Source organism: Lonchura striata, chromosome 1 (genome assembly GCF_050655825.1).
Source record: "Lonchura striata isolate lonStrDom1 chromosome 1, ASM5065582v1, whole genome shotgun sequence".
NCBI lineage: Eukaryota > Metazoa > Chordata > Aves > Passeriformes > Estrildidae > Lonchura > Lonchura striata.
The window spans coordinates 25769120-25839364 of record NC_140703.1 but is presented as its reverse complement, the minus strand read 5'-3'; the positions used below and the strand labels follow the sequence as shown (position 1 = coordinate 25839364).

General features: G+C 43.2%; 5 protein-coding genes across 13 annotated transcripts in view; 2 read left to right on the top strand and 3 right to left on the bottom strand.

Annotated features, from left to right (window-relative positions):
- Positions 1–3509, top strand: part of LOC146768624 (uncharacterized) — an 11166-nt gene extending 7657 nt beyond the window's left edge. Inside the window, exons 3-5 of one of the 2 annotated variants that reach the window (XM_085591572.1) lie at positions 1–82; positions 1622–1763; positions 2824–3509. The exon at positions 1–82 is cut by the window's left edge and continues 362 nt beyond it. In XM_085591572.1, coding sequence (XP_085447698.1) covers positions 1–82; positions 1622–1763; positions 2824–3118 — 519 coding nt within the window. In that variant the 3' untranslated portion in view covers positions 3119–3509. Of the gene's footprint in view, positions 83–1621 lie in introns of both variants that reach the window. The other variant, XM_085591570.1, reaches the window with a different exon arrangement.
- A 1360-nt stretch (positions 3510–4869) lies between these two features.
- Positions 4870–16091, bottom strand: LOC110480792 (phospholipase A2). Of its 3 annotated transcripts, none has more exons than XM_085591516.1 (5): positions 13364–15811; positions 13025–13217; positions 12553–12718; positions 8098–8204; positions 4870–5105 (listed from the first exon to the last, which is right to left on the bottom strand). In XM_085591516.1, the coding sequence occupies exons 1-5, from the start codon at positions 13382–13384 to the stop codon at positions 4942–4944; spliced, it is 651 nt and encodes a 216-aa protein (XP_085447642.1). In that variant the 5' UTR covers positions 13385–15811; the 3' UTR covers positions 4870–4941. The 3 variants fall into 3 exon arrangements, with proteins under 3 accessions (XP_085447642.1, XP_085447649.1, XP_021404715.2); XM_085591523.1 differs by having other exon boundaries at positions 13387–15811; XM_021549040.4 differs by lacking the exons at positions 13025–13217; positions 13364–15811 and adding an exon at positions 15818–16091.
- A 16136-nt stretch (positions 16092–32227) lies between these two features.
- CLDND1 (claudin domain containing 1) lies at positions 32228–63053 on the bottom strand. Of its 6 annotated transcripts, XM_085591550.1 has the most exons (8): positions 62914–63053; positions 61853–61948; positions 45602–45691; positions 42633–42810; positions 38412–38706; positions 37100–37207; positions 36582–36719; positions 32228–36488 (listed from the first exon to the last, which is right to left on the bottom strand). In XM_085591550.1, exons 5-8 carry the CDS (start codon positions 38698–38700, stop codon positions 36268–36270), a joined length of 756 nt encoding a protein of 251 aa, XP_085447676.1. In that variant the 5' UTR covers positions 38701–38706; positions 42633–42810; positions 45602–45691; positions 61853–61948; positions 62914–63053; the 3' UTR covers positions 32228–36267. The 6 variants fall into 6 exon arrangements, with proteins under 6 accessions (XP_085447676.1, XP_021404665.1, XP_085447688.1 ...); XM_021548990.3 differs by lacking the exon at positions 45602–45691; XM_085591562.1 differs by lacking the exons at positions 61853–61948; positions 62914–63053 and having other exon boundaries at positions 45602–47804.
- On the top strand, positions 50162–62677 carry GPR15 (G protein-coupled receptor 15). The gene has a single exon (XM_085591492.1). The coding sequence runs from the start codon at positions 51689–51691 to the stop codon at positions 52787–52789; it is 1101 nt and encodes a 366-aa protein (XP_085447618.1). The 5' UTR covers positions 50162–51688; the 3' UTR covers positions 52790–62677.
- A 3049-nt stretch (positions 63054–66102) lies between the features above and the next one.
- On the bottom strand, positions 66103–69328 carry LOC110480729 (apovitellenin-1). Its single transcript, XM_021548894.3, has 4 exons — positions 69207–69328; positions 67690–67787; positions 67168–67327; positions 66103–66533 (listed from the first exon to the last, which is right to left on the bottom strand). The coding sequence occupies exons 2-4, from the start codon at positions 67748–67750 to the stop codon at positions 66434–66436; spliced, it is 321 nt and encodes a 106-aa protein (XP_021404569.1). The 5' UTR covers positions 67751–67787; positions 69207–69328; the 3' UTR covers positions 66103–66433.
- Between the last annotated feature and the right edge of the window lie 917 nt (positions 69329–70245).

Sequence of the window (70245 nt, the reverse complement as noted above, 5' to 3'; positions counted from 1 at the left end):
ATTTATTTCTGTGAGGTTACACTTCCAGACGGGAAGGTGGTGACAGGAGATGGCACAAAGCTCAGGATCAGGAGGGCTCTGGGTAATACTTGCAGTTATTTATTTTTTTTTCTCCTTGTTTTTCCTCCAAAGCTGGTCTGCACACTTGCAAAAAGAGAGAAGTTGGCCTGTTTGGCCTCTGGCATTAAGGACCTGGTGTCATGGAGTGTAATTGCTCTATAGCATTTCCCATTATTTTTGTCAGGCCAGCTAAAATGCATTAGCTTGTCTCTATAAACAATCACATGTATTATATTACACTATAAAAAGAAGGAATAATGTTCTCAATAAAAATTAAGCCACTGCAAAGAATGAAGCAGTCAGATAAGTTCCCCTTGTACTCACAGCTCTGGCAGAACCCCCATGAGTGACAGGTGACAAGGCACCATCTCAAGGAACAGCTCTAGACCTCTTTTTTTTGGATGTTATATCTCTCCAACCCACTAACTTGCATAGTCATTCCTTAACTCTGAATGACATAATCCCACGATAATCACGAGGATCATATAGCATATGATCGTTACATAATTTCTGATTAACTTCATTCACATTAAAGTAGCATTAGAAGTGCCATGCTATGTTTTCTTAGCCTCACAGATAAACACTAGGCATATTAAGTAAAGAGGTAAATTGCTATGTCTGTAGCAGCTGGAAATGTCAAACTTTCCTTTTATGTAGGCTAAACAGATTCCAGTCCCAAAAAGTCAACACATTAGAAGGGTTATTATCTTATTATCTAATTAACAAAAAATACCTCCTCCTGTTTCAAGAGTAAATTATGCAAGTGCCGTTTTTCCTCTTTTTCATCACCAAAGCTCCCATCTCACCAAGATTCACTAAGCCTTTGGCCTTTTGAGCCTGAGTTACTAATTTTTATAATACTACTCAGTTTAAACTGTAACACTAAAGCAAGCAATCTGTGCCCCTCTGCCAGGGCTTGGCCATGTGTCTAATGAGGTCTCCTGTTGGCTTGATCTCATAGTCTCGGTAGCACAGGTTACTCTTGAAATGTCCAGCATAGTTGCCTTCCTGTGTTCCCGAGATGATGAAATGTATAATTTCAGCACTATGCCATCTCTGTCATACAACAGTCCCAAAAGCAGTCAGTCAAAGAATATACTCCAGTGGATCTCTCTCTGCTCTCTGCTGCTGTTCTCCCTTGGAAGTAGATAGGCAGATCAATGGCTTTCTCGAGGTTGTCAAAGTACTTTTTTTTCCTTTCAAAAATAAAGTATACAGGCATGAGTCCCATTACTTCAAGCAGCAACTTCTTTTGCCACCTTATAGTTGAGGGATAGCTATTGAGGGAGATTTCTGGGGCAATGGGGCTGCCCTGTCTCTGAAGCACCAGACAGCATAGCAGCTTAGGAATGCTGCTTAGGAGTTCCTACACCAGAATGAAAAAAATACTGCTCTGTAGTGCAAGTCACTCTCCTGTGTAGAAGGGATTTCATGTCAGACAAGACATCAGCATGATCATAGTAAGCAGCTTCCTCTGCAGCCACTGCAAAAAATATGCTGGCTGCATTGCATATACTTGTCTGGAAAACATCTTACATCTCTGCCTTCCTTTCTCCTCCAGGCTTGTTTGGTATAGAAGAATCCATTGGAACAATCATTGGCGTTGTGGCAGCTGGTATTGGTGGCATAGTTGTTCTGATCGTTGTTTTAACCCCCCAGCTGAGGAAGTGCATCCTCTGCATGAGACAAGAGTCTCACCAAAGGTACCTGTGTTTTAACTGAAAGACAAATTAGACATTTACTTACCTCTGCTCAGACATGGGGCCTGGTTCAGAAAATAAGCAGTGTGAGGCAAACTCTAACAGAGCTGGTTCTGTGTTCCATCACTTTTTCAAATAATTTTTTGTTTATGTTGGGTAGAGCTTTACCAATGGGCCTAATGAGTTACCTATAAAGAGAATAATAGGATCTTCTTTAATTGCCACTTTGGACTAAGAGTTTTTCAATGAGATGCTGCAACTTCTTTTAACAAAGACCAAGGACTCATTCAGTCCTTTTATGTTCATGCTGAAGGATGGCTCTTCCTCCTGCCAACTTTGTGCTTACATCTGTATTCTTGCAATGCTTGTGTACAGAAAGCCTATGATGGCTTAGGTGTGTGAGGTGTGGTTTCTAAAGCCCTACTTAAAGATCTATCTTCTATTAAATCAGCTGATAATGTTGGGAAAACCAGACATTTTCACCACACATGAGCCAAAGAAATGCCCCAATAAGAGGCCAATGTACCCAAAAGCTCGCCTGCTGTTTTCTGTTCTGCCATCTGGTCTAATTTGAGGAGACTGACACTGCATTCTGAAACGAATTTAGTTCCCATTTTGAGCAACCCAAGATGTGGTATGCGTTTCAGAGCGAGCTCAGCTGACTTTTTGCATTCATTGAGGAGACGTGTGATATGCACCTCTTCTTCTGGTGCTCAAAAAAAGCCTCGCTCAGCCTGATGAAAACATCCCCTCCCCGAAGGGTGGAAGGAAGAGCTGCTCTTGCAGTTCACTGGAGCGCTGCCGCCACCTGATGGACAGCGTGGCGGGGACAGGGACACGCCGGGGGCTCTGCCTCTCTCTCCGGGGAGGATCTTCCAGCCCTCGCTGGGAAGCGCACTCCCTTCCATAGGCCGATGCTGCTCACACAGCATCATTCCTCTGCAAACTCTCTACATTAAGAATTCACAACTTCTCCTTTTGCCAGAAAGCCTCGGAGGACTTTATTGTGTTGTCCTGACTCTGTTGCTCACTCATTCTCTCATTTCCTTCTTGCTCAGCATAGCTTGAGGTGCAGCGTTACAGGAGTCGCTTGGATATGCAAAGCCTGCAAGGTGGAACAACTTCGGATGCCCCGTAAGCCAAAAAACCGGAGTTCTAGATGGAATAAAAGCCTTTGCCTCTACATGTTGACTTTGGCATTTTTGGGTTTTTTAGCAAGCTTCTTTTTCCTCCAGCTTTGTCAACCACACAGTGGCATATTTACCATCCTCCACCAGAAAGAAGCAAAGCAGCTTTTTATGAAGAAATTTGTATTATTACCTGTCAAAACTCCACTTACTTTGGCCACATATCTCTGAATTTAGATTCTGATGAGGCACCCTGGGTCTCTCTGTGCCATTAGTTCTTATTTTAAAGGTGCAGTTCACAGTTTGTCAGCTGAGCTTCAGCAGAGACGGAGCCCAGACCACTCAGGTGCTCCAGGTGCCCGTGTAGTGCTAGCACCTACCCGAGGAAATCAAAAGCATTGCTTCTGGGGATGCAGGAGTGGCTCCCACCTGTCTGTGCCTCCTGCCAAAGGGGCTCTTGTCCTGTTGGCCTGTCCTGCCTAAACGCTTGCAAAAAAGATGCAAAAAGGAACCACTCTTGGCTGAAAGAATGAGATTTTGCTTTTTCTTGCCAGAAGGAAATGCAGTGTTTGAATATAAGCCTCTAATGCTCTTAAAAAAAAAAAATAATAAAAAAAAAGGAGAGATGAAAGATTTGCTTGACATGACTGATGTTCTCCACAGCCACTGTTTCCTGATGTGACAATGATTGATTCCCAGGCAGTCAGTGACTGGGTGACATGCCAATATAGGAGACAATCTTCTACATGTATCAGCAGTGTATCAGCTCTGAACTCTGTGGAGCAGTGAGTATATTGTTTCGCAAAGTGTGGGTATGCCTGCTAGTAAGCAGAAGTCAGAAATCCTTGCTGACCTTGCAACTGCAATAGCCCAGTGTAACTCTGCTTACCCCTGAACACAGTTCAGAAGTGTCTCCAGTGCTGTGACGCGGGAGCATGAGGGAAAAGACAACTGGGCTGTAAGCAACCTGGTCTGGTTAAAGGTGTCCCTGCTCATTGCACAGGGATTGGAACTAAATGATCTTTAAAGGCTCCTTCCAACCCAAATTACCCTATGATTCTATGATTAAAAAAAAAGGAAAAAAGCAGCAATATTTGACAGCAGGAGATATGTTCCCACTGCACCACAGACCAAACCCTTTTTTTCTGCAAAAGAGATCTCGATCATGATCAGAGCAGGATCTTCCTGGATCTTTGCTTCAGCATGTATGTTACCTGTCACAGAATCACAGGCTGGGTAAGGTTGGAAGGGGCACAGTAGATCATCTGGTCCAACCTCCCTGCTCAGGCAGGGTGATTCCAGAGCACATGGCATAGGATTGTGTCCAGACAGGTCTGGAATATTCCCAGTGAGGGAGACTCCACAACCTCTCTGAGCAACCTATTCCAGTACTTAGTCACCTGCACAGTAAAAAAGTTTTTCCTCCTGTTCAGGTGGACCTCCTTGTTCATCAGCTTCTACTCAATGCCTTCTTGTTCCATTGCTTGGCACCACCGAGCAGAGCCTGACACCCTCCCTTCAGTTATTCATAGACACTGATGAAGTCTCTTCTCTGTCATCTCTTCTCAAGGCTGAACAGACCCAGCTCCCTCAGCCTTTCCTCATAAGAGAGGTACTCCAGACTCTTAACCACTTTTGTCACCTGTTGTTTCTCCAGCAGGTGTCAGGGTAGTTAAAGTCCCCCACCAGAACCAGGGCCTGTGACTGTGAGGCTGCTTCAAGCTGCCTGGAGAAGACCTCATGCACTTTCTCTTGCTCAGGTGGGCTGTAGCAAACACCCACAACAGTGTTACCCCTATTAGTCTGCTCTTTTTTCCTAACCTGTGAGATCTTGTCTTGCTTGTTGTCCACCCAAAGGCAGAGCTCCATACATTCCAAGTGCTCTCTCACAGAAAGGAAAACTCCACCACCACACCTTTCTGGTCTGTCTCTCCTCCCCATAAATCCTGGCCTGATAGAAATTATTTCACACCATTGTTAGATCTGGAAAACAAGGAAAAAATTTATTCCACTGCCTTCAGGTTCAAACTGTTAGAAGAAAGGTCCTAAAAAGACTATTCTGGCCCCCCATATCTGACATGGCAGGTAGGATGAGTCTGTCCACATAAAAAGTCTGGCCAGAGGATGAAGTGAGGATTGTATGGGGCTGCTCCCCAGCACTTGGCTGCTTCTTGGTCACACAGGCACACCATTTTTTCACATCGGTCTGTCAGGTTATCTGCAAAAAAAAATGTGAGCTGAGGATGCGAGATTCTGTATCAAAGGCAAGAAGCAGTTTAAAGAGGAAAAATTGCCTAAAAAAAACACCCTTTAGGAATCAAAGGCTGTGGCAGCAGGACCGACATGTTGTGTTGTGAATGGATCTGACCCTCCCCTGCCCTCTCTCTGTCAACAGGTCTGACCTTAACTGTGACAAAGAGTATCAGAAAGTAGCAGCTAAATGTAAATTGGCAATGCTTATAAAAATCAGAGCACTCCCTACCTCTAGAACTGCATGAACTATGAGGGTTTAATTCAGCAGTTGAAGCTAAAAAGGAAAATTATTTTATCTTGGCCTGAGGTAAAAATACACTCCCATTCCTCAGTTGGTAAATTCCCCTCTAACTCCTCCTCCCACAAAACAGACTGATTTCAAAAGAATAAACCACTACTTTGAAAGAAGGAGCCTCCCAGAGAGATGTTCAGAAACCTGAGGGCATTTCAGCACCCACCAGGCATCTTTACTCTTGCTGTATCAGTTGCTGCTGTCTCTCTCTGATCACAGCAGAGGAGCCAAGGAGCTTTGCAGCATGGTCAGGTACCTAAATTTCATGAGCCAGCAGCTAAGAAAATGATCCAAGTGATACATGGAACTATACAGAATGCAAATATATGGCTACATGACCATGAATAATATCAAAGCCATTAGCTTAGAAGGCTACATTGCAAATGACTTAGTTTGGGTTAATGAACCTCATCCCACTTATAGGTAGTTTAAATGCAGCTGTTGGGTTAATATTATTTTAAAGCACAGTGCCTTGTTTATTTGCGGCTGCTACCATGGGTTATCTAAGAGACACAAAACCCTGCACAAGGCAAAGTTTAATGTGCCAGTGCACATGGCCTTCATTCCAAAACCAATTGGAATGAATATAGGAATTTTTTCAGATTTCACTGGACTTTGATGGCTCAGCCCTGTATCTCAAAAATAAGAAAAGCCCTGGCTTTCTAAGCTGGTATGAATAATCATATATTTACTGCTAAAAGTTTTTTGAGGGTTAATGAGGACTTAGGGCCACTTTTTCCTTAGCTACCAGTCTTGCCTCAAACTCTCCTTGCCCCTCTGCTTCTTGAGCTCTTCCTATGCTGTGCCAGCAACTGTTCATCAAATGTGAGTACAAAAGTCTGGCTTCATAACATTTCTGTTTGAGAGAAATTTTTTTTTTTTTGACCAGACCCCATAACTTTTCTATATTCCAGGTATCTACTGAATGGAATTTCCCTACAGGTGATGGCATATCTAGACTAAAGGATATGGTTTTGCCAGTTTTTTTCATTCCAGGAACAAAACTACCTAATGGTAGCAAAAAGAGGAGAAATTCCAAGTGAAAATGAAAATGTCTGTATTTATGATACAGATTTATGATGTCAGGCAGCTGGCATCTAATTCCTGTTGCGTTGAAATGACAGTGCAAACAGTTCTGCTTCTGACACTTTTGGACATTATTACCCTGAGCTCAGCAAGCTTGCCTGGAAATTTAATTCTTCATCTCTTTTGTTTGAATGGGATCAGACATTATAACTTCACATCCCCATAAGACCTGTCATGTTGTAGCCTGGGGTAAGAAATTTGCCTTCAAAGAGCATTTCTATTGGTCCTCCTCACGAGGAATATCAGGGGGAGTGAAGCCTGCTGAGGGCTTGTGGAGAGCAGTTGATGGATGCATCAGGTCTTGCCTGGACATCATTTAAAGAATTAATGAAATTTGCTTAACTTGTGCTTGTTGGCCAAGTCAGAGCAACTGCAGACTGCTGCACTCCGCTGTCCACTCCCATGGACTCAATGATACATCTCATATATGCAACTTGGATTGTTCCTTCACAACAAAGAGAAACAGGACTTTTTTCCTGTAAAATGACTAGCAGAAAGCTATTGAAATATGGGTGGGCAGGAGGGAGAGCAGTTGTACATTAAAGTGACACATTCTTTTGCCAGCATTTTGTATTTGCTAGATTGTTCTGGAACTTAGAAAAGAGCAATTGCAGATATGCTGTGTCCCGTCCCTTATCTGCTGGCAGATCTTCAGCTGCTCGTGAGGCTGAGGACTGCACCAGTAAAATATGGTTTTCTGATAAGGTAGAAATATTACTTTAATGTTCTAGCAAGTAACTTTGATGATTATGGGGAGAGGTTTTACTCTCACAATTTCTTTTCAAACTTTCAAAGTCTTCTACAATGGATTTCACTACTAGGAGCTTTCTGGAGACTTAGAAATACAAGTGACAAATTCTAAGACTCAAGTCATCTGGTGTATGTCAAAACAAACTGTGTGAGACACTGACGGGCTGTGACTGTGCATTTCAAACCTTCTTGCCTGGGTACCAGCTGTAGAGCTGAGCCCAGCCCACACTTGCTGTCTGCCTGAAGCGCTTGAGAACATTTGATTCTGCATGGTTGCAAATCCCTACTGAACCCCAGGACTTCAGGCTGGAGCCCCACAGTGGGCAGAGGTGCAGGCTGGAATCTTACTTAACCTGTCTTGCAGCCATGCTAGATAGCCTGGCTCTTCTCTAGAAGTAAAAAAGTGGACAGTCCTGCTGGAGGAAGGGCCAGAATTACAATGGAAAGAGCACCCATGAAGACCCACAGCTGTGGGAAGAGGCATGCTTAATGCCAATGAGTAGAAAGTCCCCAGAGAGTCATCTACATCCCTGCCAAACTAAGATGGCTTGTGGGCTCCACAGCCCCCACTCCTGCTCTTTAGCCTGGGGAGATCTCAGGATTCCTGGAATGTGCTGGGGCTCCAGCTTTCCTCCCAGCTCCAGGTAAGGAATGGGCAGGGAGCTTGGAAGAGAACCAACATTGCCTAAAGCTGCTTTGAAACCAGCTTGGCAAACACAAACCTGCCTCTGGGGCCCCCAGAGCTCTTTGGTCAGCCTGGTACCTGCAGAGGAGGGAGGGAAGGAGGGAGGGAGGGAAACCCAGGTGACAGAAGCCAGCCTTTCCTTACCACACCGCACAGTGTTCTGCTCACACGCCCACTGGTAGCGCTGCACCTTGGGGTTGCAGCCTTCCTTCTCTGCCGTGTCGTAGCAGCAGTCATGCCTGTGGCAGCACCTGGGAGACAGAAAAAGAGAGTTTGGGTGTCCTCCTGCATCCTGCCTGTTGGCATGGACTCCAGGGGTGCTTTGGTCACACACAGCTCATGACAGCAATGTTCACCCGGCCTGTCAGTAAAGCATATGTTGATGATGCAAGTATTCTGGAATCCCTGGGAAAGCTGGCTTGTCTCAGGAGCTCATTAATGCCGTATTTGCTCCCATGACTGCTGTGCTTCTTCCTCTGAGCTTTTGCCCTTGTGAAAATATGTGTGGTCAAGACATATGGTAATCTGGTTGAAAAGGAGCAGAAGTGCTCCTATAAGTTGTGCTATAGTGGCTCACTGGCTTAGGCTTAGTCCCATCCCAAAACTTGGAATTGGGATGTTTCTTGCCTTCCTCAGTATCACCAAGAAGCTTTATCTCCTCAGTTCACCTGGACCTGGCATGTGCTCCTTGGCTCATAAAGGTTCTGAGGGGTGGGCTACAAATTAATCAGTCTCAATGGTGAAATTCATATGAGTTAACTTAAGAGTCTTAAAAACCATCTACATCTGAAGCATTCACCTATCTTCCCTCTATGCACATCTGCACCATAGTGCACATTTTCATGCCTCAGAGATCTAACACAGATTGAAAAGCATCAGATTTTAAAGTGCAGTTGTGTTTCACTGACCATAGAGAGAATGAGGATGAGTAGCTCAGCTGATGACATCTCCATTTGGATTAGTTAATGAGATCATTCTCACTGTCAATTACTTCTGAGTTTATAGAAAACTTGGCCTCACTTGAATTTTACTGTGGTAGTTTAGGGACTCAAATTACACCATAAAAATATTCAGCACTTAGAGATGTTCTCTGCTGAATAAGAAAAGTGGTTTCAGCAAGGATGCAAGGTCAGAGACTGGAGCCAGAGAGCAGTGATCTCTCCTGTATTTCCAGAAGACATCCCTGCAAGATCACTGTGACTCTACAGAGAAACCACTCTACTAGCTGGGAAAAATTGAGGCTGGTTGATTTTACATAAAAACCCTGAATCTACAGCAAAGCCTAATCCATCCTCAGGGGAATGATGGGCAGCAGAGCAGGCCCATCACTAGTGTCTCATATATGGGACCCTGAGCACTGAAGGCTGTGGTGGAGGGCTGCCAGCTGCAGGTTTGTGAGGTCTGGGGAGTGAGTAGCCGAATTGGTAAAGTTGGTGCCAGTGATGGGGGAGTGTGGGGAAGAAGAACCATGTGAAGATAGATGAGCAAAGGGAGGTGTTAGGAGCCTCTGTGCCAAGGGAAAGAAATTGCTCTCTATGGAGAGCCAGAGGGAATAAAGACAGAGATAGGAGAAGTGAGAAAGATACTGTAGAGGGCAAAAGATGTTCTGTGAATCAGGCAAGGACAAACGAATGAGCACTGAATTTGCACAAGCAAAGGTGCTCTAGCTAGCCGTGAGAACTCCCAGCTCCTTATCTGTCTTGGCAAAACCAGGGGAAGTTGCATAAACTCTGTAGAACCACAGGATCTGGGGCACAATTCTGCTTCCCCTTACAGCAGTTCCTCCTGATGATCCCCACAGCTGCAGCAGGGTGACAGGTAGTTTGCTCTAACACAAAGCAAGAAGACTTTTGGCTCCTATTTTACAAACATCTGAAAGAACTGTCAAGGAATGAAGACAAAGGAATGCCATTGTTGTATTTTGCCGCCTTCAGATGGTCACCTCCTGTCTGTAAATGCCCTTTGCTGCACCTGGGTCAGAGTGATGCTAAGCTTTTAATGACCTGCTAACATTCACTTACACCAACACAGAGGTAGCCAACACCATGGCAGAGAACTGGTCATCAGCCATGGCAAAAAGCCGCAACTGTGTCACCCGGCTAGTCCACAGCCTGCTCATGTCAGGGCTGGGCTAGGAGACAGCCCTAATGGCTACAGACAGCTCCAGCTGGTCCGCAGGGATCAGCTGGCCATACCCCTGCTGTTGAGCAAATGCCAATAAGGTAAGAATTTGTCACGCTGTGTTTGTCACATCAACAGAACCCTTATTGATGTGTGTCTTTTCCTTTTGCTTTAACCTTGCCACAGAGGGGAAATCTCTCTACGAGTTTGCAAGGATTTAAGAGTTAGATGAAATGATCTTGGAGATCTTTTCCAGCCTTCATGAGTCATAGATGCACCCTGCCTTTCATGGTGTTTTCAGAGAAGTGCTGAGCACCCTCAGATCCTACTTTATAACACAGGTGCTGCAGCAATCCAGGGGAACAGAAAGGAGAAGGAGAAAGAAATCGATTAACTCTGTGTGGAAAAAATGTCGTTATGCCTTGAAGTGATGGAACTGTGAGAGTGGAACAAAAGGGAAAAAGTAATTACTGACAACACCACATCAAAGTCAGTATGTGGAATAAACCTTATAAAAGGATTACCCACTCAATGGCTTTTTTTCCTTTTTCATATAAAACAGAGGTGCTTAGAAGCACTCTAGCCCTGTCTAGACAGATTGACTGAATTACACACAAGAAAATTACTCCTTTTGTGAGGGTCTCTGTGACAGACCTGGAAGGTCAAGGGGGTGAATAATTTCAAAAAATATTTGTCACTCAAAGCCAGTAGTTTTGTCACTCTTTTTTAGAATGGCAAATATGGAAAATAATGTGGTCACTTTGACAGGTGTGGGGTACTCAAACACACTAATCATTGCAGTAGTTCTTAGTAACAGATATCAGTATTTCTCTAGCAAACAGAAAATTAAACTTTAGGGCTAAATCTAGTGTGGCATTGTTGATTCTTCCTAGCTAAGTACCTAAATAAAACTTTTAATTTTTTCTACAGCAGCCAAGCATTGCAGCTAAGGAATAAAAATGAATGTACTTAGAGGATCAAGCTTCCCTTTTACAAACTATCTGATATTTTGAGGCATTTCCACTTGCAAAATCTCGTTTTCTGCCTTTAGGATAAAATCCTTAAATACTCTGTGCAATTTAAACAACAGCAGAAACATTGGCTGGTGAACACATGGCTATATTTACTCTCTCTTTTTCAGGAGTGCTGACTACTTGCATCTCCCAGGATCACATACATTTGGATGTTACTCAGCCTCTGTGGAAAGCAACTAATAAGTTACTCTGCTCAGCCCTTCAATAAAAGCAGTTCTCCAAATTAGTGAAGTCATGTTTTACTTTCAAGGCTGTATTATGAAATTTGTTAAAGGATAACACAAATAATTAAACACCTTACATACACTGCTGTAGATAAGCAGGTCAAGAGATATTACTGTATTTACTCATCATTTGTGAGGCCCATATTGACCGTTTCATAGATGACATATTTCACAAACAAATAAAAGGGCTGAGAGGGCTTTGGGAGTGAAACATCTCACTGCATTAATGAAGACAGCTCCATTAGTTTTAAGGGACAGACATCTTCTCATTCATGCCCACAGAGATCTTTAACTTTGATACCTTTTCTTCCTTCACTCCCCCCCACCTCTTTTTCCTGTCATTCCAATTCAGCAAAATCTGGTTTTGTGGCAACCTGCAATGTTTCCATCCATCAGCAAGGTATTCTGGAAAGCTCAGTTTCCTTCCCAGTGAGCTGCAGACTACCTTCACCCCTGCTAACAGCAGAACCTGCTCACTAGTAGCACCTGGTCTGTTGACTGTAGATAGACTTGTGTGCTTTGACTTTGATATTTCAAATCTGGCAAGATTGCAAATACCAGGCTCAGAGCACACAAGAGTCCACTATTCTTAACTTTACTCTCATTTACTCTCTTTATGCTGATTGCACAGTACAGGAAAGAAGCCTTTGACTGCATGCAATACCTCTGACAATTGTTGGGAATAACAAGCCCAACATCTTTCCCACTAATAAAGAAGAGGGGAAATAACACCATGCTCTCCCTTATTGTTCTGCTTTAGTTCAGTGTGAACTAACAGCCAATGAAGGCAACAGGTTTGATTACTCCTTGGATTTCTTCAAGAGGATAAACAATGATATTTCCATCACTTCCATTTTAAGGACCTGGGTGAAATAACCCTCCAAATATCTTGGATTACACTCCTTTTGTCAGGCAGGGTGTGATCACTATGAAAAAACAATTCAGTTCTTTCAAAAAATTGCATCCTGGTTTCCTCTTTGTGGCCTACCCCACATATTGCAAGGTCCTAACAGCTTTGGTGTCATCCAGAAGAAGGTTAAACCCTCATTCAAATCCCAAGTGATACATGGGTCATCCCTCACAAATCCCCACTGTGTTCATATATACTAAGTTCCTTGCCCACAAGGCAGCAAATGAGTCAATGGAGTCACAGTAGCACAAACAGAGAAAAGCAGGGAGATCTGCACTGCTTCTGGACACATAGCTGAGGTTTCTCTTACCAGTCTGTTTTATCTTTAGGCCAACCTCGTCCTCCCAGTCCACAGTAGCACCCATAGCCAATATATGCCAAAGGAGAGCGTCCCGTGCCACACCTTATGGCTCCAGCCAGTTCAATGATTCCTCGAGTGTGCAGTGAGTGGGACTTTCCCAGAGCACCTTTCCAAACTGCAAAGACAGGACATGGTTACACACAAGGATTAAACATACCTGCTAGTGATTTTCCTACATTCCTTAAAGGGAGATGGTTTTGATTTTGACTGGTTGGTTGGGTGCAGCCCTGACAATCTAACTAGTCATGACATTCAGCTGGCCAAAATTACTCTGCAGGGGCTTTTCCTAAGATCTGGGATAATCAAAAGGTGGATGCAGAAGTGCCCAAGCATGCTATTTCCTCCAGATGAGCTCAGTTTCTTCCAGACTAGCTCAATACTAGTTCTGGTGTACTAGTGTGGGATTGCAGCTGTGTTGCACCTGGAAGCAGTGTGCCTGGTCTTGCACACCATGGAGCCCAAGCTGTTAAGTTCTGTGCCAGCACCATGCAGGGGGGCCATCTGGGCTTCACTGCACCCCAGAGCTCCCAAACCTGGGACAGTTTTCCAGCTATAGTCCTGACTGAGACATGAAGCAGCAGAGTACAGCCAGGCAACCAGACCGAATCAGGACTCTGTGGAAAGAAATGAAGTTTCTATGTTGCTCAAGATTTCTTATGTTATCAAGTTTCCCTATGATCCCATGATCTTTAAACCCATTTTCCAGGTGGAAAAACATACTGATAGTCCTATTAATCTGCACAGAGGGACAGCTACACACCCGTGAGCCTGTAGAGTACATACTTTGTCAAGGACAAAGTGCCTCCATTAGCTAAGATGTGTGTATAGCAGCTTTCCCTTGAGACTCTGGAAGTGCTGGCAACACTTGTATCCACTTCTGTTATTATGTTCCCCCTAAGTCGTAACACGTGGGCCTCACTAATTTGGGGAAAAAAGAAGAAAGGAGCTCTATGTCAGCTGAAGTGTGTGGATGGCCACCCAAACCAGTCCAGAGATTTTTGAGTTACAAGTTTTTCAAACAGTTTCGAGATTTCACATGTTAATTTGGAACTTTTTTAGAAGGCACAGGCTCATTCTTGCAGTAGCTGTTATGGAAACCAAGAGTACCCTGCCCCTGATACTCAAACCACTGTGATGCTCAGTTGCAAACAGTGCTGCTTATCGTGCTGTAGTGACAAATAAGAGCATTTCATGCCTGGATTTACTGTGAAGGACCAAATGCACTTTGCACTGCTCTATCGGAAGGATCAAAATCCTCAGCCTGAAAGCCTAACACATCTGCATATCCCACCTATCCACAGCTGCTCCAAAATCAAATGGGGACTTTCTGGCATGCTTGGATGGAGAGGGAGGTGAGTCCTGGGAGCTGGGAACTGGCCACTGAAGTTGCTTTGCCACCTGCCCCTGGCTATTGCAGCACACTTGACCTCTTCAAAGTGTTGTGCAAACACGGGCTAATTAATCCCCTAAACCACCCAAGGACTCAATACTATTATTAAAACAGTTGCTTTCCTTTTAAAACCTAGTCTCTAATCCCCCTGCTTGGGCTTCTTCCCGCATCTCCTGGGCTAGCTTGCCCTCCAAGCCCAATCCAAATGCCAGTGAAAACAAGGAGGGTCTCTCCCCATGAAGGACAAGGCAGGGCTTTGCTCCCTCTCCCAGCCTGAGACCCCAGCAGGAGCAGGTGCCACCATTTTCACCCAGGGATCCACACCTCAGGCTGTTCAGCACAGCCTCAGCCTGCTTCCTGGGGCATTCCTCGGGGATTAAATGCACATTCCTGAAAAAGTAAGCGCCGCTCACCTAAACACTACTTGAGTGTTCAGGTTTCATGCTAAAAACACATTGGATGGATTTTATTGAGAACTAAAGAGACCACTTATTTTCCATGTCTAAACAGCAAGGCTCCAGAGTTAGAAAGGGGCTTAGCTCTCAGGGGAAATCACAAGTAGTCAGCTGCTTTGGATTTGGGGGTATAAATCATACTTTTTCAACCTGTTGCAGTTTGCAGAACCTGAAAATATTCCAGTGGAGACAAAAACTTCTTTGTAGTAATCTCTGCCTTCTGACAAATGGCTTGAATTTTTTTTTTTTTTTTAGCTGTCTTTCACTGGCCTCTTAAGCCAGGACTGCTGGGCTTGGTCTGTTGGCCACTGGCTGAAAATAGTTGAGGCGGGTGTAAGGTACCTCACCCACAAGAAGAAAGGCCATTCTTCTTCTGGGCATATCTCTGGAGATCAAGGAACTGTAATTACAGTGCAGAGCTGCTATGAAGGTGGAGAGAATGCCCCAAGGGAAATTGAGTCCAGAAGACTCAATTAGTGAGCTTAGGGCTGTGTGTTCTGCAAGAGGCGTCCAGGCAGCCTCTGATGTTCCTGTTCTTTGAAAGCTGTCTGGGTTGTGAGCCAGCAGTGCGCTGCTGTAGCTGAGAGGTCAGCCCAAGCAAGTACATTTTTAATATTCAGGTGCACAGCTAATAACTTGACCAAGAACTGAAATTGCTTTCTCTATGTTAGGCAGCCAAGCCAACACAGCCAGGAAAGCCTTGAAATAGTCTGAACCTCCACACAGCCTGCTCCTAGTCAAATGTCCCATTAGCAACATGTCCAATCCTTAGTTAAACTACTAATGGAGCACCTTAGAGAAGAACATACCTGCAGAGAGCTGAGCAGAGGTGAATCTGACAACTTAACACTAGTTCCTGCTTAAATGGCAACCTTTGCTGTAAATGAAGGCAGAGTGATTTTTTTCTTTTAAAACTCTACAGCAGGTATAACCTCAGATGTGCCAGTTTAGTGTTTTGCTGCCTTTGTCTGCAGGGGCTTTCTGTTAGCACTCAGTTGTGGCTTTTGTAAACAGAATTTTAAAAAATTATTTTAAATTCAGATGCATTGAAAACTGCTCACTCCATGGCCTCTGGTATAAAAAGAAGTAATTTCTATGAAACACAGATAGTAACAACTCTGTAGCACAAAGCTATTAAAAAACAAAGAGACCTGTGTTTCTACAGTTTATGGAAACCATAGTTGGGGCTGGGAGGTGAGGCAGGCAGGCAGCTCACTTACACAGGCTCCCACTGTAAAGCTGAGGATTGTCTGGTGACACTTTTCCCCCTCACTTGGCCACATCACACGCAAAGCCGATGGCAAAGGGAGAGGCTGTCCCTGGGCAGGGGGAGACATGGCAGGGCAGAGGGACCGGGGTGGCCACTCACCTGACTGAAGCAGCGCCAGAACCAGCAGCAGGCGGGGGCCCATGGGCAGATCGCTCCCACGCCCGGGTACTTGGGGATTCAGCCGCCGGCGCTCCGGCCGTGCCTCGCCGTGCTGCCAAGCGAGCCGAGGTGTGGTCGTACTAAACAACCCTGCCGGGCTGCTGCCCCAGGCTTTATATACACATGGCTCTGCGCCCGTCTGCAGCGGAGCAGCCTCTCCTGCGATGCCCCGAGCCCCGGCGTGGCCCGGCCCGGCCCCGAGAAGGCTCCTGGCTGTGTGAGGAGAGGGCGAGGGCTGGCTCCGTGTGCCCAGCATCGCCTTTGGGAAGGAGGGAGGGAGGGGCTGCTGCGAGGGCATTAGGCTGCTGGGCTCCGGGACAGCCCAAGACCCAGGCACTAAGCCGGGCTCCTTCTTTAAGCTGTTTGCTTACAGACCCTGGTTAACCTCTGAGAAGCTGCGGCAAAGCGAAGCCTTCAACCGGGGCTTCTGTGGCTTGGGCTCGCTGCTGTCGCATTCCCTTGGCAAGGGTTTTCTCCTTTTATAGATCACTTACCAGGGTATTTCTTCAAAAATTATTTTATTTTAAGACTGATTATTTTCACGTTTAAAAAAAGGAAAGACAAAACTATAAAAATCCAACAGAGAGGATACTGTTAAGTGCAAGTACCTAATTATAAACTGACCAAAAGAGCTAATTTGGCCCCAGTCTAAGGGATAAATACCCTCTTGGCCTGCTGCTGCACCTGACTAACACCAATAGATTTCTTGAAGACTCGTCAGTATGTGGGTACCAGCCATGGTAGATGACCAGCAGTTGGGTCACAGCAGGCAGCCAAATCCAGAGGTCGACTCTTGTCACGCAGCCTCTGCCTGTACGGGGTCACAAGCAATGTGGGCAGGAGGAATGGCCACAGTTATTTTGTCTTTGGGCTTGAAACAGCTTTAAAACTCCTGCTTTCCTTGGTACAGCAGCCACTCGACTTATTGGGGTCTGAGCATCTGCCCTTTCCCTGGTGTGGGCATGGTGGGCAGGGTGAAATACTCTGCTGGAGTGGAAGAGGAGGGGAAGAGGGCTGCTTGCCCCTTCCTGGGCACAGCCCAGGATTATTATAGCAGCACCCTTGCCTGAGTTCCCCATGCTAAAGCTGTGCTTCCCTTCTGAATGGTGTGGGTTTAAATATTTGTTTGCTACATATTGGTAGTCAAATCAAAGGTCAACAGCAAGTAGTTTATGGGGCCCCCTTCTGCTGAGACCTGCCCCAGTGCAGCTGCTGTCACTCACCAAGCAAGTTTTCAAGATACAGTACATCCTGGGAGATGCCCTGGGATACAGGGCAGATGAGATAGCAGGACTGAGTAAATCTCATTACAAATTATCAGCCTGAAGTTTCCTGCCCACCACCATCCCAGTGATGGGCCATGTGCTGGCAGTAGGAGAGGGTGGAGGACAACTTCAGCACAACACTCATCCAGCTGCTCCCTGCCCTGCACTACCTCAGAGGGGCTCAGGAGAAGCTGCAAAGCTTCTGGCCTTGGAAACCCCCTACAGTAATTATTCATTTATTCAAGTCATAATGCCAAATCACACAGAATCATAGAATCACAGAATCATAGAATCATAGAATGGTTTGGGTTGGGAGGGACCTTAAAAATTGTTTGAAACCTCTGCAATGGGCAGGGACACCTTCTACTCAAACAAGTTGTTTCAAGTGCCATCCAGTCTCACCTTGAATGCTTCTATGAATGGGGCATCTACAACATCTCTGAGCAAACCTGTCCCAGTGTCTCAGTGCCCTCATAGTAAAGGATTTCTTCCTAATATGTAATCCAAGCCTAATCTTTTTCATTTAAAAGCCATTCCTCCTTGTCCTGTCACTACAAGCCCTGTAAAAAGGCCCTTTGCAATTTTCTTGTAACCCCCTTTAGGTATTATAAGGCTGCTATAAGATCTGCCAAGAGCCTTTTTTCCGCCCATGACGAACAGCCTGTCTTCTATCATCCTCATGGCCCTCCCCTGGTCTCACACCACCAGACTCACATCATTCTTGTGCTGGATGCATTTCCTCATGTGGGGTCCCACCAAACTGGAACAGAGGGGGAGAATCACCTGCCTCAACCTGCTGGCCCCACTGCTTTGGGTGCAGCCCAGGATGCAGTTGGCATCTGGGGATGTGAGTGCTCATTGCTGGGTCATGTTGAGCTTCTCGTCCACCAATGGCCCCAGGTCCTTCCCAGGGCTCCTCCTGACCCATTCCCCACCCAGCTTGAGTTTATGCTTAGGGCTGCTCTGTGTGTGAGCTGCTGCTGGCAAACATTTGACCTTAAGAATGTAAGTTTGCAGAAAGAGGATGCTGGAGGACAGGTGAGCTGTGATCAAAGGCTCTATGGACACAGGGCCTGTGAGAAGTGCAACAAAGATGGGAGGCTTTGAAACACCATGTGGGGTCGGGCTGAACTACATCCTGTTAGAGTAAACCCCACCCCTGACATGTACCTGGCTGGCCCAGTTCTTAACTGGGGACCAAGAGGGAGTTGTGAGGTACCTCTGCAGATGCTTTACAGGATTCCTGGGGTCCCCAAGTCCAGAGGAACTGTCACCAAAAGCATCTACTCTGATTTGGATTTATCAGAATAATTTGGATTTTAAAACAAACACTTAATCTTTTTCTTCCAAAGCCTTGCAGATTTATAAATCTGATCAAAAAAAGACATTATAAAGTTTCAGATAAATTAATTCTATTCTTCCTATTGTCACAGCACCCTAAAAGACAGATTAGTTTTTTGCCCCCCGTTCAGCATCAAATACAAAATAAAGAAATAGAGACTCCTATCATAGCCAAATGTATCTTCAATTTTGCAAGAAAATTTCTTTGGGATATTAGGAAGGGGTGCCCAAATTCAACCTTAAAATGCAAAGGAGAGTTAATATATAATATCCTGATGGTTGTTTCACACAACTCTCTGGTCAAGTTTGTTAATCTGTGCAGGTACTGATTACTGTTTTCCTAAGTTAATCAGCATATTTATTAAATAGCATTAAATGCTAATCATGTTCTTACTATGTTACAACAAATACACTGGGATCATGAGGACATTTCTAGTACTGTTTAGGGAAATAAAGTTAATTCTCCAATTCCACCCATTAATGTGAATTTTGCATGTTACCTGTTTGAGCTCCACTCTCACTAGTTGCAAGGGGCAGAACATGGGAGTGTTGCATGTCATCTCATCAAACTTAGACTCACACTGCTGTCTGTCCCAAACTGCATGCAAAATGAACTTACTTTGGGCCTCAGGTCACTTGTGTGGGGCAATCGATCCGTACTGCTGGGGGGCTGTTTCTTCAGTTCAACTGGCTCTGCTGAAAACAGTTCCCTTGGAGTGTACCACCAAACCAGCTGGCCCTCAGGGCTGGTGGCACTACACACTCTTGGGCTTGTTGAAAACCAGTATTTGGGAAAAGTCTTCAGTTGAAAGGGAGAAGAAATTTGTAAGGAATCCACGGTTTTATACAAGGCTTACCCAATGAAGTTCAAGATCTCAGGTGTTTTTGTGGAAGGTGGGCTGTCCTTCATCCCCTAGAGGCTGTGCTTCCTCAAATGGAATACCCAGCCACCACTGTGGATGTTGCCACCAATCTCAAGAGATCTCTGTTCGGCACCAGAAGAATCAATGGTGCTTTTGCTGTCCAGGCCAAAGGGTTTTCCTTGATTTACAAGATTCCTTGAGAAGCAGAGGAATCTTTCTTGCAATACCATTAGCATTAGAATTCCCTAAAGGATCTGTCCCTCCAAAGGCCTGGAGATTAGAGACTGAAGGATACAGAATGACTGTTTGGGTAGCCAGAATTAGAAGAGAAAATCAGTTCTAAAGAGAAGCAAACTCCACATTACCTGCCTGGAGGAAGAAAAGTAAATCTAAGACTGCCACAAGACTTCTGGTGACATAACCAGTTACAGAGTTAACACAGTAATATAATAAGTAAACAGTCTTGCTTAATATTGTTTTGGATGGAAGGTCTGCATATATTTTAGTGCTGATAAAGCCCACTCAGTCTTTATTAAGAAAAGATAACATTATTATTATTATTATTATTATTATTATTATTATCATCATCATCATCATCATCATCATCATCATCATCACCATTATCATTATTATCATTATTATTAGTTCCTAAGTCAGCTCCAAAACAAGTTCTAAAAGTGTCTCCTGGTTTGAGGGTGTCCAGTATACATCTCCTTGAGTTTCACTGCTGCTGTGTGCTGGTCTCTTCTTGATAGTGGCACTTCTGAATAGTGAAGCTGGATGGCTCAAGCCTGCAGCACCCTCTCGAAGTCAGTACCTGCTTTTGTCTATAGTCACACATCCTCCTCAGGTGATAAAGGTGAAAGGCCACCTCTCTCAAGATTTCACTGTCACAGTTTTCTCCCAGCAGTCTCAGAAGGCACTGTCTCCTGAGCTGGCTGTGAGGGACCTTCCCCTCTGAAGGCATTTCTACACATTGTTCCCCTTTTGCACACTTTCTTGCACTCCTCCCATGAAGGAGTGGACCTCATGGTCTGCATGTATAACCTGCTGGAGGGAAGGCAGGCGGAGCTGACAAGGAGTCAGGGAATGACAGGGAGTTGAAGCAGGAGAGTAATATGATATACTGAGGGAGCAGCAGCTTCTTCCTTATCAGCACTGCTGAATGTGGGGCGAGCACTGTGGGCGGTGTGCTAGAGCAGAGCTGCACCACCCCAGCAGGCTGCCTTGCCACCCTCACGGCTGCCTCCATCCAGCCCTCATGAGGATCTGGAACCACGCAAGATCTGTTCATTTCACACAAAACCCAGAGCTGCAGCCCTTCACACATTCCCCCACAAGCCATGGAGACAGGAGATACAATCCACAGAAGATGGGGTGCAGGTGTCCCATTGTTGTGCAGTCACTGCAGGTGGTGACAGGCCCCATCCGCCTTCTTCTGTTGTCACTGGGAACATCAAGACTTGCCCAGCCTTCTTCTCCCAAGTGTTAGTGACACTCATGCTGAGGCCTTTGGAAGCACCCACTTCCTTGTTTGTTCTGCCCTTTTGCAGTAGAGCAGCAGCCAGCCAGCTGCCTGAGAGACAAGGCTCACTCAGGAACAGAGAGCTTCTTGTGTCCTCCAGAGACTCTTGGGCTTTGGTGGAACTCATATAACCCATTGCAACTGTCAGGGCAAGGGGGCCATGACTCCAAAAAGGTTTCCAACACTGCAGTCAATGTTCTTTGGCCATAGACAGTCAGAAATCAGAAACCACAGCATGCCCTGGAACCAGAGACAAGTGCATCACCTTGGAACCACGTTGAGCATTGCCTATAGCAAAAGCCAGGAATACATGGTCAGCTGAGCACCCTGAGACAGCTGGTTTTCAATTTAGAGCTTTGGTGACAAGTTGAATAAATATGTCTTCTTTCAACACCGACACCCCCTCAAGCTGCTTTAGCGTGTGAGATCCATCAAGAGGTTTGGCTGCCTCATAAAACAGGAGCCCAGGGAACACCCACATACGGAGGTGAACATAGAGTCGGGTCTCCAAAACAAGTTCCTGGAATGCCTCTAAGTTCACTGAAAAAGAATGAGTAACACAAATGTTTGTGCTCGTTTAACAGGAACCCCTGTTAGAGACAAAGCTGAAAGACTCATTACATGAATTCATACTAACGATGCCAATATTCATGATACTAATCCAGACTCAGAAGCCCACTAAAATACTTGATGTGTCAGTGTTTGAAGTCTGTTGTTTAAATTCATGGGCAGCTCTCAACAGAGCAAAGTGGTACTTTTTTTCCTCTTCTGGTTGTAAAGTTAATGTAAACAGAGGTGTGTTCATAGATTCTGTTGGGAGACAAAGGAAGGTATGGCCTGAATGGGGAAGATGTTACCAATCAGCACATAAAATTCTTACTTCACCTTTTCAAGTACATTTCAACTCTGACAACTCTAGACCACTATCCTCACTCAGCTCTGACAGTGTATTTCTGTGCTGCCTATCTACATAATCTGGTGTGCATTTTCTACTTTAGTTTCATTTCCCCACTGTTTAAGCTTCATTTTCCGTTTTTTTCAATTGCTAGAAGTTTTCCTGCTTCTACACTTGCCATCTCATATCTCCTTCTGCCTTTTGTTCCAACCTACCATTTTCATCTTCCGTGTCATAAATAGCTTGGAGACTCATGTTGATAACTGTCTCTACTCTCAGGTAGCAAGAGACACAGAAAAATGCTTTTTTTACAGAAGGCTTCCATTCGTAACAGCAGTTGGTCCTGTTTAAATCAGGGAGCACTTGGGAGCTCTGAGTCTTCCACTTATAAGAGGCAGACAAATTAGAGACTTCCCGAAGAAAAGAGGATGTATGTTATACTACCTCTGCTCCATTATTCAGATTGCTAAATTAGGATGCATCAAGTGTACAGATTAATGTCTCCTATATTTGGTATCTCAGTACATAAAGAATAAGTCAATGATGGGCTGAATTTTAGGTGGTGCTGCTACTCCTACAGGAAATGTGAAACCATCCCCTGAAGATGATCCGCTATCAGCTTTCCTGTAGCCCTTCTGAAGGCTGGCCATGGGCTCAGGGTTACTGCTACAGACTTACTAGAGGAAACACTGGATAGCAAAGGTTTAGCTGCTCTCTTTTATTGACAGCAACCAGTGCTGCATATGGCAAGTGAAATTATGACAGCAAGCTTTTAAGCATTCCTGGAATCCCTCTGCAGTCCATCAGACCAGGATTTTATTAACCTACATGAAGACACACGATTAAGCTTATATTGATTAAAGTACCCTAGAAACGTCTCTTCACTACTTCCACATTGACAGTCTGAATTATCAAACCTAAGTTCAAATCCTGTACTTCAGACAGTGATTTATTCCACAGGCCCTTTAAAACCTCTCTCTTTCTGTAGATATATACACATCTGCACCAACATTTATATTGACTACTGCTACCTTGTTTTGCTATGTGACTCACCACCTCTGCTGCTTTGGAAATTGTTGTTTTCTGAGTTCCAAATTGGGTATATTAAAAGGTTTTTGAAAAAAAAAAAAAAAAAAAAAAGACAAGGAAAAAACATCAGGACAGTGAAAAGAACTCCACCCTTCAGGAAGAAGAGAGGAGATGGCTCTTCGATTTTTTCTGCTGGTACTCAACTCTCTGGGCTGGTCACTGTGGTCACCCAGTAAGTTTGTGGATTTTTCCTGTCTGGCCAGCCCCTAGATGAAGGCATGTCTAGAGGGCATGCTGCCTGTATTACATCTCCTGTTCAGGCTTTGTGCTTGTAGCAGGTAAATGACCACATTTGCATTCCCAGTGCAAGTCCTCTCCTCCCTTACATGACAAGGATTTATTGGATCAAAGCCCCTACCTTTTGCCCAAGGACAGGTTTGGGTGAGGGCTGGATGCTGCTGTGCTCTGAATGGTGAACAATTTAGTGCCTTGTGCCTTGAGACACAGCAAGGAACTGCCAACACAGGAAGACCCCAGCCCCATGGAGATCTCAATTCTCAGTCAAGCTGCCTCTTTTATATTCAGCAAATAATTCAGGTGAAGCATTTTGATTATGACTTCATGTAGCCTTTTGCTTACAGGTATAGGAAATTTCCAACCTCTGCCCTGTTCTCTTGCCTGTTTCTCATACCAGACATAGTACTTACAGAAAATTTAAGACTGCACTGAAGGACACAGTGTATTTATAATTTTAAGTGCTAATGTATGATTAAAATGCTGTTGGTTGTGAGGTGCTGGAATGAGATAACAGGCTGTGCCTGATGAAATGTCTTATCACTTCATGGATGCCAGTCAGCACTTGGGAGTTCAGGAGTTCACCCAGTTCCCAGCACACCAAGAAACTGCCTGCAATAAGAATGTTTGAATAGTTATCAGAAAAAAAGATCTGCAATGATAAATTGGGTAAGTTGATGTAGGGTGTGTGGCCTTCTAGACTGGGCAGCAAAGAGTAGGTGAGCACTAGATTGCCTTAGTTAAAATGGGTATGTTCCACTTCAGTGCATTTTCTCACAGTCTAGATGCTCAACCTTCCCACTTTGCTCCATTGTATGTTTGGAATTTGTATATTTTGTCTCTTTTTGCATCTTGTTCCTATCCATGCATATCCCCCTGGATATCAAGTCCCTGATCTCTGTCACTGTCATATTTGCACACTAAGCAGTATCTATGTCTGCCTGAAGGCATTCTTGTCATTCTGAACAGCTCTGATATGTGTTGCAATCAGCTCCTTAACTTTTTGGCATAAGATTTATTGAAGGTTTCAGTATCTTCATAAGTAAAGCTATATTGGATACTCAACCCATTTGGGACTTATGAGAAGATTAAGCTTTTCTTCTCTCTAGGCAGAAGAATGAGTGTGAACACTGGTGAAGCTTGTGCCACTTCTTTGCCTACTCACAGCTTCTCTCTGGCTTCTCATGGGCAACTCCATCAATATTTACTCCTCAATCTCTTGGATTGAGGATACAGATTTTTTTGGTTCACAAACTCCTCTGCTGGGCAGGCACCATATTGCAATATGATGAGCTCCAAACATGGCCTTTTTTGTGGGGACTTTCTGCCCTTCTCTCCAACCTGTCAATGTCTGCACAGCCCTCGGGGTATTGGCCACTCCTCCCAGCTATGCGTCATCAATGAACTTGCTGAGGAGGCCTCTGCCCTTCACCCAAGCCATTGATGGAGAAGTTAATACTAGGCCCCGTACTGGGGGACACCACTAATGATCTCCAATTAGACCCTGTGCCATTGATTACGACCCTCTGGGATCTGCTGCTCATCCAAGTTCAATCCACCTTACTGTGCCCTCATCCAGTCCACATTTCCCAAGTTTGCCTGTGAGGATGCTGTGAGAGACAGTGTCAATAGCCTTGCTGAAGTCAAGGTGGACAATATCCACTGCTCCCCCTCATCCACCCAGGTTATTGCTTCATTGTAGAACATGATCAGGTTTGTGAAGCATCATTTACCTTTAGGGAATCCATGCTGACTACTCCTGACCTTCCCATCCATGTGAATAGAGATGTCTCGAGTGAGGTGCTCCATTACCTTGCCAGGGATCAAGGCACTGGTCAGTTGGTTCCTTGGCTTTATGTACTTCAGTACAAGGATTCTGCCTATTTGCCAATGTCTTCTATTACTTTAGAAATATAGCTAATTTTAGGTTTTTTTCTTCAAACAATTTTCCAAGAATTCCATCAAGCTCTGCTGGACTGAGTGATACAAGCAGTCTAATTATTGGAGTAACTTATCCAGAAGATGTTACTTGCTTCCAAAACATTAAATTTTTCTGCAGTTTTGATACAGAAAAGCCAAAACCACATGTATGTTCTTCCACTCGCAATTGTTTTGCCTGTGGATCCTCTGAGGGCATCACTTGCCACTTGTTTAGCAAGTTTAACTGCAAATATATACATCCATCAATCAAAACATATTTGTCAGTAATCACTATATTCCCTGCTATTTTAACCTTTACATTTTCCTTGGCATTGCAGTTTGGCTTTCCCTGGCAGAACGATAGCTAGGCCACTGTCTAGCTTAAATTTGGCTTGGCAAGTTTGCCATCCTCCCTTGCACAGCTCTGAGCATGTCTTCACACATTCCAACCACTGCCAAGTTATATGTTTGGTGCCTTGTTTACTGTTCATAGAGAAAGTATTTTTTCTGAGACTACTGCCAAATTAATTTTTGCCTATCAGTTTATGTTAATTGCCAGATATGACCAAAATATTGGTTTTTGAATCAGATCTTATTTTCTTTGAAAGAAAATATTTTTCTCCTTTTCTTGTCTGCCAACTTTTTTTTTTTGCTATAATTACTGTACTTGACTAGTAAAAGATTTCTGAATTTGCATTTCTTACTACCTATATGTGGTGAGACGTGCCAAGACTGATACTTTGCTCATGGCTGTAATAGTATACTTGTGTGTTTAACTTGTATATTCAGGATTCTGTTGTGCTACTTCCTCACTTGTCTCTGTACCATCCTACAGAGCTTTAACTGGAAGCCTGATATTAACAGACTGTGAAAAAGTAGGGATTGGAAATGTTCAACCAGCTGACACTTTTCCTTCACCTAATATTTTTGTAGGTCTTCATAGGATAATGCCTCAGACAAAGTAAATTTGTCGACCTTGAAGCACTCTGACATTCTACAAAGCAGCATAATCCTAGAGATTAAAAGTATTGATGCAGTGATCTCTGGGGAGACAGTTATCTTACAAAGATTTTCTTTGCCTCAAAAACAAAGAAAACCTCAAAGTAAAGCAATCCCCATGAGCTGAAAGCCACAATGTGGTTTCAAAACAAATTCCCTATACCACAGAGTCTAGGCAAGCAACAAAGTCCCAGTGTCTCTCCTTATTTTTTCTATAAGTGTAGGGAAATATATTGAAATAAAATTAACATCTAACACTAAAATCTTAAAATTTTATTTTAAATCCTTAAGTATGCCTTAAGTGTACCCACAGCATTTCCTTCTAAGTTTTGAATACAAGACCTATTACATCAATGTCACAGATCCAAAGTGGCATTGAGAGCTAGAAACTCTCTTCAAATTTGATTATTTCCAGCTAGACCAGTTCTTATCTCCATGGGCTTACCTGCTCATGATTTTAATGCTTTTCTCTTGCTTGTTAAATTTTGTCACTATAAAAAGATTTGTGCAGCTTTCAATAACAGAGCTGGAAACAGTTCAAAGGACTCATCTCAGAGAAGTCAGTTACACATTAGAAAGAATTTCCATTAAAAAATAAAAACACAGAGAACAATAGGGAGCTTAAGAATGGAACTCACAATGACTTCAGATAGGGCAGAATCTCTTGTTAGAAGAACAGTATGATGAAAAACAAATTATTTCCTATTTTAAAGAGAATTCTGTCTTAGCAATCTGTGAAAAGGAAGAGTAATCTGTAACAAAGAAATCTTTCTTAAAAATACAATTTTCAGAGGTAAATTCCAAAGAAATTTGTAGAGAAACTGCTGATGAGCACTTCTGTGTGAACAAACTGAAGAATTCTGTAACAGTCATAAGAGATATGACTGCGTCACTAGTATGAAGCTGTCTGCTTTCCTGCAAAGCCAGAAGGAATATCAGCTTTATTATTTACAGCTCAGACTCGTATTCCAAATTTTGCTTTTGTCTAGTTCTCTATCACCTCTAATTTCTGATGCTTCCTTTTGATCACTTTCAGCCTGACTCAGCATAAGAAACATCAAAAAGACATCTCACTGCATATCAAACTCTGCCCTTGTTCTGCTATTTATGACAATTTTTTAATGTAACTCCCAATTAACTACTTCAGCAATGCCTAAGAGACAGCAGTTCTGGACTACAAATAATATGTATGGTCTCATTTCAGCCCTACACGAAATGCCATAAATGGGAAAGGAATATGGTGAGATGTATCATATAGCATCAGAGTTGCTTCATTTACAGCAAGTGACAGACTTTCTTAGAATGCTGCACCAAGGTTCCAAACAGTAATGTATCAGTCACTCATGAGATCTGCATGGCATCACTCAAATATCTGCAGTATTTCAAGGCTAGTCTTTTGTTCATTCTAAATCCAGGAGAGCAAACCCCAGTACATTTCTTTCATGTTCTGCAAAATCACCTAAAAAAGTCTAGCTACTTCTCGTCCATTGAATAACAGTGACATCAGGGATTTAAAAGGGTAAGATAACCATGAATTGCCATCTAGACAAAGGATTATTCTGCTTAGAACATCTTGATATGCACTCATGCCACCTTCAATAGAGGCACCAACAGTGTCCCTGTCCTCCATGAAGTTCCTTTACAAGAAACAGAATCAGTATTTCAGCATCTCTGTCTTGAACAGGCCAATAAATTCTAAAGGGGAAGGAAGGACAAAATCATAAATACATAGACATCATTGTTTCCTCAGGTTTGCCTCACTGAGCAACTAGATTAAATAAGCCCCACATTAAACATATCTCAAACAAATACAACAAACTAAGATTTTAGGAAACACCTATATAAGTGACTTTTTGGAATGCATCTTGAGACAGTGTCTCAGGTAAAATAAGTAATTGAATCTTCACCAAATTTCACAACACTCATTTGAGGGTCCATGTTCAATTAGCTGTTTTGGTATTTGTATTTCACAAATAATTCTATAACAGAATAAAGGAAGTCCCAGAGAAATGGTGTCTTTCTCTCTAACACTCAGTAGATGAGCTCTGGGGTAGATGACACATCCTCCTGAAGATGGCTTGGGTGAGGAACAATGTAGGGCTGAAAGGACAAATAATCATCCACCCAGAATGAAGCACACTGAAACTGAGATTTCTTTTTTTTTCACCAGTGATGTGGACAACTACCAGCAATTGTCTGTATTAATTAATTTCCTTTGTAAAAAAGTGTCATCTGGCCCACCCAAAAAGTCCTTCCTTCCTTCCCTATCTTGTAGGTTATGGTTTCTAAAAGCTCTAGAGGTGCTGTTCACTCCTCTTAGGATACCCACAGCTATTTACAGCTTCAACACACAAAACCAGTTAAAGCTCAACGTGGTCAAGTGAAGAACAATTATTTCCTGCATCTTTTATGCAAATCCCAATTTACTATGCCCCAGAATAAGAAACCTAAAGAAAACATCATCTTTTTTTGAAATTCAACTATCTGAATCTTCATTTTCAGTGGTTTTGTCTACTTCTCGCTGCTTCAGCTAACCCTCATAATTTTTCATTAGGTTGGGGAGCTTGAAATCTGTGACATCTTTCTTGAAAATATTCCTTTCCAACGAGAAGACAAAGATGACTCCTATAATTCCAAGAAATTCTACTAGTTAATCTAAAAATGACCTGCAATAGAGGAAAAAACCCAAGCTAAACATATGATACAACTGCTGAAAAATGGTGGAGGGAGGGAAAAATCCCTGCTGTCTTTATCTGTAGACCAGAATCTTTGCATTGTGTATAACACCACCATGGCAATTTTCTCTAGTGCTCCATCAGCTGATCTCTGTTTCCTTGACAGCCCATTGAACACCAACAATGTCCATGGATCAAGAAGTTATCAGCTGCCTGCTGGCATCTCCTGGGGTGAAGATGACCCAGACCAGGGAGCATAAGAAAAGCAGAGCCCAGACTGTATAATTCTTATCTTTCACTGCAAATGAAGCTCTTAATTCTCCTTGTGTAAACACTGGATGCAGAGAGTTTAAACTGTAAACTGAGCACCTGGCAGAGCAGAGCCAACAACATCCAGGCCATGTTAAATTGAGTGCCCAGTGGCTGTAGTTGCCTGCCATAACATGTCCCTCTGCCTCACATTTCCAATTAGCTGGTTTTAGGCTTCCAGATGCATCCAGCTGAGTGTGGAATCGGAATATGGACAGATTTAAGGTCCTCCAAGGATGGCCCAACGTGCCTCTGAACTGAGTAGCTAGTTCATTTACTGTGGTGAAAGAGAGAGAACAGGGAGGGAATAATCAGTGAGAGGACATTCAGGAGCTGGGACAAGGAAGCAAGGAGACACAGAAGCAGAGTAACAAGTTTGCCACTTGGATGATGCCACTCCTGTCAGCTCACAAAGGTGGCTGAAGGTAAAGCAAATTTATCTGCTGCAAAACAGGTTTGGCTTCCTCTCCCCACAATGCTGCATACTTCCTTGTGCTCCCGGCAGAGGACAGCCCCGGCTGCTCCAGCCTCCCTTTCACACCGCGGTGGGCATGCAGGGGGATCCCAGAGTGTGGTCCATGTGTCCATCCTCACCCAACTGCTGCAGCTGACCCAGTGCTGTTCCCGGGCAGCAGAATGGTGAAGCTGCTCCAGAACCTGGGGACACACTCTCCAGGGCTGCTCATTCCCCACTGCAGTCTGAGTCAGTTCAGCAGCTTCTCCTGCCTCACCTCCCAGCTCTGCATTGGGGTGCCTCTGCCAGCAGCATCGTGCTACTGACACCACTGGCGACATCCTCGTCATCTGTGGATGGGTCATCACTTCCCAGAACTCCAAGATCTTTAGTGAACCTGAGCAGTCCCAGCACTGGGCAGACACCTTGGTTCTACACCACTGCTGTTGTTTTGTGTGGAAGTAAACATCAAAATGCAAATCAAGGCTAGCTGGTTGAATGGATCACTTCAGCACAAGACAAAAGGGAGCTGTTTGCAGAAGAAACTACTGCTACAGCCCCATAGAGCATTCAGAAAGCAGATGGGATTTGTGGGCAAGAATTTCACGCCTTTCTTAATCAAAGCAATTTTATGAGGGCTGGAGAAATGACTTGAGTAAAGCCACTGGGACCACAGATCACCCGCACAAACAGTTTGTTTAAATTAGGGAATTAGCAGTGGGTAAGGGAGCACTATCCAGTGCAGGTTTGAGACCCAAGATTTGGAAAGGCTGTGCAACAGTCCTCCAGCATCTGCTCTCTAAATCACCAGCATGCAGGAAGGCTCTGGCAGAGTTGAGGCACCACAGAAAATTAGCACCCAATCTGCACTGCCAGTCCAACAGACTCCTGCTCTCACTGAGCCAGTGCTCCAAAACCAACCAACTCCGTGATCAACAGGTGGATTAAATCAACAATGAAATCAACATTAGTGTAAACACTTCAAGTGGCCACCTGTTACAGTGAGCTCATGGACACTCTGTGCCCCCTTCCCCGGGACCCTGTGACTCTGATCGAGATAACCCTGGACCCCTCCTTCCTGCCCCAATGGGGTTGGCGGAGAGCCAGGGAAGCCCTCCCTGTCCAAAGTCTATACAGACCCCTGACATTTCCTGTTCATCCTCTTTTGCCCCGCTCTCCCCATGGACACCACAGAATAAAGAGAGCTGAACCAACATATATTGGGGTAAGAGCCTCTTTTGGAAATCTTTGCCATCTCCTGATATTCTTCCCCTCACAGCCTCGGATCTCTGGGCTAGCCTGATATTCAGGGGGCTGTATGAGAGGGGGAACATCAGTCACCTTTGGTGCTCTTATATGTGTTTGTCAGAGGCAAATCCTCTGAAACTGAGAAATGCTCTCAGGGAATTCACATGGAAACCATTTAATGTAAAAAGATATTGTCATGTTCACTTAGCCAACAGTGTCAGCTACCTGGCTCTGTGGAGAAATTGCCCCAAAAAATCCAATCACCTAAAGGTGCAAGCTGTACTTGGCCTCAGAGGATGAAAAAAGCCCAAAATTCACTGCAGTGCTGACTCTGTAGCTGAGTCCAAGAGTACAAATACTGATGGCATGTGGTGATTGGACACTGCTGGGACAGGCTCTCATCACACTCACCTGACACGGAGCAAAGGACATTCAATACTAACACAGGCAATACTCCTCCTTGTGGCTGAGCTTCCAGCTTCCAGGAGCAGGAATAGATTAAAAATATAATACTCTAAAACGTTTTAATGTAAGAGAGACTTTAAAAAAGCACATGAAAGATGAAGCGGGGGGTGTGGGGGAAAGACTATTAAAAAAATCCCTACTTTTTTAAAGAGGATTCTGATTAAATAACAACTCTCATTAAACAGAAGGTTTTAGCTTTCTTGAATATTTCCAATCTTCACCTCAGGAAACCTAAAGTGAAAGAGATGCTTGGATCCCCAACAAAATCAGGCATTATCTTTACTCTTGTCTATACACAGAAAGCATGGAGCAGAGACATCTGACACTCATGGCTCTAACCTGAGGAATAAATAAAACACGGTCCCTGCAGCTATTTTTAAAAGGGGTAAATTTAGAAGGAAGGAAGAGACAAAGGAGTGGAATATATTATTACTTTCAGGGTTTTTTTCAGTGCTCATTGGTTTGTACAAAGGCTTGGTATGTACCAGTAGGCATACAAGTGCTTGTGTGCATATGGCTGTTATTGCCATAATCCAGACACCTATGCAATGTTCCAGTTGTGGAGGATTCACTCTTCCACTGCCACATATCTGAACCGTGACCTGAACAAAAGCTTCATTTGGCACTCTGTAGTCCTGAAAGCCACAGTTTAAAAACATAGGACAACATTCTACAGCAATAGGAAAGTTAAGAGCAAGCATGCAAATTTTTGATCCTTTCCTATTTAAAACCAGTTTATCAAGTTTTTATAGCACAAACTCTAGCTATTCTTGAGGAAATGAGAAAAAGAAGCAGCTTCAAGATGCTGTCCTCTCAGCTGAGACACACAATCCACTCAAGCAGGAAATACACACAAATAGGGGTGGATAGTCAGTGTGAGATGTAGTGATAACAAGCTGCTGACATTTCAGAATTTTCCTTTGAATAGCAGGTGCTGGCTGAGTATACACAATGCTAGAAAGTGGGAAAGAGCTTTCCAGAAGTCATTGCCTTGAATCGCAGAACAACACTGCAAGAGACTGACTGCAAGCTGGTACGTAACCTGGTGCCAGGCCTATGCAGCAAAAATCAGAACAGAACAAAGCAAACACCTTTATTGAAAAAATACTTCAGAGCATTTTAGATGAGGAGAGAGGAGGCATTCATTATCACCATAGCAAAAAGACCGCAACAGACCTGCTCGGAGGAAAGGATGACCAGGCCAGCAAGATCCAGAAGGAAAGACAGATCAAGACACACAGTTTCTGGCATGACAAGATTTAGAAGGGCCTCTTGGGTCATCCCAGACTCTCCTACCACTGGCACACAAAATATATTATTACTTTTGTATGTGGCAAACTGACCTTTTTACATAACAAACCAGTATTTTGTGTCTGCTCTATACTGCATTTATTTCCTTACTTTTTTATTACAGTAATGAAATGGGATTGACTATTCTGTTTTCAGCCATCTCTGATACCAGCAGGAGCTGTCCTTACAGACACAGCAATAAACCCCCTCTTTGTAGCTTCATTGATCAGTCTATTCTCAGAAGTGCTGGAACATAGGGAGAGAATGGGGAAAATACCCATTCGAAGTAAAAAAATAAGAGGTTGCTACCTAGACTAAAAACTATTAATCTGTGAAGCTTTCTGCTAGTCCTGCTTTCCCACAGGTTTCAGAGAGTTGGCAGGAAAACAAACCCAAGCCTGTGAGGAATAAACAATGTCCTACAGTGGCATGTTTGAAATGCAGCGTGCTGACCTCAGAATTGAGGGAGAGAACCTTTGGGAGCTTCTCATAAGCACAAGAGGACAATTCGCCCACTTAAGTCACCACTGTGACACAGCTGTGAGTGGTCCAGGAGCAGCAGCTGGCCTTTGTTATCCTGGCTACACAATACCACAAGGGGAGTCCATGCTGGAGTCCTGGGAGTTTGCTCCCATGTAGTGCCAGGAGTCCTCAGATCTTACACTCATTCCAGATTCTTCCTCTTGCTTTTCATTTTCCTTTGATATCACTTCTATTCACTTTCACCGGCCCATAAAACAGTGTCAGAGGTGTGTGCCATTTTCCCTGTGCACACAGACACATAATAGCCCCTTTTTTCTCCTACTTTCACCTGGCTCTATCTGCCCCATCCCTACCTTCAGCACTGAACCGGTATCAGCAAACATATTCCATGGTCAGACCACAAAAGACTGAGGAATACAAATACAGCCTTTTATCCTCCTGAGTTGAAGCAATTCTTGCTTTTTTGAGCAAGGGTATCTGCATTTGTACACATGTATGTGACCACAAACATACACACATGCCTCAAGTTCCTCTTGAATTCAGCCTCTGACAAGGCATGAGGCTGTCAGTGTGAAGAACCTGTGTCACATACTCTGGTTCTCTCATTATTTGTTACTGTGCTTAATCAGCTCTTTTACAGAATTACTCCATCCTCATTATCTCCTCTGTTGTTCTGTCCTCCAATGCCATTTACTGGACACAAGCCAGCAGTCCAAGAACTCTTCTTGCCCCCTTTTGCTCACCCTGAGCAACACAGTTACAGCAATCCACAGATACATCACCCCCAACAGAGAGGGCCAGCTCTTTTTCTGGGAGAGATTTGCCTCTCACTAGGATCCACTCTGATGAAGAAATCTTTACACAAGGGCAAAACAAAAAATAACGCCCATCAAATCTGAAAGGTGACCCTCATTTTAGTTAAAACGGTCCAAATCAAGGCTCAATTAAAGCCTCTTTTGTCTCAGGCACAGGCACTAGCAGGCAATCTTGGTTTTGCTGGTATTTAAAATTTTGAAGAAAGAACTGACAGCACCTATAACATCCCCTTTTCTCCCTATAACAATTCTTCCAGAAGCAAGAAAGCCAACATTTGAAAACTGAGATTCACACTTCAGAAAAATAAGTGTCCCATACAAGCAGAGAGAGCAAGGGCACGGGATTTCCATTGTTCAGATTAAAATCACACAATACAATTATTCTGCCAGCTCCCCAAAAAAAAAAAAAAAAAAAAAGAAAAAAAACCCCACAAACTGTACTAGATAAAATCAGCAGTGGTGTTTCCTCTCAAACTGCAGAATAGCAACTTCAGTCCTTTTGACCCATGCTGAGGCTTGCATGCCCTGGTAATTTTAGCAAATGAGCAGTTAGGCCTTATCTATCTAAGTCAGGATAATTACTCTGAAAAAGCACCCTATCAGTACAGATCAGGCAGCATAGATTTTCATTTACTCTCACATATTGCACAGAAGTACCACACCTCCTCTCATGAGCTTACAACTGGCCCAGACATTGTAGGGAAGGAAAGAGACTGTTTAAAGAACAATAAAGAACTACTCAACAGAAGGAGAAAGGATTACCTTGAATGGCCTGCCACTGCTTTTTCAGTGATTCTGGTTTTCATCATCATCTCTGTTTTACTTTGCAAAGATTTCAACAATTATAATAAAAGAACTCTATCACATACTTGAGAAAAAAAAATAAAATAAATTATACAAGCAGTTATACCCAACCTTCAGGGAAATCATGACTAGGGCTGTTTGCTGACGCAGCAAACATATTTTGGGTAGAAACACCTACTAGGGAAAAAAAAAAAAAAAAAAAAGGCACAGTAGAAAAACAGCCGTGAGATAAAAAAGCCTCTTTCTACATCATTCTCATCTCATCACAGAATCCTTGCCATCACTCACTCTGTTAGGAAGTATTTCTCCTAAGGCATACTTCTTTTATTAACCCTGGAGTAAGGAAACAAGGTGACTCAAGGCCTCAGAATTGAACAGTTCAGTCTTGGAATATTGTTTTCTAGATATTACATGTCACCCAGTCTGACTAGAGTTGCAGTGATTTAGAATAAATATAACATTTTTTAACTAATTAGAAACTATGGGATGTTGTGAACCACCAATGATGAGCAGGAGAAAATTTAAAGTTAGCAGGAGCTCAAGAATTTAATTTTAAAAATCCAATCTAATGTCAATGTTTCTGGTGACATTTCCATGAAATAGTGATCTAGATACTGATTCTTCCTTCCCCAAGTAAAATCCACTCTAGATCATTCCCTCACCCTTACATCAGATTCATGCAATGCTGAAAATTTCTGAGTCTTTATTATCACTATTATTATTTAATTTAAACAAGACGGGAAAAGAGCAGCACCTTTTAAAAAAACCCTGTTGTGGGCTATACAGGATAAACAGGTGAGGTTTAAAAACAGTTAAGTTTATATATGTACATATACACACATACACTAAACCAAATTAAAACCAAAAAACTTGTGAGGAGGTAATTTTTAACAAGAGAGAAGAAAGCCTTATTCCACATCAAGCAAAAGCACCACAAATAAAGATTAGTGTGCACAATCACATGTAGTGCAGATACCAAACTAGCCTGGGTCCTGGAAGCAGTGGAGCTACAGCAGGACAGAGCTCCACGAGGGCCATCTTATCCTATTCCTTGGCAGAAGCAAGTCCAGAGTGTGCCTTCAGGAGGGTGTGCTGTACAGGCAGGACCACAGCTGCCTGCTCTGCCTCCAGCAGTTCTGGCAGATGCCACAAAACACAGCAAACCAGCAATGATAGGAGATCCAGAGCCGAGCTACAGACTAATTCAGCTAGTTATTTCCATAACAGAGGTTTCTGAATTCCCTCATGTCTCTTGGGTGCTCCCTGTAGGTACTGCCTGCTTCAGTCACACAGCAGACAGCTCCAGATTATGTATTATTTGTGCACCGAGGTTCCCATTCTTACGTACCTGCACCTTTTCTTGTCTCTCTTCCACCCCACACCACCACTTCTATTTCCTCCAGGCTGACAGGGTAATAAAATTAGGAAAGGGAATGTACACCTAACTAAGGGGAACTGTCAACAACCAAATGTAGCTTAAAAAATAATAACAATTCTTAAAAAAATCCAATTAAAAAACCTGTTCAAGTTCTGCAGACTTCTGGCAGGCTTTGGTCATTTAGCCCAGAGGTCTTTGTCTTCAGGGCCTGTAGGCTAAATTGTCTTGACTGGCGAGAAGCATGCAGTACATGATAAAATTTTGACTAAAAGAGAAAGTAGTCAGGGCTGGGGGAGAAGAGGCTCTAACATGGAAAGCCCAGACTGCAGTAGCAGCACTTATGCCACACGGTAGGCTTTCAGGAGGGTGAATTCCTTCCTGTTGGTGCGAGCTGCCCAGATGAAAAGAGCAGCTGCCATGAACTGCAAAGGTGCTGACACACAGGCGAGGCAGAAGGACCAGCCGAATTCACCCCTCACGTCCTCGGGCAGAGGCAGCTTCCTATGGAGCAGCTCAATCCCAGCTACATAGCAGCCAACGAGGGCCAGCGTACACAGCCCTGGGGAAAGAAGCAGCAAAGCACAGTGAGCTCACCCATGAAGTGCTCCAGGGCTACTCTTGAGCTTCTGGAGGAGGATGGCAGGACACTTACCTGCTAGGAAATGCAGGACTCCAGTGGCAATGGCTGGGTAAAGGCTGCGACAAGCACAAGCACAGAGCCCAATCAGAGCCCCAAAGCACATGAGGCCAATGCTGACAAAGGGCAGGAGAAACTGCAACCGCCAGAGATCTGCACGTGAAAGAAACACACCAGTCAAGTTTGCTGTAAATGGGCTAGAAAAAAATCTTCTCCCACCATATGAACATTCACTTCTACCCTGCTGTTTCTACTTCATCAGACATTATATATTCATAGTCAAAAAGGACCAAAGATTCCACTGAAACAGAAAGAACCTAATTTGTTAACTCACAAATCCCTGTACTGCATTCATAGGCAAAACCCTTGCTGACACATCTATCTTCCTTTTAAACTTTGACCTACTGCCTGTTCAACTGTAAAAAATAAATGGTGAGCAAGACCAAAACAAGCTTTCCTCACTAGTGACTGAATTTGAGAAACAACTTCTTTTAATTCTACTTGTTCATCTACCAGAAGTGAAACACACTTACAAGTCCGATTCAAATCCGTGCCACTGTTGTGATTTCCAGGCTCTATGTACTTTTCTACAAACTGATCAGAGAGGGAGAAACTGATGCAGTTTGTAGTCATATCAGTTTCTGGGGATGGAAAAAAAGAAAAAGCTGCTGTTAGGTGTCTCCCCTCAACCCTCCTTCCCCTCTTTCAAATCCTCCTTTCCCAATAATTTGAGCTAGGAAGCTCCTGAGAGTTCCATTTGTAAAAAAAAAAAAAAATCACCTCTCCAAACAGATCTGTACATGTTTTCCTATGATGTAGTTGGCACAATGTGTCTGTTATGAGGTACTACACTAAGGGATAGCATTCCAACATGCAGAATCTTCAGGCTTCCCTGGATTATCCACAGAGAATTGTTCCATGTGTAACAGATTGGCAAAGTAATGTGGTGGCATATGATGTTGTCACATACTCTTGAACTCAGGGTCCCTTAACTAAGGTGTCCTTATCTCCATATGCAGAATGAGGTCTCGTACTAACAGTTAAATCAAAAATGGGACAGAAAGGCCTGTTGAAAGAACATGAAGGATTTGCTTCTTTACACTTAATTTCTACCTCAGATTTTACTTTGAGAATACTATTGAGCAGAACTGGTTTAAGTGTCTTCCAAAATAAGTATTTTTGTGAGAGAGGAAAAAAAAGTATTTCAGGCATGTTTTTTTTCTCCACAAAATGTAGTTGAAAGTACATCTTTAAGAGGGTTCAAAATGAAGGAACTCCCACATACAGTAAGTACTCAAAACTAACTTTGAAGCAATTAAAATAATTGTTTACCACACATTTTATCCCCCAATGATTTAAAAAAATACAAATATTTCACTCTATATCCATTCAAGGAACTCAAGGTGTGCTGGTGCAATGGTAGGACATTTGTGACATGAACAAAGTGAATGACTAGCTAAAAGGCATGAGTGCCTCCTCGATAAAGTAGTGTCTTTATTCCATTGCTGGACATCAGGATCTGTCCTACAAAGACAGTAACTGGTAGAGGAACTATAAATGTATCCCTAACTGGACAGCTGAGGCAAAATAAAAATCAAACTTGTAAGACTAAATTTAGATCAAGTATCATGCTTCAAAACCAGAAACTGCAGCACTGACAGCCACAGACCATTTTGCCCTTTGCTTCTTTAAAAATCTGGATTGTCTTTATTAAAAACCCAATCAAGTAAAACAAAAGCTAGAAATAAGCCTTCTGAAGGAACAGAGTGGCACAAATCTGTTCTGAGGAAGTTAGCACACAGCACCCCAGGGAAATCAGGAAAGTGATAATTGCTCTGGAGATACCTGGTGGGCTGTACCAGTGAGAGTTTTTGGGTACAGTGATGCACCTCCGCCACAATCCAACCGTGCCATTGCACCGGAAGAGCGCATCTGTGTAGGTCTTCTCATCTGCATCTTTGCTGACAAACTCCTCCCAGATGCTTCTACCAGCCTCACTAACATTCTCGGCTGGGGACAGGGTGTGGTACTCGTACCAGAAGTCGGTGCCGATGGAGGCTGCCATGTAGATGGTGGAGATGAGGCTGAGCACGCAGGCGATCACCAGCGCTGTAGCAAACCGGTTATCCATCATGGCGCCCTGGGTGGGAGCACAGGGACAAGTGTGCAGCAGTGTTATCCCAGCAGCGCCAAACTCATCAGCCCCTCCTGCAAGGTCCTCTGAGGATATGCAGGCCTTCCTTTTCCTACCTGATACGATCAAAGCAACACTGAGCAAATCTACAGCACTGGCCAGCATCCAATGGATCTGCCAGTTCCAAGTAGGGATAATATCCTGGAGAGTGTGCTCTCCCAGCCACACTGCTGCTCACCCTGAAACAGCAACTGACAGAACAGCAACTTGTCCCCAAAGCAGATGACACAGCTTGCTGCCATTTGTGATCCTGATTGTAGGGAACGTCAGAGACTCCATCCACAATGCCCAGGAAGAAGACTTAGCTTTCCTTAAGGGATTACCAAGAGAAGAAGTTATTTTTATCCTGCCACCCCATACGGCTTTCACAGCTTGTGTTTACAGCAAAGATAAGAACCACTGGCATGCTGAAAAAAAACCTTTCAGGCTGCTCACAAAGGGCAGCCATGCCAAGGTGCTGGAATGCCTTTAGGGAAGAGAAAAATATATCTAGGCACTAGAGACAGAACATGAAGGAAGCACTGGAAGACACATTTGGAAATTATGGTAAATGCTGCAATAATGCCACAATATATACCGTGGTATTTTTGAAGACCTAGAACAATGCAGGAGGGTGCCCTGTTCCATGGGAACAAGGGGACAAAACTGAAAGGCCTTCATATGCTCCCACAAGGACTTTGGTCTGTGTCCTCTCTTAGAGATCCTTTGTGGGGTCATGCTCCCAAATGGCACAGATTCAGGGTCAGAGGAGGCATGGGGGAAATACAAATATCACACATGCTTATGACAGTACCATTACTTTAACCAATAACTGATTGGTAATAAGGAATTGGAACATAAGGAATGTTTTGCAGCTGCAATACTCCAGAGGACTCCTCTCAGATGTCAGTTGTTCTCATGCACTTTCTGTGCTTGATTAAATGTATGGATTATTATGAATCAGGCTTGAGGCACTTGCCAGGAACAAAAAAGGAAAAAAAATGAAACTAGCTCAGCAGCTAGAGGTAGGCTGGTGGCAGGAGCTACTATCTAATCAGCTTTTGTCTCCTGCTTGTCTCCTCCCTTCTCCCACACACTTTGATCAAAATATTTTGCTCTACTTTCTTTGCAACTAAAGGAACCGCAACTGGAAACAGCAAGTACCTTAAACCTCAACATTCACAAGAAAAAAAAAAACAGTGAAGTGCCTCAAGTCAGACTTGTCAGTAAGAAATTATGAACTAAGAAACAAACTGCAAATTAAAGAAGGGAATTTCAAAGGCATCAATGTTTGCTGTTAACAACACCATTCTTATTTCTTTTCCTCTCCATCTGCTCCTCTATTTGTCTGAAACTGGCTAACAAGGAGGAGAAATTATGTGTTCCCATATAATTTCCTATGCTTAATTTCCATATTAAATGAGGCACAGTCTCTGCAATATCCATCCTTCAACTGCATCCTTAGCAATGAGAAAGAATAGAACTGATTTGTGGTGAACCAACAAGAAACACCCATTTAAAATACTGCAAAGTTTGCATACCACAACTTACTTAAATAATAATCTACAAACTGTGAACTTTTACAAGACAATAGAAATATTGAGAAGGAGAATACATCATATCCAGGTTTATTTATGTGAAAAACATAGAATCAAGCCCAGATTTGGAAGGAAATTGTCTGTGCAGTGTTTAATTCCTGGTTATGTACTTCCACTCTCCTTCCATATCCCAGCGTCTTGTTCCAGGTACACAGGATATGGGATAGGGAGCGCAAGTTGCTGCATAGATCTGACCTCACCATTCAGCCCCACTGAGTCAACTGAGGGATCCCTGCCCCTTCACACATTGTCCCCAAAGCAAATAGGGCAAGTGGCACCTGCAGGGCCAAAGCTGCTGCCCAGCTGAACTCAGAGCTGAGCAGATCACCCTCAGAGCAAGCAGCACAACAGGCTGCTGAGCAGGCTGGTCTGGATTTTCCACTATATTGCAATCACATCTACTTCAAGAGGAACTCTCTGCAACAGACTCCTCTCTTTAGAAAGGGCTCTCTCTGGTGGAAGGATCAGAACAACCCACAAGCTCCATCCTAAGTAGTGTCTGGTGAAAAAGAATGTAACCAGGACATTACTGGGCTACTGTGATCTGCTGTCACTACCTTTCAACAGAAACGCTGACAATGACAAAGCCCTATCAAATTTATACCTAACACAGAGAAAGAAAAGAACTGCCCCTATAGTCTTACTTTCACCTACATATCCCTGCTACCACGTGCAGAACACTGCAGCTGGCAGTGTCCCTACCAGATCACCATCAGAAAACAACCACAGACTTCTGGACCAGCATTCTGGGTGCTGGTGTGCTGTGAACATGACAGAGCTGACGTCAGCTGGCAACCAAGAACAGTTCATAAGCAAAATGAAGGCTTAATCACCAAACAGCAAATTAAAGCTTTGCCCAGTGTTCATTATCCACTTGGTAAAAGGGACATGGCAATCTACTGACACTCAGTCCTTGTAATGTTACTGCAGGAATAGCCAAGGGGGCTACAGACCCCAAAATCTAGCAGGTGGCCTTGTGTAGCATTTGTCCCAAAATTACTTTCAGTATGGACAGGACAGCGACAAGCAAGGCAAGAGGGGACCCCCAATTCCTTACAATAAAGGTCCCTTCAGTCCTTCTGCCTAACACTTCAACTACGTATGGAAAAGATGAAGAACTCTACAACACTTAACTAGTTGCAAAGCTTAAACCAGTTCTTCCTGTCAGTGGAGTAGACTTGACTACCCTGCCCATTCACTGTGCATATCCATTGCATCTTCATTTACAGGAGACAAGCTCTCCCTTAAACGGTGTCCTTTAAAAGAGAGAACCAATCTCAGGCAGAGCTCAAAGGAAGCAGTGAGCACAGTCAGTAAGAAATAGTTACCAGAGAAGACCATGAAGAAACACACTGTGTTTTTATGGGATTAATGCTGCAGTTTGCAAAAGACTCTGTGCAGAACAATGTGTAGGAGGTGCTTTAGAATAAACTCACTTGTGAAAAAAATAACATTACTACTACCAAAGATGACACTAATTACACAGACATAAAGATTGATACCAAATAAAAATGCTTTTTATCCACAGTCTGTCAACAAAAGCCTTCATTGTTTTAAGAGGTATGTTCACATACCTCTGTCAGCACTTTTTTGTCTAACAGGGGATGCTATTTCAGACAAGTTTCAGCTGAAACTAAACTATGCACCGAATTTAAGATAACATTAGGTGGTTGTAAACAGGCAAAAGTGCTTAATGAGATACTGCAATTATATTCATTTTTAAAAAAAGTGAGACACAGAAAAATTTTTACATTTTCAGAAAAGAAAATTTTTGAAAAAAGCTCAAAAAAGCGAAGGTAAAGGCCAAACTGGAAGCAATACTCAACACCATGACTAAATTGCATGCACTTCAAAGAAGGGAAAAACAAAGGGGACGAGTCAGTAGAGCTGGGAAAGAAAAGACAGAGAATGGGACAAAAACAAGTATTCTGGCAAAAAATCAACTCTAAGACTGAAGGCTGGACAGTCTTTGTAAGAAGTTACTGTACTATGGCAGAAGGGAATACAAAAACGCATATTTTTATGCATATTTTTATCTTGTTGCTGCGGTCACTCAGCCAACAGTGGGTCACCACATTTAAGAAACTCCTTTTACGTGACATCACAAAAGAGTCCCCGCTGCATTCACTGGCATTCTCTCAGGGAACATGCCAGCAATCAAAAAGGGATTAGGCAGAAGGCCTACAGGCAGGTGCAATCATGGGGAGAGGGCTGGAAGCAGTGCCAAGATGGATCGTCCGTTCGATATTCAGGACAAAAAAGGTCAGGAAAGATTGCTACCAAATACTTTTTTACCTTTAGAGATGCTCAGAATCCCTCAGGACACACAGTTCCGATGATTCCAGGTCTCTTCAGAGGCACAGCGTTGTTTGTGTCCTGTGGCCAGCGGAGAGCATGAAACACAAACTTCCCTTCTGCCCTGACTGTTCCATTCATTCAACTTCTTCCACACCACCAGTTCACAATAAGTGGCCTACAAGCAAAGAGCAAACCGAATGGCTGGACATCATCATTTTACTCTGCAATTACTTCACAGGCATCTCCCAGTGCTATCACTAACTTAAAAAAAAAAAAAAATATATATATATAGATAAGATGGAGAGGGGAAATTACTTGCAGAGCTCTCAGGCCGAAAGCACCTGCAGGACCAGCCCAGGACCGGGCCGGGCCGGCCGAGCATCCCCACGGACCGAGACCGCCCCGGGGGTCCCGGGCCTCCCAGGCGTCAGCCCCGCGCGAGGGGCGACACCGCGGGCTGACAGAACACCCGAGGGGAACAACCTGAGCACTCAGCCCTGTGGCCTGCCTGAGCCCGACACCCCTCACGGCCGGCCCGGCCCGGCCCGGCCCGACACCCACCGCGGACCGCCGCCGCCTCGCACCCGGCCCGGCCGCGCTTCCGCCCGCCGCGCCCGCCCGCGCGGGGCACGCTGGGCGATGTAGTTCTGCCGCCCCTTCCGGAGCGCCGGGCCCAGCGCCCCTGGGCCGCTCTTCCCATGGCTCCTCACGCTTCCAATGCCTCCTCACCCTTCCCGATGCCTCCTCACCTTTCCCAATGTCTGCTCACCCTTCCAATGGCTCCTCACCTTTCCCGATGGCTCCTCACCCTTCCCACGGCTCCTCACCTTTCCCACAGCTCCTCACCCTTCCCACAGCTCCTCACCCTTCCAATATCTGCTCACCCTTCCCACAGCTCCTCACCCTTCCAATGTCTGCTCACCCTTCCCATGGCTCCTCACCTTCCCATGGCTCCTCACCCTTCCAATGGCTCCTCACCCTTCCAATGTCTGCTCACCCTTCCCATGGCTCCTCACCCTTCCAATGTCTGCTCACCCTTCCCATGGCTCCTCACCCTTCCCACGGCTCCTCACCCTTCCCATGGCTCCTCACCCTTCCAATGGCTCCTCACCCTTCCCACGGCTCCTCACCCTTCCCACGGCTCCTCACCCTTCCCACGGCTCCTCACCCTTCCAATGGCTCCTCACCCTTCCAATGGCTCCTCACCCTTCCCACGGCTCCTCACATTTCCCTGGCTCCTCACCTTTCCCATGGCTCCTCACCCTTCCAATGGCTCCTCACCCTTCCAATGGCTCCTCACCCTTCCAATGGCTCCTCACCCTTCCCATGGCTCTTCACCCTTCCAATGGCTCCTCACCTTTCCCAATGGCTCCTCACCTTTCCAATGGCTCCTCACCCTTCCAATGGCTCTTCAACTTTCCAATGGCTTCTCATCTTTCCCGATGGCTCCTCACCCTTCCAATGGCTCCTCACCCTTACAATGGCTCCTCACCTTTCCCATGGCTCCTCACCCTTCCAATGGCTCCTCACCTTTCCCAATGTCTGCTCACCCTTCCCACGGCTCCTCACCTTTCCCATGGCTCCTCACCCTTCCAATGGCTCCTCACCTTTCCCAGTGTCTGCTCACCCTTCCAATGGCTCCTCACCCTTCCAATGGCTCTTCACCCTTACAATGGCTCCTCACCTTTCCCATGGCTTTCCACCCTTCCAATGGCTCCTCACCTTTCCCAATGTCTGCTCACCCTTCCCATGGCTCCTCACCCTTCCAATGGCTCCTCACCCTTCCAATGGCTCCTCACCCTTCCCACGGCTCCTCACCCTTCCCATGGCTCCTCACCCTTCCAATGGCTCCTCACCCTTCCAATGGCTCCTCACCCTTCCAATGGCTCTTCACCCTTACAATGGCTCCTCACCTTTCCCATGGCTTTCCACCCTTCCAATGGCTCCTCACCTTTCCCAATGTCTGCTCACCCTTCCCATGGCTCCTCACCCTTCCAATGGCTCCTCACCCTTCCCAATGGCTCCTCACCCTTCCCACGACTCCTCACCTTTCCCGATGGCTCCTCACCCTTCCCACGGCTCCTCACCCTTCCCACGGCTCCGCACCTTTCCCATGGCTCCTCACCCTTCCAATGGCTCCTCACCTTTCCTGATGGCTCCTCACCCTTCCAATGGCTCCTCACCCTTCCAATGGCTCCTCATTTTTCTTGATGGCTCCTCACCCTTCCAATGGCTCTTCACCTTTCCCAATGGCTCCTCACCCTTCCAATGGCTCCTCATTCTTCCCACAGAGAAGCTCCTGCTCATAGCCAGCCTGAACCTCCCTGGCATTGTGTCCTCTCCTGTCACTGTTCATCTGGGAGCAGAGGCTGATCCTCGCCTGGCTACATCCTCCTTTCTAGTTTTTTCTGTTTCTTTTGATTGCTTGTAAAAAAGTGGTGATATGACAGCCTGGCTGAATGACTTGAGAAAACACCAAGTAAGCGGGGATAAAGAATTCAGGAAAAATTGCAAAAATTGCTATTAAAAAGAAACATTAGCAACACTGGCTTCATGCCCCATACTGGCTGTTTTCCTCAGTCTCTGGTACACAAAAGCATGGAAATTATGAGAAGATTCTTAGAAGTGGTTAGCAACTCCTGTGGCTGAGAGACCAGCCCACCCAGTCTTGGTTTTACAAAACTCCAAACAAGCAAATACTCAGAAAAAAAACCCAGAAACATCTGAGGCTTTCACATCTCTGAGGGATTCTGGGGAACTATCCCAACCAATTCCTCTGCCAAACAGCCAGGGTGCATTTTTGCAGCCAGGTCAGAAACTAGGATGCAGGTGAAAGCAGTCATAGAAGAAACTTCTCGGGTTTGAGGCAACATTAATTTTTTAATTAAAAAAAAATCAGAAATTACATTTGATTTAAGAAATTTCTGTCTATATGACCAACTTTCTGGAACATGAAGCTGTCTCACCTCATAATGCAACTGTCTACGAAGGCATATTTTGGGGTCTGCTTGGCATTTATTATGGACTCTAAAATACTTGCCATCTTTATCGGTGGCCTGGAAGAAAGCAGAGTATTGCTGATAAACCTCACAGATGACAGAAGGGAAGGGTAAATAATGGCATGGAGAAGGCACTGGGACAGGGTGACCTGATCATATTGCAGTTGGGGCAAGCAAACATGCATTTCAATAAGGTCATTGATGAGCTCATTAATTTAAAAGCAAAGACTGGAGGCTATACTTACCTGACATAAGAGTTTATCCTCAGAAATTAAAAATGAAAAGGAAAAATATTAAGTATCAACTGCCAAGACATGCCCCCCCCAAAAAACCCCCAACTTTCCTGGAACCTCAGATGTACAAACTGAGAAATAACAAGGAGGAAAGAAGTGGTCTCACATCTAGAATTGCTGCTGGCTGCATGCCTAATTTTGATATGTTGAAAAAGTAGAGATGAACCTAAAAAGGGATATGAAAATCACTGAGCAATTAGAAAACCTCTCTCAATTAAATATATCACAGAAAGTCAGTTGATTTTATTTATAGAAGAGGAGTTTATTTTGGGGGAGTTAATTTATTGAACTAGGGACTTGCAAGACTATAAAGTATGTGTTATAGCAACAGGGAAGAAAAAAAATCAGGAACTTTTTTCTGCATACCTGGAAAAGCTATCAAAGGTTGAAGCTGAAAACATTAAAAGAAAAAAAAAAAGTCAACAAAACCCCTGTGTATTCTAAGCCATGGTAAAAGCAGAATCTGAACCAATTACTGTAAAGTGCAGTGAATTATCTAACACTGGCATATCTTCAGTTTTTCTCCTAAAAGATCTAATTTCTTAAAAATGAAAATCATTTCTGTAAAACTTTGCAGCCATTGCTACTTCCTTTATTAAATTAGGCAAGAGTGACCTCTTCTTTTTCCTAATCTGCCCTGATCCATGTGACGTGTGTAGTTGCCCAAAAGCATCCAGAGCAAAGAGATGCATTTTCATTTCATTTACTTATAATCAAATACTCTCTATAGACTTTGCTTGGATGTTTTCTTGCTGGAAAAATACCCTTCTATGTACTAAGAGTAAGCCAATAAAAACATTACAAGTGAATGCATGGGGTCATTCCTTGCCAACAATGATCTTTTTTCTTTTTTCTCTTCCTTTCACACCTCCTCAGTGTGCCTCAGCAGAACTGCTGGCTGATCAGTTTAGTTACAGAACAGGATCAATTGAGAAGGTTTTAAAAGTAAAAGTTTGGTTCACTGTGCACAGGAAAACACAAAGGGAATAATGCTGAGGGCTAGAGCATAAACGCTGTTCCTGCTTTTTGCAAAAGTTTCTTTGCTAGCAGACCTGGATCAGGAGCATTACTAACTTCTCAGGCACTGACAGAGAGTTTAACATCAGACTGCTACAAACAAAACAAACAAAACCAAAACCCCAATATGTTGCAAAAAATAATAAAATTGTTTAGTGCAAAATGTCTGTAATTTTAGTTCTCACAATCTAAGGAAATAAGTAAACCTTTGTAGGAGGTGGCACCATCTTGTATTAAATGAAGCTGATACAAGACAAAAAAAGAACAAAACCTTCTTCATAGATCACATTCACATCAGGAGTTATTGATTCAGACCTGAAAAAGGTATCCAAAAGTCTGCCTGTTTTTTCCAAAACTACTAGTTAATTTACAAGATGTCACCTCCCACAACAAATATTCTCTTTCCAATAATAAAAAGGGCAGTTTTAGTTTTAGGTACCATCTGTGAGCATTTTACACAGCCTGAGTTAGCAGAAAATCCTTTTGCTTCCCCTCAGACTTCTCTATGCAGATTGCCTGGTTTTATTTCTGCCTTTTTTTTTTTTCTCTAGTATTATTTTGGCACTGGACACAGTTGTGTAATTTTCACAGACACAAAACCTTTAAGATGTGCTTCTCCCAAGTGCCATTAATAGCACTGGGGCATTACAATGATACTCATCCTCTATGTCAATGGTCTCCAAACCTTTTTATCCTGTACCTTGCCAGTAATAACTTTTTGAGCAGGTACTCCTCATAATGTAATTTTTTTTAAAAGTATACACATGCAATACCACATTAATACATAATGTACATTATAAAACATCCACAAAAATATAAACTAAAAAAGGATTAGATAAATTACAAGAAACAATAATTAATATTTCGTTATTAAGTGTACAAAAATATTTTCTTCCTGCACTGAATTTTGTAGACGGCTGCTCTCAACATGAAACTATTTCTGTCCATCCTGATGCATTGCCTCAGTGGCCACATTTTACCTTAATAGGTTCCACCCTTTCCTATTTGTTGAGGGATGAAACTTCCATTGTTAGCCTTCATGTGGTTGCCCCTGAACATGCCTTTAACTACCCACAGAATAATAGGAGAGTTTCAGCCAATTTAATACAGGGTTTTTTTTTTATTTTTTTATTTTTTTTTTTTTAATTAGGTCTGTTTCTTACATGGTTTTTAATGTAAAATCATTTAGAGAAACACACAATTTAAAGCATATCTGGCCAAATGCAGGACCACCATGACAATACCTGCCCTGAATGTCTGGTTCTCAGGTTCAAAACTACTCAGCACCCAGAAGCCTAATTTTTTTCCAGAACTACATCAAGGGCTGGACAAGATGGGTATCCCAAATGGCAAGACACACCCGAGCCAAAACAATAGCTGGTTGTTTCAGAACAGAATTTTTTTTTTGGGAAAATAGTTTACATGTATCTGGTGAAACCTGGGAGGAGGAGAATGCTGTGGAAATATAGGACTCGGATGAGGAGAAGATGGAGTCTGTCCTTCTGAGCTTTCTGGAATATCTATGCAGGATTGTTAGGAGAGGAATTTCCATGTATTCAGTATTTTTGATAGCTTGGTTCTGTCTCAGGAAGAAGAGCTGTGGAAGAGTAAGACCCTACATGATGCCGTAAGTGAATCACTATCCAATAAAAAACAGCCCAGACTACTGACAAATATGGCTGCTGCTGCTCCACTCAGATAATTATAGATCACTTTATTACTCATAACAATGCTTTGGATTATCTTCACAAATCTTCTGTGTCACATGTGGAATGTGACAACATGCAGTGACATCCCTACATCTACTCAGAACATTCAAGAAATACACAGCAAATTCAGTAGAGCAGAGTTGGTTCCTATTGGAAAAGGTTTACTATTTACTTTTTTATATTAGTGAGTAAGGCTATTAATCTAAAGGGAGACAACATAGTGGGGAACCACAAACACAGGAATACACAGACATAAACGTATCTTTATGATGCCTTTAAGCTTTTTTAAGTTACTCGCGTTTTTGTTTGCTCTGAGATGGAGAGGGAGGGAGTGAATTTCAAGAAGTATGAAGTCATGTGCAATGGAGGAAAGAGAAGTTTGTGTCTGATTTCTAAAGCTTGCAACTGCTTGTAAGTTGTTATTTTCTAACTGCAGAGTAAAATAACACATAGATCCACCTTTGCAAGAGAGGGAGAACTAGTGTAGAATTGACTGTAGGTTTCAGCTGGTCTCCTGCTCTAGTACTTCTTGGAAAAAAACAGAAACCAAAAAAAAAAACGAAACTAAAACACATTCCTGGAAGCAGCAATAAGCAAAGATCACACAAAATTCACCTCTGCACTGAATTCATCAACCATCGTTTTTGTAAAATGTGAGCTACTTGGGCATTTTTACACAAGTATTGGCTGAAATCTCAGTGTATTCTTTGTACATTTCAGACGGTGAGAGGATGATTTTTAGCCTGTGTTTTCTTGTAGGTTTACACTTGATGTTGCTTGCATGCAAATTGCAGTGTCCTCAATGCAACCTGATTTTAAGAGTTTTAGGAGTTTGGTTCTGTGCTTCCGTCTCCCACCTTTGCCAGGGAAGAAATAAGCTGGCACACAAATCCATAACTGACCACTGACAAGTCTCTCATAAAGAAAGAGACTTGCAGCAACAGTACCTACTCACTGAAATCACCACAGAAGAGACTTCTACATTTCATTGAAAGTAAGAATTTTGTTTTAGGCAATCAGGTGCAGGAGATTACTTCTAGAATAACAAGAAGGCATTTTACAAATCTATGGAGTTTTCTTTCTCTGATTCATGAGTGAACTAATTTAACAGAGTCACTCCCTCTTGCTTAGAAGAAGATACAATGATTCTAGGGTGAATGCTTGCAACCCACTTTGACATGGCAGGAAGATGATTTTTAGCCTGTTATTCATTACAGGCTCACATTTACAGATGTAACATACAAATCAATAATCTTAGCTGGGATGTTTTTATACACCTTGGTCTTTTTTCAGAGTTTGTGATGGCTGAACTACACTCACTAACTTAATGCTTACACATTCCATAGCTGGACTCCACTAGTTCCCTACAGCTAGGAAGGCAGTTGTCTCTATGTGGGTGCTTATTAGATATCAGCATATCTACACATGAGCCAGTGGCCAGCTAAATACCCTTCCATTCAGCAGCCACTTGTTTTACAGCTGCTTCTGCTTTTCCAGGTGCCTGGAAGTTTACCAGGCACCTGCTGCACATAACCTGAGCACTGGCAGAGTGAATCTGAGTGCATCCAGAGTGCACTGGAGAGTCTAACGTGCTGAGCATGCAATTTGGAGTTGCTCTTTGCATGTGGAGACATGTACAGATGCAATCTGTCTCCCCAGGGATGGAGCAGGTACCAGGAGGCGATTTCTTCAAAGCTTTGAGAATGCTGGAGGCCTGCCTGGTCATGAACACACAGGTGGAAGGGAGAGGAAGGAGAAAATTAATTTATTTTTAGAAGAGAGGAAGGATGATGAAGACCAATAGTGTAGGTTTCAAATTCATGTGCACTGACAAAGCTGTAATGAATTCAGTAGTTTTAAAAATTAGTATTTCTGTTTCATTTATGCAACGCTGAAAGGGCTGTCTGTAAGTTAAGTCACAGCTGGAGCAATACTGATACTGCAAATGAAAGATGAAGGAAATCAGAGCCCATTAAGACAAGTGAGTGCTGTGTGTGAGAACAGCTCAAGAGCCACGCACGCTGTGCAGACAGAAGGAGAAGGAACAAACCACTGCTCTAGAGTCCAGGACTGCGGCTGTGTGGGGGATGGGAGCATCAAGTCACGTTTCAAATGACAGAAGACTATACAGAATATTGTAACATTGTTCTCAAAGTTTCTAATACGTTCCTAAAGTTGGGTGTAGTCCAGGTCTAGGGGAATTGGTGGGGCTGCAGGGCAGGAGGGGGCGCTGGCAGGGCAGCCAAGAGCAGCCAATTTAATATAAATTCATTAAGACTGCAGCTAATAAATATGGATTGGCTTTTTGTAATCTTCTATTTTCATTGTCATGAAAAAGTAGAAAAGCATTACTAAAAATGTTCTTTTTTGTTCTTGTTGTTTTATACCCTGTATCTGGGACTGATAAAGAACAACCAGCTACAGGGCAGAATGGATATAGGAGTTTTAAATGTTTATTCCTATACATATTCATGTGAGACAATTAGTTTCAAATGGAAAGCAACAATCATAAAGAGTCAAGTAAAGTAAAAATCTCCAAGCCTCGGGAAAGTCAAACTTGCCCTAACAAGCAGTTTATACAAAATGTTTTGAATATAGATAAAGGTTGGGGCACCTGAATTCACTGTTCTCAGTGTTCTTATAAGCTGGTACAATCTCACATTTCTTCAAACAACCAATATACTTTCCTAAAAACAGAAAAGTTCAGAATCTCAGAAACGACCTTTCCTCCACCTGAAGGAAAAGGAAAACCTGAAGCTGGAAAATGCAAAATTGAGATAGAATCAGTAAAACGAAATCTGATTTTTATAAAAGCCACAATGCATTTATTCTGAAGGCACGGGTTTGACTCATCAGATACTTTTGTTGCTTGTTCATTGACTATGCAATTGGGTAAAAGTGTACAAATTACCTCCCCACAAAACTGCTTTTCTGCTCCTCCCCGTTCTTCCCCTCCTCCCCACTCACTGATAAAATATTTTTAAAGACCTGGAAGGGGACGGTAGGGGAAGCTCAGAGCCTCCCTCAGAGAGAGGATGAGGACAGCTGGGTCAGAAATGGAACTCCCCCCGCTGTCATCCATGGCTACAGTCACGTTCAACTACGACTACTACTACGATGACCAGTGCCAGTACCAGCACCTGCAACATATGTCTACTTTCCTGCCTATCCTTTATAGTGCTGTGTTCCTGGTGGGCATTGTTGGCAACTCAATCCTGATAGCAGCCTTGGTCTTCAAGCGACGGGTCCAGAGGCTTATTGACATCTTTATCATCAACCTTGCTGCATCTGACTTCATCTTCCTCATCACACTGCCTTTCTGGGTGGACATGGAGGTGTCGGATGAGAGCTGGCGGGTAGGATCTTTCCTCTGCAAAGCTAGTTCCTATGTCATCTCAGTCAACATGTACTGCAGCATCCTGCTCCTGACCTGTATGAGTGCTGACCGCTACCTCGCTATCATGCACCCCTCTGTCGCACGGCGGGTCAGGACAAGATCCTATTCCAGAGCACTCTGCATCTGTGTCTGGCTGTTATCCTGCTGCTTAGGGGTGCCAACCCTTTTGTCCAGAGAACTGAAGATGCAATATGGAAAGACTTACTGCACAGACACAGCCGTGACAGAAGTCAAACAGATCATGTCACTGATGCTTTTAATCCTGGCCTTCTTCTTCCCACTGTTGAGTATCTTAACCTTTTACTGCTCCATCACCAAAAGACTCTGTGTGCACTATCAGAAGGCTGGGAAACACGATAAGAAACTGAGAAAATCCATCAAGATCGTCTTCATTGTAGTGGCAGCTTTTGTTGTCTCCTGGGTTCCTTACAATCTTTTCAAGCTTATGGCCATCCTTTTGCGACTCCTAAAGCAGCCTGACTGTTTTTCTGGCACGGTTGCCCAGCTGGGCATGAAGGTGAGCAGCCCTTTTGCGTTTGCTAATAGCTGTGCCAACCCTTTCATTTACTTTTTCTTTGACAACTACATTCGCAGAGCCATGCTCTGGTGCCTGTGCCCACAGGTGAAAATCAGCAGCAACAGCTCTGATACCCTGGACACCCACCTGAGCCATTCCTTATCCAATTTTGTGGCAGGAGAGTATGCCACCAGGAAGAGAAAGCGCTCTGTGTCGCTCTGACTTCAAGCTGGGACTGCTGAGGAAGGAACTTCTTCCCCCAAAGACAGCAGGAAAAGAAAAGGAGAAACAAGCAACAGAGACAAATGTAATGCAACCAGTGCTTCAGGTGGGAGGGATGTTGCTGCCTTTTAAATGCAGATAGATGGAAACTTTAACCACAGAATTACTTCACAGTGATTGCTGTGACAATGCATGGTGTGAATGTGAAAACATCATACCAAGAAATAGCTACAAATGCTTATGCTGGAACCCCAGTTCAAACTCCAGAAAAAAACCATGTGATTCAGTCAAGGCCTCTCTGGGACAAGCTTTGAACTTACGTGTATATAGGTTTTTATTCTGTGCAAGAGAAGCAACCTGGGTGTTTCTTTTTGGTTCCTAGGTTTCCCACAAATAATGCATGATATCCTCAAACCGACCTGATCGATCCTGGGATTTTGGAGGTTTTTTTAACTCAAAAATCCAATATTTTAATGAATTTGTGTGCTACCAGTTGTCATAACTTGAGTCGTGTGCATTTTAAATCTCAGCTTCTTATTACAGTATTAAATCTTTAGTTTTAATTGTAATAGTTAAAGTGTTTAGCCCCTTGGATTTCATAAAAAAACAGAACTTGAAGGCAAAGAAACCAGGAGAAAAGCAAAACCTTGCATTTTAAACTTTCTCTTAAAGAAAACAAGACTAACAAAAGCACACTTGTGCTTTTTAAGACTTTTTTTTGAGGACCTGATAAAATTTCTGATTGCTTGGGTCAGAACTAAAGCATCACTGCCTTCTACTAAGGAAAAGGACAAAGTGAGTTCTAGAGTGAAAGGTTACACACATGCAAACCTGCTAAAAGGCTTCAAAGGGAAGACAGCTATGTCAGCTAACACAGGTCATGGAAAAACTGTCTGGACAGCAAAGAAAAAGCCCTGGAGACTGGACGATGGAAATGAAATCCCTCTGATATTACTGCAGCATGTGTACATTCACTATGGCTTTTCTTTTCACACCTCTGTGTTTTCTAAACAACTGTACATGGGAATAACTCTTTTGAGTGTTACAAATAAATCCCGGTATTTGCATTTTGTATGGAACATGTTGAGCAGTTGAGCTGTTTCATGCCTGTGGAGAAACAAGAGCAGATCTCTCCAGGCAGTGCAAGCCTAGAAACCAAGGTGTGCACATCTTGCCCAGCACCCCAGGCAGTTCCACACTGGGCCACTGCTGGCAGAGCAGGTGGAGAGCTGGCTCTGCAGGCTCAGGGGAGGCACAAGTGTCTTTCAGCAATTGCAGAGTGCTCTCTGACACACAGTGGGATACTGAGATGGGGGTATCGCTGAGACACATACAAGCTTTTTCCTCTCCCTCCCCTTCACTGCATCTTGTTTGTTTCCCCCCTCACTACATTTTCTAAAACATTTTGTTTTTCTTCCTCCACATGACAGAATTTCCCTCCCACCCCCACCTAACTGCCCAACTCCTTTTTCAGGTTTACAGCTGTGTGAAGGACATCAACTGTTCCCAGACCTGCCAGTGTTTGAGAATGAGGCCAGTGTTGGTTCCAATTTTAAAGTTATGAAGTTTTAAATTTATTTGCAATCACCCTCAGAAACTTCTGTCTCTTCTCAATCTCCTATCTTCTTTCTAGCTTTACAAGTATATAACAAGAGATCAATTTTTTGTAGATAAACAAGACTAAGGTTTGCATTTCAACTAAGATACGATTTCTTTAATAGAAAAAAACAGTAAGTCACACTTGTTCATTATTTCTTCAATCCCTGCCCGAAGCGCTACAATACTTCAGAGTACATCCAATCTACAAGACTTTAAATAATTCTAGTTAGAGCTGCTGGTTTCTTTCTTTCTTGTTTTTTAATACTTCAAAATACCATATCGAATTGGAAAAATTACTAAGGAACTCCACCAAGATCTCATGTCTAAAGCTTTAGTTTCTGGAAATAAAAAATAAATTTGATACATATTGTCAGGCTTTAGGAGAATCATGTATAAATGCCACAGTGAATGCTCCAAATAAGCAAATAATTAAAATATATGAGGTAACTAATTCAGCAAAGGAAAACTTGCCAGATTCTTTCAGATTTTCATCCAAATTAGTATAACTTATTTTCTTGTGAACTGCAGGTCATTTGATACTTTCATGACATGGTAAATATTATTTCAATCTTTTCTTTTTAAAGAAAAGAAACCTATACTTGAACAGCTTTACCTCAGGAACTTTTACTATTCCATGTTAACATTTATTATTTGTTTGTTGGCATTTACATATCTTAGAATGATACTGAAATTATTGTGATTGAAAGTATTTAATGTGGCGGACTTGAATAATGTAACAGGATGCCTATTTTATACATGCTAAAAAAATTGAATTACAGTGAATTGGTTTGCTATGTAAAGTGGAAATAGTGCATTTCTGATATGACACCTGCAAAAACCATGGCAAGTAATTTGGATTGGGCTTTTTCCCCCCCCTAACTTCCATTATGCGAAAATAAATTCAGTAAGACTGCAGCTAATAAATATGGTTTGGCTTTTTGTAATCTTATTTCTACTTTCATTGTCATGAAAAAGTAGCAAAGCATTACTAGAAAATGTCAGTGAGTCTGGATGGGAACATTCATCTGCCCATCCCACAATAATTTTCATTATTTCAGAGACTCTTTTATACTACCTTAGAATTAAATCAAGACCTTTTGAGGTTTTTAATGAAAACAAATACAACACCAGTACCATCCTAAATCTAGAGGTTGGTGCACTTTCTTGAGGTGTGCACAATTAAAGCTGAAGTGACTTTTCTTCTTGATATAAATCAGGATCCTGTTAGATACATCTTTTGGTCTCTATTTTGGCTTGATTGAATCAGCAGTTTTCATAAATAAAATATTTCATCTCAACACAAAGAATAATTGTACCCGGACCTGATACTTGCTTAAACAGGCAAAGAATTTTTGCCCCCTTAATTTCAGCAGCAGATATGCTAACACTGACAGCTGCTCTACAGCTAAATGGAACTTTGTGTTGCAGAGGACTGAGAGAAAGTCACACAGGGAATAGTTTCAGACCCAAAATAAGCAGGGCAAACTTACAGCCCTCAAAACAAGAAAAGTGGTGTAGTCACTGTGTGGACTGACCCTCCACAAGTAATGCAGTGAAGATTGGCTCTTGGAAGCCAAGAGGAGAACTTCCACTGACTTAGATGCATCCAGATTTCATCTGCAGCTTCTTGTCCTGGCTCCTTTGGACTGGTTGGATGAAAAGCCCTGGCAGCCTGTCTGTGCCTCAGGTTTTTAATAGCGTGGACTACAAAAAGAACATTTCCTGACTTTGTAGCAATGTTGCAATGATATATTTGTTGACTGCTACACAGGGACAGGAAGGTCTTTGACAAAAGAAGGTTGGGGTTTTCTCCTCAGGTGCTTGCAGGGTATATTGTACAAAGAAACGTCAGCTCATGGGTGAGGACACTTACACATGCTCCTAACAGATACACTGTTACTACTGGAATACTAATTTTTCATCCCTGCAGGATCACTTACATTCGTGAGGTCAGCAGGGACTTGTGAGCAGATGTGCAAAGTGTGAGCACAAATCATTATGTGTCCTAAAATGTCTGACTGAAACACTTGGACTCAATGCTCTTAAAAGTCTTTCCCAAGCAAAATGGTTCTGTGATTCTTCTCTGGCTTAAAATGCTTCAACCAGTTAAGGAGGACATTTCACGGGAAGTGAAGAACAGAAAGCAGAGACCCACAATCCTGCAATGGAAAATCCATCACCGTGGGCTATTTACCAAATATGTCAGCATTCTGCACATTGTCAGGGAAAGGGATCAGCTCATGAACAGGAACAAAGAAAGAGCTACCTAAATTCACAACGGATGGAAACTGGCAATGAGTTAAATGGTCTCAGAAGTAATTACAATGTACCAAATATCACACTCAGAGGTGCCTGGGAACCTCTAGAAAACCAGAAAGGGCCCAAGATATCTCATCTAACATTTTAATATTGTACCACAAAGCCTGCAAGTAGTGCACTCTAGGTCTCAATAACAGCCCAAGCAGCTTCTCGGTTTGCAGGTGCAGGTGTTCAGTACGCTGCTAGAGTCTTGCTGCAAGTGACAGGATATTTTGGAATAATCCAGTCTCACTAAATGACTGAAGGGCTTTGGCCCCAAGCATCTGGGCTGCTAAGACTTGAGCTCATAATGAAGTAAAAGAATGCAAAATACGGGAGATGAGAAAGCAAGTGGATTGGAAACCAACAGCCTTCAAGAAGAAAGGCAGCCTTCTACCTCTGAGCTGGTAAAAAATTGCTGCCCAAGACCAGACTGTGTTCATTTTTTTTTTAATATGAGTCAAAATGTAGGGATTTTTTCCCCAATTCACCTGTAACAAATTGCAGCAGCTTTGGAAATTGAAGCCATTCTGGTTTGAAAGCCAACATGATAAATATCAATCATCTAAATAATGCATTGTGACCAAAATACATATTTTCAAACTTCAAAACAGTTTCGTTATTAGTAAGAGACCACATTCTTAGTCAGAATCTCCCACTAAATCTAGCAATTAAATATACGTCTGTGAGAGAAGGTCTGAAGTTTCCTTCATTCCCCTCACAGCTGTCACAAGGACCCTGCAGACCCCACAGAACACTCTTCCCACAGGTTCTGACAAGCAGTGGCTTGTCCCTGCATGCCTGCACCTGTTTCACAAGACCAAGGGCTCTCTTCACAATGGCCCATCAATCTTCCCCACCTTTTGGCCAGATGCCACTCACTTTGGCTAAGGACTATATAAACTGTAACTTTCTAAGACAACTTTGGTGAACCCCCATGGATGACGCAGATCTGTGTGGCTGGACCATTGCGGACTTCATCTCAGCAGTGGTAGCTATATTCCCCTTCCCCTTTTTTTCTTTCTATCCTTTATGTAATTTTTAGGCAATCAGGTGCAGAAGATTGCTTCTAGAATAACAAGAAGGCATTTTACAAATCTATGGAGTTTTCTTTCTCTGATTCATGAGTGAACTAATTAAACAGAGTCACTCCCTCTTGCTTAGAAGAGGATATAATGATTCTAGGGTGAATGCTTGCAACCTACCTGTCATTATCCCATTTGCTGTTGGCCCCTAATAAAGGTGTGTTTTGTTGTTATTAAACACATATTAAACTGATAGTCCCCTGTAGTTTGTCTTTTGCACTTTCGGGATGGGTTAATGGAGCATCACGACACCCCGCACGAGCGGATGGTGACAACATCCTCTGCTATTTACTTCTCACATTCTCTAGAGTACATGGGATTTTACAAGAGGCATCTCAGCAACAGATCTCAAAAAACAAAAGGCAAATGTTTCTCTTGAAATTTTAGCTGCTTTGAGGACGAGAGTAGGTCACAGGGAAGGTAAGGTGAGAATCCTATCTCAAAGAAAATGTTTCCCACAAGGTGAATTCAGAGGCTTTCATTTGTATTAGCTTCAGATGCTTTGCAAAGCACTGATATCCAGAAAAGGTGGCTACTCAGTTTCTAAACAGCAGATCCTTCAAAAGTGAAGTGGATTCAATAATATAATGAGATAACTGGATGCATCCAAATGTTACTAGTCAATTCTGGAAAAAAACCCAAACAAACAACCTTCTGTCTTTTACTGTGCAATGGAGTTCCCCAAATCTGATGCCCTCATTCTTTCTATGTTGCTAAAACTAGTTAATATGAATATAAAATAACAGCTGTTTCTCAAAGAATGCCCTTTCTTTAACCCTCAATTTGAGGCAAAGAAAACCAGACTATGAAACTGTGTGGCATCTGCTCAGAGAATGAAACTTGGTCAGTGGTTTTTAAATCCATCAGAATTTTCAATCTAGCTTTAAAACGGTTACACAAAATGCACGAAAGGTCAGATTTGAAATTCAAAGAGTGGCTTTTGCACTGAGAAACACCATGTATGCATAAACACAGCACAAATGTTTGCCATATATGGTACCATGCTCCTGACTTGACCACGCACATGACTTCCCTCTGCGCACTGCCTAAACAACTGGTCGACTATAACTACCATTTCCCCTGTAACTCACTCCTCTTTCCCTGCTCTGGAAACCATAGAAACTTCTACCCATGCCTCACACAGAGAAAACATGCAAACCATTACAAAAAAAAAGAAGATTTAAAAAAAGATAGAGAGAATAGAGGCTGGTGCATATTTGCTTTCACCTGTGTTTGAACCTGTGGTAGTTACCCACCATGGGTACCATCATGCCACCTAAAAGGTGTTGCAAGTAAGAGTAGAAGCTTGGTACCTTTCAGGAGACACATATATGTACATAAGCTTCTACTCTCCTCATAATCGGGCAGGACACTACGGATAAAGAGGTGCTGAGAAGCAAAGAGGGCAACAAATGCACTGAAATGTGCAGTGGCGTGCCCAAAACCTCAGCTCTAGATAAGGTGTCAGGTGTAATGAAATCTAATCAAAGTACATGGTACTTCTGACCACTTAGAAACACAACCAAGTAATTGAAAAACTTCAGATACCTCACCAGAAGAGAGAAGAAACCTTTGGAAAAATCTAGAGCTAGAGAAGAGAATAAACCTTGAACAACCCTAATAATCCCCTAGTTTCCAGGAGTCATGTTTTGGCAACCACATTGATGGTACTGTGACACACACTTTTGCACAGCCACTCAAGAGGCTGCAACCCTCCTGAGGCTATTAAAAATGTCTGAAACCCCTGCTGATTCATAAAGGAGAGGTAACTCTTCTACTCTTCTAATTTTAACTACTTGTGAACTAGACTAATGATTCTTAAAAGTCCTTATTTCCACTGTTGTCCAGATAAATACCAATTACTTTCAATATGGAAACTGCTGGTTTTGTTGAAAATCAACTGGAATTTTATATTATTATCTTAAAGAAAACTGGGGTTTGGCTGACTGAGAAGACCAAAAGCCTAACTCACAGACTACCCACCCAGTAATGAACCCAGCTGGATTAGTGTGTCTCTTACAATTCATGCTAATGGTCTCCAAAAGCTCTGAAGCCCCATGAAACTCATAATTCTGTGGCCTCACATAGAGAGAGGAGCCATCCAAACAGTGCTCCCAGCTGTGCTGCTGGACTGGATTTCCTGATGCTGCTGGCTGCACTTTCCTTAAAGTGCCTTTAAGCAACTTGGATGAAGTGTAGGACAAGGTCATGGTGATTTAGGCATCTCTGTTCCCTGCTCTTCCCTTGTGGCTGTAAGGACAGGATAAACTGTAGTGTAAAAACACAACAGCTGAAGTGTCTGCTAACTTAGTACCAGTAAACAGGTAGTTATCCTTTTTTGCAGGATAACTACCAGGTTTTTCATGTTCATGGAGAGGACGAACAGTGACATGCATCTTCTTCCTTTTTATCTGAAAAAAGCAAACCTGACTGCAGGCAGTCATCTGGTTCACTAAGAGCACACACTTAACAGATTATTTTTCACATGTATCTGTCAAAACCCATAAGGGTAGGTAGCCATCCTTTGTCCTCAGAACTCACAAAATTCACTGAAAATTATGAGATGCCATGCCAAATCTATTCAGAGGTTCCTTTTATTTGCTTTTTAACTTGTAGGTTTACCCTTTAGCCACACACTTTCCTTGCACATGCTGGAAGGGAAATAATCATTCCTTTAAAAGGAAAGCTGAAGGGTTTTGAGGATATAGCCACCTATTAGCATCACACATAGTCAGTCCACTCAGGGAACAGCCATGCTGCCACATACCAATTTAGGCACTTCAAAACCAGGGTTTTTTTTTTACTCAGTTATTTAAGTCAGGTCTGAGATTTGCTTCATCAAGGGAGTCAGTCATAAACCCTGGTACCCTGTGGGGGAAAATATGCGTCAAGGACTGAAGTACTTTCTGTATTCATGCTCCATATTTTGATTTTACATGTTATAAGTCTGTAATGTCTTCATTACCTGCCAGCCCTCTATGGTGGATAGCTGCCAATGAGCTGCCCAAAAAACTTCTAACAGTACCCCTAGTGTTCTTGTCTTTTGTCTTTGGATACAATAATTTTTCTCTAGGTTTACAGATGACAATTGCCTGCACCATATTTCTAACACTGCACATGAACTAGCAAAAATTACTGACCTATGGTGAGTCAATTCAACAGAGAAATATTTCTTTTCCTCTCTCCCTCACCCCCACAGTGAACCCTCCTCAATAATATATGATGGAGCAAACTGCACTTACAACTGAAGTGGAAAATTTTTAAACCTAACTGCTATTAAGAAGTCCAAAGAAGAAGAATGGAGTTTATACGAACAAAGGCTGTTTTTAGAAACACAGCTAATCAGATTAATGACTGTTTTGGACGAAGTATTGCTTCCCAATAAATAGATAAGTATTATGTGTCATGTGTACACATGTTGATTTTATATAATAGATTTTCTTTTTCTGGAGTATCAAAGTACTATTTGGAAAAATGGGTAACTCCAAATAAAATTATAATTTTCTCCCTCCAGCAAAGTCTACCAGTTATTTTTACAAAATAGGACTTCTATCAAGTCAACCTTATAATTAGAATAATAAAAGATCATTTGAAATCTAAAAACCACAAGCCTTTTCGTGACCAGAAAAGGTTTAATTAGCTACTCAGATTGCTAAAATAATTGTATGTAGCTCCAACTATTTTTGCCACCCAAAAAGAAGAAATAGGAGGCTTCCCACTTTCATGCTGAGCAAGGCAGCTCAGAAATATGGACAACTTAAAATGCTGAATTAGCCAACAGCCTCAGTGGCAGTTTAACTGACAAAAGGCAGCATTAAACTAAGGACAAAACAGCCAGTGGCCATTAAAAAGGTTTGGTTTTTGTGGGTTTACTTCCTTAAAAAAAAAAGAAACCAAACAGAAACAAAACCAAAAACAAAACAACAAAACTTTGGATTTAATTGACCACAGCTGAGAACAGATTACTCCTGCAGGTCACACAGCCACGTTGGCTGTTTTACAGTCCTGTGCCCTCCAAGCGTCAAAGCCGATCTGAGCACAGCATTTGGAAGGAAGCGAAGGCTGCTGAAGGAAAGATTACCTGGGGGGATCTGTGCTCCACTCCAAAGAGAGCAATCCTTCACTGGCAGCACTTTTAATATCAGGCACCACCGAGAAATGCAAGAGACAGTGAAGCCTTTGGAAAGAAGAGAAAATGTTACAATCAGGAAAAAATAACCGTCTTGAAGTATTTTTTCTAAGTAGGGAACTTAATCCATTTGTATTCAAATACTGGGTCACCCACATATTTTCTCTCACATCTGAAGTTTTTTTCTCCCAAGTGAACTGAGAATAAAATAGCCCCAAAACCAAGATTTGAACCCGTTCAACAAGGATGCTACTGTAAACCTGGAGATAGGAAGCTCTGGATATAAAGGTGAGTATAAACAATCTGAGCTCTTCACTGACATGTACAGCAGCTTGTACTTGTAAATATTTCTTCTGTTAAGATCTTCAGGAATCAGTGTATGTCAGGGTTGATAGCAAATGTTCTTTAAACCATTTCCAGATACACTCCTGTATGTCAGTGAGCAGGTTAATGCTTCTCCCACGAGGCACAGTGTGTACCTGATGCTGTGGTGTACATCTGAACACCACCATGTTATGGCACTGGGAAACTTTAATAAAGCAGTTTTATCACAGGTACTGTTGAAACAGTATGGAATTGTGCTGCAATTTTCTAGGTTTTTGAATAGCAAACCCATAAACATTTTAAGAAACATTTCACAAAGAAACACTTTGAGAAGTGGCCTTACATGAATCGCATATCACCTCCAAATCTAAATATAAAGAAATCTGCAACATGGGATTATCTAACCCGGCACACCCTTTCTCCCCCACAAAAAAAAAAAAAAAAAAAAAATAACCCTGGGTCTGCAAAGTACAGCGTGGTCACTACACACCCAGATGAAAGGAACCCCCACCTCTCGGGTGAGCGCTCAGGTAAGCAAACAAACACATGCGAAAAACTTTCTGTGTATTACGGAAACAACATTCAAGCCCTCCCCACCCTCCCCAGCTGCAGCTTCTCAGCCCCAGCCCGGCCCGTGCTGAAACCCGCTTCCCATTCCACGGGGTCAGGCGGCCCCGGGGAGAATTTACCTGTCCCAGCCTCACCAAAGAGTGGGATTATGGCTGTAAAACTGCTCCTCCCTTCCTCCAGCCACTCCTGCCCGACTCCCGCCTCCCTGAGCATCCCCGGCCGGGCTGGGGACCCCTTGTCCTCCTCCCCAGGCAGCTCCCGCCCCCCGAGCGTGCCTGCTCTCCCCGTGCGGCGCCGGGAGCCCGCGGGGGATGGGGGGAGCCGGCGACATCGCGTGCGAAGCGGCGGTGCCGCTCTGAGTCAGCGGCCGCAGCGCGGGCGGCAGCGGCGCTGGCTGGTCCCGCCGCCCGGCCGGCACGCAAGGCTCCGCTGGCCCGCCGAGCCCGCCGCAGGGAACGCCACCGCAGCCGCCCGCCGCCTCCTTGCGCTTCTTCCTTGCCGACTGCAGCACCCCGTTTGTGATTTTGGCGTTGACGTGTAAAATCTGGGAAAGCCTCTATGCGAAAAGCCCGCGGGGAAAGGCAGAGCGGTCAGAACGATGTCAGCTCTGCGCCTTAGCGCGCGTCCCGCATCTCAGCCTGCTCCTTCCCCTCGCTGTGCCTGCCCGCACAGCCCTCACCAGGGAACAAAAACTGCGGCGCTGAGATGGAATGTCTGCGTGTGTGTAGGTGTGAGTACCAGCCATCAGTTTCAAATATTTCACGAGACTTTTTCCAGTCCTTGCCTTCTCAAACATCCTGTGCTGGACTTTCTGTTGCCGAAGGACTTGGGCTGTTCGCGGACGAGGGCAGCAACCATTGCTCAAAGCAGCGCAGAGCCCGAGGCGTGCGTTCCCTTAGCATTAATTAGTGATTTTTCCAAGCGTTAGAGGCGAGGGGAGCTAGGAAGTGTAAAAGCCATCAACAATCTGAGCCACTGAAAATGGTATCAAGTACCCACCATAATAAATACTTTTCAAGAAAGGGTGTTTTTTTGCAGAAATCATGAGCACCTGAGGGGGTTATTCCCCCATCTCAGAAACAACAGAAACTTGACATTTCTTAAGATTTCATTTTAATTGACTCAGTTGAACCAGTTAGACCACTAGCTTTTCCAAATCTGCGAAGTGAATAATAATTACTCAACAAGAAAGTTTCTATGACATGAATCTCACTGAAAGGAATGCTTCATTTATGAAGCCTCCCCAAGAATCTTGAAGCACTCAGTGAACTCTGCAACAGACATCACTGGGAATTGATTTCTGTACATATTTTTAAAAGAAATTACAGATTAATCTGTTTATTCTAATTGAGAATTGAGAGTAGATATGAAATACTTTGACATTGAGATATAAAATGGCCCTCTCATTACATGTCCCATTAATTTGTCCCAGGGTCCTTTTCGGGATAAAAATATTTTTTTCCTCCACCCAATTGCAGCCTGAATGTTGTCTCAGCTGCTAGTTTCTGTCTTAAAGGGGAAGGTTGAGGCAGTGGAAGGTTGTCTACTTCTGTCTTAAAGGCAGTGGAAGGCTATCTACTTTGCTCTTCATAGGTTGCCGCAGATTGTAGATTGTACAAGATATTAACTACCTGGAAGGTTTTCTACTTATTTTTTTTCAAGTGTAAAAATACATAGATAACTAACTACATGATCAGGAGCTTGAGTACAAACAAACACAGAGATCTACAGTCTGATTCTGTTTTGCCCATGTGCTAAAATCAGACATCAAACTGCTGTTCAGGATTCATCTGGCTTGGATTTTCTGGACGTTACATTACAAAGAAGCAAAAGGATAAAATTAAGTGCACTTAACAAAATGTAGACTTTGTTACATTTTAGCACAGAATTCATGCCAGCTACTGTGCTGCTCCAGCTGTGCAGTGATACAATACAGAAATACCACTGCATTGCATTGGTGAAGTCACACAATGACTCAAAATGATACATGAGGACCCCTATACTTTCCAAAACCTTTTCCTACTCTTTTTATACAAGTAGATTGAAAAGGCTGAAGTGCTGATTTCCAGGACACCAAATTCTAAAGAAATAAATACTTTTGAAATGTCAGAAGAACAAGCTCTATTCTGAGAAAGTTCAGAATGCTGAATTATTCCTTGGGACAAGAGAGGATTTTAGTTGCATGGCTTCTCCTTTTAAGTGTTATATTTAGGAGAGGAAAAAAAATATTGAAGAGACACATGGGAAAAAAGCAGGGAGGAAGTCATCCCTGTAGCAAAAGAGCTAAAGGACCTACCTAGATTTTTCATGTGGTAACTCTTCTTATCAACCAAAAACCATCTGCTTTTCTGAACCTCCTCCTAAATACTGGTCCATTTATGTCATACATATGCATGTTTGTTCATTGTGGCCAGAGAAGCACAGACTGTATAAGGAATAGGAGCACCAATGAATAAACCTGCAAAACATCTCTGCAGAACTGGTGAAGCCACTACAGATGGAAGAACTTGCTGCTCTCCTTGGGGACACTGATTTCCTTATGATTGCACATGGTAAAAAGGAACTGCTGGGACAAAGGAAATGGAAAATGAAGGGATTTTATTCCAGGCAAGTGGTTAAGTGCAAGTTTATCACTAATCTGACTGATAATTAAAGAAACAAAACAAAACAACAAAATAAGGGTCTGCTTTAGCCTATGCCACAGTCTCCCACTGTGATTTCAGAAAAATTGCCTACTTGCTTCTGCTTGCTAAATGAGAAAGCAGATTGATTTCTTTGTCCAGTGTGGGCATCTGGGCTGATGCAGTTACATGGGACTGATGAGGACCTGCTAGGTCTTCATACACAGTGCTGGGCATAGGTGTCCTCTCATAAACTGGTCAAGATAGAGAAAAAATTTCCACTCATTTCTCCTTTGGAAAAGTTCATTCAGTAGCATCTCTGGCTGACCAATGAGATACACTTCCAAAGTCCTGTTTAGGTTGATGGACAGTTCAATTTACTTGCACTTGTTTTCCCAAATTATCTGAAATCTTCAGACATAAGATACAGGAGCACCTACTTTCTTCCCACCTAACCAAGGAGCACAATCAGTTGCACAATCAATTGTGGCTAATCTGAAAGATGCTCAGGTAGTGCCTCCTTCACCTAAGAAGAATATGAGCTTAGTTAAAAGTGCCTGAACACTCAGGGTTGTTAGCATTGCCTACAAAAACTCCTTGTGAATCACAGCTATGTTCTCAGCAGAATGGGATGCCAAGGCGAGTCAGATTCCACAATGGTCAATACAAACAAGAAACTTAAGGAAGTGTAACAACCAACATTTTTTTTTATTAGAGGGGCAATGACCAAGCCATACAGGAGGAATTAATTTTCAAGATTTGGCTACAGAAGAACTCTACAATTGCTATATTGCCTTCCCCATGCCCAGATGCTCGATTTTTTCCGGGGGAGGCTTCAGCAGATGCCTTCAGCAGATGCCTTCCCTCTTTTGGTCTTTGAAGGTGGGTTCCCTCTAGTGGCATTAAGAGGAGCATCGATTCTGTCTTATTGACTAATCTTGGTCCGTAGGAGGGGAAGGGGGAAAGGACACTGTAGGGTGTTACACACATCAGGAAACACTGACTTGTCTTCACTTGGCTAATAGCCAAGGACTCTTGTGTACCACAGGCTCTTTATTTTTTCAACCAGCTGTTCAAACATTATACTGACTTTATTTGCTTCTTTGGCGATTCTCTGTCTGCAGGAGACAACAGAGTATGTGGTAAGATACACAAGTATGTGAGGGTAATCCCCATCTGCTGTAGTTACCACTCTGCCTGTCATCGAGAGTGCAGAGCTCCCCAGCAGTCCTAGAGGGGCTTTCCTCAGAAAACAGGAATAGACAGTACATGTGTGCTATGAGTTACATGAAACTGTCTCTAGGGTGATTATACTTTCCCTTTTGTGAGGAAACTCATTCCTCTGCCTTGAGCAATAGATATGCACAGGTAGAGCCAGGTCTGTTAATATTGCATCAAGTTGTCCTGGCACACTGAGTACTCAGCCCCTCACAGCACTGCAGCACCCTTCCAGAGGAGCTGATTCCCCACCAGCCAGCAGCCTCCTCCCTCCCTACCCACAGATAAAGAGCAGTCAGTATCTCCCATCCCTGTGTACAATGTGCCTCCCTGGGAAGAGCTTTCACCAGCAGACCATATCACCTCACTCTCCCTTCCACCACCTGGCTCCCTTGGTACATCAGGCTTTGGTTGCTGATTAATTTCCCCTTGGATCTCCCCATGGAGATAGCTGATGAATCTGTTCTTTCTCCCACACCTCCCTCTCCCTTTTCATACTTGGCTGTTGGAGTGTTAGTACAGAGCTTTCCATACCTGGCTGCAATAACTGTTGGACTCTGGACAGTATCCAACAAGAACTGACTGACTTTAGGGGACACCTTGTTCACAGCTTCATAGAAGTAAGATGCAATAGTCTCAGGGATGGCCAGCAACTCACGACGGTCTTTGTCAAAGATGGACTTGGATTGCACTTCTGAGAAAAAAAGGCAAAACCCCATGAAGCTTCTCATGTGTCTTGTATCTCTGGTATCTACCCTCAGGTGCAGGGGAAGAGATTTGAAATTCTGAGATTTAGAACCTATCCCAGAATTTGCTCTACAGCATTCAGCATCCCCTCTTCACCCAGTCCTGGGTATCTACATCACATGGCAGAGTATTTGCACCAAGCACGGGCAGTTTTCATGCCAGGTTTCTACTGATTTGTTCCATGCTGCCAAGCACTGTGTATTCATCATCTTCAACTGAATTATTTGGTTTCAGTCCTACTTCACGATGCATGAGAACCTGTAGAGCTGAGATTTGTCTCAGGCAAACAGCAAAGCTTTTCACACTTACCAGGGAGAGTGGTGCTAAGGAGCAGAATCAGAGCTATCACCAATGCCCTGGATTGCAGCATGGTTTGAGTACCAGTTCTGCTCTCTACACAGAGAGACCTGCAGGAATCAGCATACAGTGTTTGGGTTGTTTTCAGAGAAATAAAATATGTTGGTTAAACACCAGATTTTTGCAACACACCTAACCAATAAATAAAGACAAGAACAGAAAGATCATGTGCATTTCCTCTGAAGAAGTGAGAAAAAGGCAGTATAAAATTGTTTTCCTTTTCTTTGTATATTCACAAATATCCACAATAATAATTTTCAGAGCTCAAAGAAATATGGGCAGTTAAAGCTAGTTCTTTTATAGGAGAACTAAAATCCCATTTCAGCACTAAGCAAACCAGTAAAAGTGCCAGAAGTCAGAAAAGGTTTCCTACATGTTTAAGTACATCTGAAAAAAAAAAAAAATCATATTGTGTGATTTCTTAGTTTGATTTGTTTTGGTAAATTGCTCTAAAGAACATTGTGCTAGTAAGTACATCACATACAAAGTGACCCAGTGATCTGAGTACTTTGTCTTGCTTTAGTTGAGGAAAGTCCCAAGTTGCTAACTAGGTTCCCTTGTCTTTTTCAGTCTGCAGCAGACAGTAGCCTAAGCAGAACAAGTTCCCAAAAGTGAGAAAATGCAAAATTTAGCTTAATCTGACTTCCTTTACTTTGTCTTTAAAAAAGTCGGAATTGGAGAATTGAAAATTTGCTACTCGGTACACTGAAAAATAGGACACTACATCTAAAAAAGCTTTCAAACACACTGCACTTGAAAAGTTGTTTATAAATTAAAATTGATTTATGCCCCTAATTAGAGGGCTGCATCACTCAGAGCAACATGAAGACAACTTTGAACATAGGAATTACAAAGGCAAGATAGGCTGAAAGTCTATTATATGTGAATGCTTTGCTAAATCCTGTACCAGGTGGTTACAAATCAATGTTCTGTCTTATACCCCCAGTAAGGAGATTTCCATCCATTTTTATTTCCTTCTGTGCAGATTACCTCCAAAAGCTACCACCCAGTTCACTGGATGTTTGCACAGTTGCTCCTTTATTACCCTTCCTTGATTTTTAATCCCAGAGTCAGTTTTTCTCTGTGTACACAAAAGGCAGAAATTTGCTTCCCAGGAGCATGAATAGGTGTTTTTACCTGCTTTAGAACCTGCAGTCCCTGTGGTGAAGGCAACTGAGAAAAGATAATGTATCTCCCAACACTGAAATTCTGCAACTCCCATCATGGGCTTGACCCTCCTATGAGTATCTTACGGAGCATCCATCACTCAGCTTCAGAACAGGTGACCCCAGGTACCCCCACCCTCCTTATTTCAGCACCATTCCTGGCTATGGAGCTTTAGAAGGGCTCACACTTTGGTTTGCAGTTGGAGATGGGGCAGAATAGAAGACTAGCTCCACTCACTTGTCTATGAGCTAGATACACCAGTCACAAAGTCCAAGCCACCCAGAACAGAGTTCAGTTCTTACCTGTCCTGCTTTCTCTCTTTCTCAGGCCCAAGCTGAGGTAGGTGCTTGTCTGAGACCCCGGCATTTATGCACAGCTAATATAGTGGTAGCAAGGGGTCAAAGGTCCTGCTTTGTTTCCCCATTTGCTCTTTTGCAAGCACATCCAGCTCAGTGGGATAGGCAAGAAGCTGTGGAGGACTCTGGACCTGTTATTGAGATTTGGTAATGGAGGGTCAGTCTGACCTGAGCCCAAGAGATGTGGAAGGCAGCTTCTGGGTCACTGAGCCCCCTACTTTTGCAGGCAACCATGTCATAGAGGCCCCTTTCATAAACTGACCAAACTCCACATTAATAGCAGCTAGAGCTGGGCTAAAGTTTGCTCCCACTCTTCCCGCGCTCGAACCCCACTGCTCTGACTGTTTGCACTTACCTGCATTAGTTACACCAGTTTCCTCTCCATTTACAGCAAATGCATTAACCAAATTGTGCACAGAGGTGTGCACTCCTCTCATGGTTCTTTCCCCGTGACAGACTCTTTTTTGCACGGGCTGGCTAGATGAGAATACATCTGAGACAGCTGTCAAAATTATGGGTTGGACTCAATGACTTTAAGGTCTCTTCCAACCTAGTCATTCTGTGAATTCTGTGAACTTACCAGGAGGAACATCCAGCTACAGGATCCCCAGCCCACGAAACACAGAGACGTTAGAGCAGATCCAGAGGGGCACAAAAAATGATCTTGGGGTTGAAGTACCTCTCCCATGGGGAAAGGCTGAAAGAACTGGGACTGTTCAGCCTGGAGAGAGATCTCCAGGGAGATCTTATTGCAGCTTTTCAATACTTAGAGGGTTCTTATAAGAAACACAAAGACTCCACCAAGATTTGTATTGACAGGAGAAAGGGAAACAAGTTTAAATTGAAAGAGGGTAGATTTAGATTGGATTCAAGGAATAATTCTTTACTGTGAGGGTAGTGAGACACTGGAACAGAAGTTGTGGACACCGGAAGTACTCAAGGCCAGGCTGGATGGGGCTTTGAGCAACATGGTCTAGCAGAAGGT

Excerpts from the sequence above, each read along its gene's own strand:
- LOC110480792 (XM_085591516.1), bottom strand. The coding sequence starts at position 13,384 with ATGTACTCTACAGGCTCACGG. Across the intron at positions 12,719-13,024 it reads ACCAGGCACACTGCTTCCAG|TTTGGAAAGGTGCTCTGGGA; the intron begins GTGCAACACAGC and ends CTGTCTTTGCAG. Across the intron at positions 8,205-12,552 it reads CCTAAAGATAAAACAGACTG|GTGCTGCCACAGGCATGACT; the intron begins GTAAGAGAAACC and ends TCTGTCTCCCAG.
- CLDND1 (XM_085591550.1), bottom strand. The coding sequence starts at position 38,700 with ATGATGGATAACCGGTTTGCTACAGCGCTGGTGATCGCCTGCGTGCTC. Across the intron at positions 36,720-37,099 it reads CACGGATTTGAATCGGACTT|ATCTCTGGCGGTTGCAGTTT; the intron begins GTAAGTGTGTTT and ends TTTCACGTGCAG. Across the intron at positions 36,489-36,581 it reads AGTCCTGCATTTCCTAGCAG|GGCTGTGTACGCTGGCCCTC; the intron begins GTAAGTGTCCTG and ends TTCTTTCCCCAG.
- GPR15 (XM_085591492.1), top strand. The coding sequence starts at position 51,689 with ATGAGGACAGCTGGGTCAGAAATGGAACTCCCCCCGCTGTCATCCATG.
- LOC110480729 (XM_021548894.3), bottom strand. The coding sequence starts at position 67,750 with ATGCTGCAATCCAGGGCATTGGTGATAGCTCTGATTCTGCTCCTTAGC. Across the intron at positions 67,328-67,689 it reads CCTTAGCACCACTCTCCCTG|AAGTGCAATCCAAGTCCATC; the intron begins GTAAGTGTGAAA and ends TTTTTTTCTCAG. Across the intron at positions 66,534-67,167 it reads CCAACAGTTATTGCAGCCAG|ACAGAGAATCGCCAAAGAAG; the intron begins GTATGGAAAGCT and ends TGTCTCCTGCAG.